Here is a 71,131-nt window from a genome sequence, read left to right as displayed (position 1 = left end):
AATGGTGCTAGGATAAGCGGTAGGGACAGGGACTGTGGGATGAGAGGTGGACAGCTCCACAGAAGGGCACGGCAGGGCAGGGAGTTGGGGGAGTGAGCTGAGAACCTTCAGGTCTCTATGGATTGCTCTTCCGGGTGGATTGTAGCATTTCCAAGAAGAATCTGTCACCAACCATCTTGTGTATGGAAATGCTCTCCACGGGGCTCCTCTGTCTTAAGACGAGATGATGAACAGAACCAAGACTCTGTGTAGTTGCCTGTCTAGCTCAATCACGTTGCAGATGTTTACCAAGTTCCTACTGTGTGCTCTATGTCACGCTGGATAGTGTGGGTCGGGGTGGAGGTAATACAGAGAAAACCTGTCTTCATTTCTGCAGTCACGTTGCAGGGAGCAGGACCTTAAGGGAATAAGAGGAACAAGCAAGCTTTGATCTTTGCAGGCAGAAATGTCTAAAAGAGAAAATGCTATGGGGCAGGATCAGAGCTGTGTGCCTTGATGGCAGGAGAGGGAGCTGGATGGCCAAGAGACAACAGGTGCTCAGAGGAAGCACAGCCTCTGGGAATGGAGGCTTCTTGATCACAGATTTTGCCTCTACTTGAAGTAGAAAACTTGAAGTTTTGTCTAGAGCTGAGAAACGAAGTAGTTAAATCACCAAGCACAGTACCTGGTACATAGTAGGTGCTCAATAAAATCTTATCTCCCTCTTCTCCATATTCTCTTTTCTTTCTTCCTTTTCTTTTCTTTTTATTCCTTTCCTTTCCTCCATTCTCTCTTGCACCCAGTTGGATTCCACCCCTACCTCCCTTTTTAGTATTAGAGTAAAGGTTGGCAAACTTTTTCTGTAAAGGCCCAGGCAACAAATACTTTAGGCTTTGCAGCCGAGGGCATGTGTCACAACTCCTCTGCTGTTGCGGGGTGAGGACGGCCACAGGGAATCCATTGGTGGGTGATCGTGGCTGTGCTCCAATGCAACTTCGGTGATGGGCACCGAAATGTAAATTCCGTATATTTTTCATGTGTTACTAAATAGTATTCTTCTTTTGATTTTTTCTCCCCTAATCATCTAAAAGCATAAAAAAACACCTTCTCTCAGCTTACAGGGTGTCCAAACATAGACCTCAGATTTAATTTGCCTCAGAGGCTGTCGTTTGCTGACCTCCGATTTAGAGCCATCGTTGTTAAATGTGGGGGCTTTACAACCACCTCCCCTGAGAACCCGAGGACAGCTTCACGTCCATTTGTTCAGTCTGCGAGTGTCTGGAACTGGAAGCGCTGCCCAGCCCTGGAGTCACAGCAGGGAGCGCTGCAAAGCCCTGTCCTCAGGGAGCTTACGCTCTAAGCACTCAACAAAGGAGCAAAGCAAGACCCAGTGTGTGCTGTGGGGACACAGCAGGGGGCTGTGGGGCCCAGAGGGTGGGGTGATGCTGATTCAGCCGGGGCAGTCAGGGCGCGCCTCTCTGAAGGTGAGACATGGGACCTGTATCTGAAGTCTGAAAAGGGGCAGCCGTGAGAGGTGCTGGAGGGAAGCCAGAGGCAGAAAGAGGGGGGACCAAGGGCAAAGGTCGGGGGGGCCTGGGCAGAGCAGGAGCCAGTGGGGGCTGAGCACCGTGATCCAGGTGTGGGCAGGCAGGCAGGCAGATGGCTCGCCCCCACTTTCAACACAAATGATGGAACAAACTGGAAGTGAGTAAAAGGTTTTGGGGTGAGATGTGATAAGGTCTGAATCACCTCTAGCCTTGCCTAGAAAAATATGCTTAAATGTGCACTCCCAATCATTTTGCTTACAGTGTACATTTTTCGAGCCTCATAGATCTCCCTGCAAGTTTCTCGATGGAAGTACAAACCTCAACCCAAAAGTCCTGGCATTAGGGACACCTGGGTGGCTCAGTGGTTGAGCATCTGCCTTCGGCTCAGGGTTGATCCGGGGTCCCAGGATCGAGTCCTGCATCGGGCTCCCTGCATGGAGCCTGCGTCTCCCTCTGCCTGTGTCTCTGCCTCTCTCTGTGTGTCTCTCATGAATAAATAAATAAAATCTTTAAAAAAAAAAAAAAAGTCCTGGCATTAAAGAAAGGAAAAGATGGAGGAGGGACCCTCATTCTGGAAAGGAAATGGTCTCTATGTCTTCTGGAAAGTTCTATACAGTGCTCATCCAGGTCAGCCTGGTCTCTTTGGTGGCTAGTGTGAGAGGGGGTTTGCTCCAAAGGGGTGGGAAGTGGTGGCCTCAACCTTTGGGGAGGTCTGTGAACGTAGCTCTTATCTGATAGAAGCCTCACTGTCAAGGTTTGCACAGAAAGCTCCAGAGGGTGGGCAGAGGCAGGGATGGTGAGAGAAGATCAAGCTGCTCTTTCCCGGGTCCTGGGTGTCATTCCCCCTCCCCCTCAAACACACACACACACACACACACACACACCCAGCACCTGCAGACACACCCCCCTGGTGCCCTTCCCAGCAACCCCTTTGCCGGTTAGTGCAAAGCCAAACCTCTTGGCTTTGGCCCAGTGGGCCCATGACCCAGGGGCTGAGCCTCTGGGTCCTCCCTGTCTCTCAGGGAGAACTAGGCCCTGAGTCAGGCTCTCCTGCTCCAACTCAGTGGCCACCTGTGCTCCTGGGGAGCTTTGGAGGCTGGGAAACCTTCAAAGAGCAGTTAATCACTAACCAGCTGGAGATAAGAGAGAATGAAACAATGGAGCAATGCCCAACCCAGAGCTGAGCGCTTCCCTGCCCGCACACGCCGGCCCTGGCCTCCCCGAGGAGGGAGGCTCCCGAGGCAGAAGGGACGTGCCAGTCTTGGGGGCGCAGCTCCAGGCCTGGGAGCCTGACAGCGGCCACTGCCCCCTCCTCAGGGGACCCTCTCCCTAGAGCCGAGCCCCAGCCCCGAGGACAAATGTGGGCAGGGAGCCAGGAAGGGCTCCCTTTATCTTGGAGTTCAGGGTCTGGAATTCAGATTGGCCCATTTATGACGCCAGGCCCGCACAGGACACAGAGATCCAAGATCAATGGGACAGGGTCCCTGCCCTCCCGGAGCTCGCGGGGAGACACGGGGAGGACGGAGACGGACACCCACGGGGTGACTTCCAGGCCTCTCCCCGCTGGGGCGGCCGAGCGGGTGGCAGGCTGGGACCCGGGGGGAAGGCTCAGCCCTAGCTGGGCAGCCCATGGGCATGCTCACTGCCCCAGGGCGCCGGGCCCGTATCTAATCCCACAAGCACCCTACATGGGAGGAACTAGCCCCACTTTGCAGGGGAGGAACTTGGTGGCTCGCCCAAGGACACACAGCTGGCAAATGCTGGAGCCGGGATTCAAACTCAGGACTCTGGGCAGTCCGAGGGGCTCAGCAATTTACGCCGCCTTCCCGGAGTCCCGGGATCGAGTCCCACGTCGGACTCCCTGCATGGAGCCTGCTTCTCCCTCTGCCTGTGTCTCTGCCTCTCTCTCTCTGTGTATGTCTCATGAATAAATGAATAAAATCTTAAAAAAAAATCTCAGGACTCCCCAACCTCAAAATCACCTCACTTTCCTTCCAGCTGCCCCCTTGCCGTGCCTGATGTGGAAAACGTTCTCGGTGGGGTGTTTCTCCTGCAGCCAAAGACTTGGATTCCCGGGGGGAGGGGGGGACAAAAGCCCAGACTTCCACCCATGCTGCCATTCACACCTTTGTGCAAATGATGTGGATGGGAAGCGTGTTCCTGGGGGACAGGAAAGCTGGTGGGGGTGTGTGTGTGTACCAAGTTTAGAGATAAAGGATCCCCCAGCCGGAGAAAGAGGAACCAACCCCTGGGTACCTGGTTCCCAGTTTTTCCCAAGCCCTTGCTGACCCGATAACCCCGAGGGCTTTTAATTTATGCCTTCTGAGAACTCCCCTGATAAGCACGCCTGCCTTCGCTTCTGATGATATCAGCAGGATTCAGCGCAGCCACCTCATGGGTCTTTATTACCTTCTGGCTCTTCAGGATCTTGGAGATAAAAAATGCTCTGCGTCCTGAGAGCTCCGAGAGGCTTTTAGGGAAAACAGGTCCAAGCCACCGCCAGCTGGAGCCTCGGCTCTGCAAGGGGCCGCTCTGCCCTCCCTGCCTGCTGGCCCCTTCCCCTGCCGACTCCTGGGGGGGTGGGCGTCGGGGACAGACAGTGGGACGACCGGTCGCCTCACTATGGGGAAGGTCCTCCTCTACCTTCTGACACCTCCGTGGTTTTGGGGCGCCTAACAGCGCCGGACACTGAGCAAGGTGCTTCAGCAGCGCCTCAAGCTTCCCGGGGACCCTGTACAGCGGGTGCTCCTATCATGTCTCATCCACCCCTTAGGGCAGGAAAGCCAGGGCCCTGGAAGTGGCTCGAGGCTACACGGCTGATGTAGCAGGGCTGGGCTCGGAGTCCAGGCCAGGTGGCTCGGGGATGCTCAGGTTGGGGTCTGGGGCTGCCCGTGAGAGCATCGCCCCGAAGCCTGCCTGGCCTGCCGCACCCCAGGGACGGAGCTCCCTGAGGGGGCATCCGCGCTGTCACACGACCTGCGAGCGAGTCCCGTGCACACTGCAGCCCGAGATGCGCTGCACCCCCCTGCCGCCCCCCGCATCACCCCTGTTTCTCCCCGAAGGATATCTGGATTCCAAGCTGCTCCCTCGTCAAGCAGCCACTAGCTCCCAAGCTCTGGACACCGCCCCGGGGGCAGCTGGTGGAGCCCAAGAGACCAAGGTCCTCACCGAGCTGTTGGTCGTGCTTACGCTTGCACAGCGTGTGCAGTGGGCGTGCAGGGCCTCGGATGGCCCCGGGGCCACCATGCGCCACTGGTGGCTGGTGGCGAGGCCGAGGCCGAGTCACTTTCCCTCCTGGGCTCCAGGTTGAACAAACCAGGGCAGGTGAACCAGAAGACTCTGGGCGTGAACAGAATTCTAGATGCCCGGGCCGGGGAGCCACAGGCCCTCTGCCGCGGGAGGGGGGCCTGGCTGGACCGCGTGCCTGTCACCAGCACAGCTTTCCTGTTTGTCCCCCAGTTTCCAAGTGAAGAAACAAGCACTTAAGCCTAAGAGGCACAGGAGTGTCTCCTCTGTCCGTGGAGCAGCGGGCTGTCCCGCCCCCCTCACCCATGACTCGGGGCCCTGGGCTCCCCCTCGATGCTTGTCGACCTCCCGGTGACATTTGGCATCACCTCTGTGCGCCACCGGGTAACGTGGGCCGCACACCCTCTGTGGGCAGAGATGAGGGTAGAGGACGTGGGGAATGACGGAGAACCCCAGCCCCTGGCTTTAGGGATCTCAGCAGTGGAGGGGATGGAGCCAGAGAGGTCTGGGCAGCACCGATGCTTTGGGGGCCCCCCACTTCTCCTTCCTCTTCTCCCGCCATCCCCCCTCTTCTCTGCAGACCTCCCTGACCCCCCCCCCCCCCCGTTGGTTACCACAATAAAAAACAATCGCGTGCTACCACTGGCCAGTTTCTTGTTAGCTCTTGCTCGAAGCCAGGCGCTGAACAGTGCACTCGACGTGCCTCACGTCGGGGAATGCCTCCAACCGTGTGAGGACGCCGGGAGCTACTGCTGCCTACTTCCCCGCCCAGAAGATGAGGTGGGGGGCGGCGCTGCTGGCCAGGGCCGTGCAGCCACTTGCTTCCTTGCGCCCAGTGCAGGATTTGAATCCAGGTTTGCTCAACTCCAGAACCCACAGAGTCGACCTCTCCGCTTCCTGCCCTGTTATGGTCACTGTGGGTGGTCCCTTGGCCCCCCAGAAAGGAGCAGGGGCCTCCACCTGAGATCGTGGGCCTCGGGACCCAGCTTTCGGAAGAGAACAGCCTCCTAGGCCTCACCCCTCGGTGACCCGGACTCGGGAGGCTGTGTGGGGCCCAGGGCCTTGGTGTTGCGGTCGTACTCCCCAGGTCGAGACACGGGAGCCCCCTGGGGAGAAGCCAGGTGCCCCGGAGGCTGGACATAGTCCTGCACGCAGGTGGGAGAAGCACCTGGGCTCCTGAGAATGGAGGCTGATTAACCTTCCAGGGAGCTTCCTGCGAGTGACCTTTGCCCCCAGTGAAAGTGTGGAGATTGAGATAAGGGAGATAAATCTCTGGCGTCGGGGCGGGGGCGGGAGGGGCAGGGTGTTTGCTGTCAGGCTCCGGCCGGCTCCCTTGGCCTCTCTCCTGGACGCCCTGGGGCCAGCCCGGCGCTGGCGGCAGGGTGGGTGGCAAGGGCGGGCAAGGGCAGGACCCTTTGGGGAGCGAGGCCGTGGGCCTCTGAGCGCTGTCGCCACTCGGGATCCAGGAGCGCGGGTGGCTCCTGGGGTGCAGCAGGCCGCCCCGACACCCAGGGCTCCGCTGGGCCCTTGAACACCTGTCCTGTCGGCCTCCTAGGTCCTTCTTCAAAATGACTCGCCGATCGAGGAATTCACCTTTATTTAAAAAGTGACTCTATCACTACCTTTCATGGAAAATTAGCATCACCGGCCACTCACAGATGTTACCTGTTGATAAACGGGATGACAACCCACCAACAACTTCTCACTCGTTCCTGCAGCCACGCCCTTTTCGTTGTAAGGGGTAGCAGCAGGCGGAGGCCTTCTTCCAAGTCTGGGAGGGACTGAAAGGCAATTGGAAAAGGGCACGCATTCTCGCTGCGTGATCCAGTATCGTTGAGTTCCAGGCCCGTGTGTCATCTAAAGTCATGTCATTGATAGTCGCTTAGGAAAACGGCAGCTCCAAACACGCGCTCCAGGAGGCCTTGGTTCATTTCTTCTTCTTCTCCCCCCCACCTCCTCCTCCTCCTCCTTCTCTGCCTTCTTCTCCCCCCACTTCTTCTCCTTCCCCTCCTCCTCCTCCTCCTCCTCCACCTTCTCCTCCTTCTCCTCTTTCTCCGCCTTCTTCTTCTCCTCCTCCTCCTTCTTCTTCTCCTTCTCCACCTTCTCCCCCTTCTCCACCTTCTCCTCTTTCTCCTCCTCCTCCTCCTTCTTCTCCTTCTTCTCCTTCTCCACCTTCTCCTCCTCTTTTTCCTCCTTCTTCTCCTCCTCCTCTTTCTTCTCCTCCTCGTTCTTCTTCTCCTCCTTCTTCTTCCAAATCTGTTTTAGTCACTGCTCTGGTCCAAGAGCCCAGAACACTGCCTGGGGCATAGCCAGTGCTCATGTATTTACTGAAAACATGGACCATGGGGCATGTGGGCTGGGTGGTCCCATCCCTCTCTTCTCCTTCCCTGATGGAGAAGTGCAGAGGGTGTCAGAGTAGCAACCAAAAGTCCTGATCCCTCAATCCTAGCCCGGCCACCTGTTTAGGGCTGGGAATTCTGGGAAACTGACCTAAAGCCTGCAGCAGCCTGAGCTTCTTCCCAGGCCTAGGGTGCATGCGCCATCCTGGGGTCATGAGGACCCAGTGAGATCATGGGTGGGTGAGGACTTCGGGTGCAGTAAACCCCATGCACGGGAGATGGGCTGAGGTGATTGTAAATGGCAAGGGAGATGGCTGATTGTGATCCCAATGTTTTGAGTCCCTGGAGCCTGACTCCAGAACATTTTCTGTGCCCTCTTCCTAAGGAGAACCCACTTGCTTCTCTCCTGGCATTGGACCATCGTGTTAACATCACGGATACAGTCAGACCTCACACTGTTGAGACCATGTTGGTTCCACGTTCTACTGATTACTGGGAGGTTGTGACACCATCTTCCCTGTGAGTGCTCATTTTCAGTGGAACCATTATTATACTGCTAATAATAACAATAATAATATTAATAAACAGACTCCTATTAACAATGTAAGGCGGTATCCATTTGTCTGTGATTGAACCAGTCTTGCCTAGAGGCAGGGGAATGGACTCTTGACCTCCTGAGCCTGGTCAGCCCTCTGGTTCTATTACCGCCTTCTAAACCTTAGGGTGTTCTATTTCTCCTCCCTAAGGAATTGCAGTTGGAACATTCCAGAAATTTCTCACAACACACCTCCCAACAGTCACTGCCCTTTATAATATCCCTTGTCATCCAAGGCTTAAGATTTGCCAGACAATGGCAAAGAGATGCCGGCCATATGGATCAAGGAGGCAGGATTTAGATGACACCTACCAGGGCTGCCAAGACTAAGTTCCATTGCTAAAGCCATCTGGACACCTGTCATCCACCACCGGGTGACAGCCATACCATGCCATTCTTCAGTCATTAATTATATATTTAGGGATTCCTGTAACACATTAGCCACACCATGCCAGTCCAGCTGGGGAGAGAGACAAGCACAGAAGCCATTACAATGCAGCGTGGCAAGTGCTTGAGAGAGAAAGGAGTTGGGAAGAAGCGGGGAGAGGAGCTTGGGGGGGGGCTATCTGGTACACTCCCCAGAGGAAGCTATGTTTGGGCTGAAGCCGGAAGCATACAGAGCAGTTAGCCAGTAGAGGGGGGAGTACGTGTGCTCTGGGCAGATGGTCCAGCATATGGAATAGATTGGGAGGGGGGGGAGGGAGGGAAGGCAGACAGGGGGAGAGAAGGGGAGGATGGCCTGCCTGCTGAGGTGCCGAACAGAGTCAAGGTGCGGAATGCCAGCTGAGAATACCTGGAGATGCGGCTGAGGAAACCAGGGGATGCTGGATCACAAGAGGCCTGGTCAGTTATGTTGGGGAGGCTGGATTTCATTCCGAAGCAGGTTAAACAAGCAGGTGCTCATTATAGAAAGGCCTCTGAGTTCTCTTCTCCCACTGTGGCTCTGAAGACAGACTCCTACGGGCCACTTGAGCAGAAGTTCATGTGACATACCTGGGATGCCGCATGGGAGTGGTCCCACTGCCACCCTTGGGTTTAGGGTCTGCTCCCATACAACTTAGAGCAAGTTGGGGACAGATGACTCATCCCCAAACAACGGAGCAGTTGTGGGAAGGAGGTACCTGCTAGGGTTGTGCTTACCTGGTTTGCTGATGGACTACACAGGTCATTAGCAAGCAGGATGCCAAGCATCATGTCCTTCTCAAACCTTTTTAATCTCTCCTGCGTACTGTGTCCATGCCCTTCCCCTCCCTCACGCTCTCTGTGCTCCTCCCCCGCATCGCCCGCCTGGTGTTAGCAATGCCCAGGTACTCTGGTTTTCACCTGGTGCCAGAGAAGATCTGAGGCCAGCGATGTCTGATTTGGGCCACGGAAGGAACGTGGTAGGTATCAGCTGGGAGGGCTGGGAAGGTGCCTGCTGTTGGAGGTGGACAACCTGGGTTTCTCATCCTGGCTCAACCAATCACCAGCCATTTGCCACGGGGAAGAAGCACTTCACCTCTAGAAGCCTGTTGTCTGAAAAATGGGGATAATCTCATGGGGTTGGTGGGAGATTTATAAGGGGTTTTATATGTGAAAGTGCAAAGCACTTGAGTAGGTATTTAGGGGTGATTATGCATTCTTTGCTAGAAGATTCTACTGGAGGGATGGCAAGGAGAAAAATTGAGGTCCATTGTGTCAGGATATTTTTGACATATAGACATACATACAGGTAAGTATACACCTGTCACAAAATTAAAGCAAAGAAGAATGTCAACTTCTCTCCAATCCCACCCCCCGCCAGCAGCAACTGTTACTGTGTTTGTCACATATTCTCTTGTTCATAAGATACATGTGTTTTTTTTCTTTTTTTCTTTTTTTAAGATATATGTATTTAAACAAAAAGAATGCCATCGTATTTGAAGCTCTATTCTTAGCTTGTTTTTTCACTGTTTGATGTCCTAGCATATAGTTCTGTCTCCCTAGTATGACTTCACGGTGTAAATAGAACATGGTTTATTTACGTATCTTCCTACTGGTGAACATTAATGTTATTTTCAGGTTTTGGTCACATACTTCTGGGGTCCTTTGCACATATCTCCACGGGAGAAATTCCAAGTAATGGGATTGCTGAGTCAAAGAATATAAACATTAACATTTTGATAGATCCCTCCAGATTGCGCTCCATAGAGACTGCACACAAACACCCTCCCACAGTGTTCCTGCCTCCCCATGCCTGATCCAAGGATGGGCGTTACCTGTTTTGTTGGGGCTTTTAAAGCTAAAGCCCTACTCCTCCCTGCACTGGTCTGGTGGGCCACTAGCCAGCCCTGTGCCACTGCTCCTCTGCCAGAGTGCTACATGACAGCTGTGGGCAGGTGCCACCTGACAACTGGTCACCCAATAAAATGGTAAGAACCAGGCCCAAGGATATCAGGAAAGCTTGCTTTGAGGGTTAAACAGAGTATCGACATCTCCAAACACAAAGTTCAGGAGCAATAGAGGAATCTACTTTAAGCACGTAGCAATATATTCACTATGGTTTTTGTTAACAGAACGTTCAGACTCATGGACCTTAGTTGTGCGTGGAGGGATGGTCATTGGAAGAGGTCGACGTGGAGAGGTTGAGGTGTTCATTTTGAAAAGTGTGCCTTTGTCAAGCCGTGCTGGTCACATGCAGACCTTGGGTGTCACAAAATGCAAACACCAGGTAACCAAATAGCATTTCCATGGAAAGAGCCTGTGACCTCGGGTGCTGTGTGCAGGTGAGAGAGTGAGCACTCGCAGCAAGAGGAACGTGAGGGGGTGGGGGAAGGGGGGCGTCTTTAGCCTGTGAAACCTAAAACAAGGGGCCACTGGAAATTTCCAGGACTGGATTACCGACAACACGGCCCCACTGCTGGCATGTGTGGGATAACCAAGGACTCAGGGGTTGACTGCTCCATCAACTGGCTCCATCTTAAAACTCCCACAGGCAGGGGCAGGGAGTCAAGCCCAGTGGTCTATGGGGCTATGGTGATCCATGGGAAGCCGTGGAAGACGAATGGCTAAGCGTTGGGGAATAAGGAGACAGAAATCAGCATTGCAGGAATAATGCATAAAACAACTGACAGGGGATCCCTGGGTGGCTCAGTGGTTCAGCACCTGCCTTTGGCCCAGGATGTGATCCTGGAGTCCAGAGATTGAGTCCCGCGATGAGCTCCTAGCATGGAGCCTGCTTCTCCCTCCTCCTGTGTCTCTGCCTCTCTGTCTGTGTCTCTCATGAATAAATAAATAAAATCTTAAAAAAAAAAAAAAGGCGAGTAGACCCTCTACTCGGGCATGGCAGGGCTCCCCTGGAGGGTGGAGGATGCTGTCATGGATTGCTAGATGTGATAGTGGCAGGTGTCCATTTTCAATCCTGAAAAAGGATCTGTTTCTACCCAGTCATAGGGCAACGGGAAGAACCAGGACTTCCATTTGTCAACCGCATTGCTGATTTTTGTATATTTGACAATTCTATCAAGCTCCCAACAATGTGACCCCAACTGTCTGTCCTCCCATCCTTTCTGAGAATAGTAGGTTAAGGCTGGGGCGGAGGTGGAGTAATTAGCATTGAGTTTTTCTGCATGGACTTCCAGAGGGAAGAGAGGCAAGAAGCTTGTGCAGTGTGCTGGTCGGGATGGGGGAGGTTTTTACTTTTAAAATTCTAATTGGGCTCTCAGAGGTCTGGTGGAGGCTCTAGGCCTCCAAGTCTTTTGGGTCGTGATCCATTGGTGTCACTAGTCAGCCCTTGGCCTTCATGGTGCCTCTTCAGACTGTAAGGATCTCTGCCACGGGTTCCTACCTGGCCATCTTATGCAGTGAGATGCTCTTCCCCTGGTTCCTTGGGATTCCAGGCACTCCTGAGCTCACAGGTGCTTATTGGGACAGGGGGAGACGCTTGCTATCACATGGGAGGGCAACACAGTTGGGAACAGGGAGGAGCTCCCACGGCAGACCTCTCTCTCTTCTCTCCAGGCCCTTGTCTGGACGGATGGGCTGAGAACCGTGGGCAGGAGGAGGATGCGACCACAGGGGAACCTGTGAGTCGGGCATGTTCATACAGGTCATCTCATGGAAAATTGTGTGGCACATGCTACAGGAGACTGGACACAGGGGTAAGGAGGTAAGGAAGAGGAGAGGGCAGGGGTCTTGGGCAGCCTGGGTCTGAAACTTACTAGAGATATGACTTTGGCCAAATTTCCTAAGTTCTTGGAGCCTCGGCTTCTTCAACTGTGAAACAGAGATTAAAAATATTAAAATATTAAAAATATTTTAAAAATATTAAAATAGTGACTGCATCAAAGGGTTTTTGGGAGGAGTTGATGCAAAGATGCAAGTACCATGCTTAGCACAGTGTGGGACCTCCACGAGGGTTGATGCCACTGCTGATGAACCTAGGACAAAATTCACACCCACTTTACAAGTGGGAGAACTGAGCCTCACATTGTCCCAAGGGCATAACTAGTAAGTAGTAGAGTTGGGATAAAAATCATGTATTTCTGGGGTACCAGAGTGGCTCAGTCGGTCAAGAGACTGATTCTTGATTTTGGCTCAGGTCATAATCTTGGGGTCATGAGATCAAGCACCACCTTGGGCTCTGCACTCAGCAAGGAGTCTGCTTCTCTCCCTCTTCCCTTCCTCTCCCTCTCCCTCTCCCCACACTCTCCTGTGCTCTCTCTCTCCTTCTCTCTCAAATAAGTAAACAAATCTTTAAGAAAAACCCTCTGTTTCTGAGGCAGGAACCCTTTCTTCTGTGATGGACAGTCCATAGGAATAAGTTTAAGTATCAAACTATGAGGGCTGAAAAACAATCTGTCCAATCTGGTGCCAATTTGGCGTGGGTTGGTTCTATGTTCCTTTCTCATTCTGAAGCCAGAAGCAAAGTAATGCAATTATGTAAATATTTATTTGGGATTCTGGGAAGCCCAGCAGTGTATAGGGTAAGCCATCCCCCAGCAAGCAAGGGCTCACCTGCTAATTCCCCTTCTCTCCAAGGCCAATCAGATTGCTCAGCACCCGGTCAAATGCCAGTTTCCTTCTATGTGCCAGTCTGCTTCTGCTGAGGCCCCGGGAGAGGATGCTTCCTACGTACAGGCAGGTGGTGGCTAGGGATTTAGGTTCTGAAGCCAGGCAGCCTTGGCTTCTGTTGGTCCTTTCCAGTGGTGTGACCTTGGGCCAGTTACCAAATCCCTCTCAACTTCGGCTTCCTCACCTTAAAACAGAGGATTACAATGCTACCTTGAGGGACTGTGTGAGGATTAAGTGACAAATTGCATGGAAATACAGTTCTTAGTATCTGGCACATAATAAGTGCTTAGGAAAAAGAAGAAGGCAGAGCTGGGGGTTTGGCTTACAGTGCTTTGCGAGCAAGTCTTTTTGTTTCCTGCCCATTCAGGAGACCTGGTGGGACCATGTCTGTTTTGGCCACAAGGTCCTTGGCACATGGGTCTCCAAAAGAGATTCACTCAGTGGCCATCAACAGGCTCATAGATCCTTTGATGCAACTGTAGGATCCATTTTGACACTGCTTCCAGCCCTCCTGCAGAAGTATTCACAGCAACCATTACGGTGCACTGCTGGCCCCCGAGACCTCTTCCATCCCCCACTTCATCCCTGCTGCAGCCTTGGGGGATAGTATCATCTCCATCTGCAGATGAGAAAATAGGGATGCAGAGATGGTCAGTAACCGTCCAAGGACACACAGCCTTTAGAGAAGAGCAGATGGGAGCACAGTCTTTGCGACATTCAGCTAGGTTGACTGGCTTCCCTGGTGCATCTGGGATCACAGGGTTTCCTGATAAACCTGGGGAAGTCTGGGATGGGTTGTTTACTCTACCTGTAGCCTCCCTGCTGTGTGTGGCTTGGCAGGGGGGTGAGAGGAGAAGAGGGAGATGCAGTGACAAAACAGCAGGAACAACTCTGCACTGTTTCTGGAAAGATGTCCAGAGCTTTTCCTGCTCCTGACAGGATTCTTGGAGGTTCTCCTTTCCAGCAGCTGCTACAGAACCTTGCACAGAGGGGCTCAATAGCTTCTGTGGAGTTGATTTCCATTGGGAAGTAGAATTGTCTGTGTCTGGAGATGTCCCTCTCTGAGGCGTGAGGAGAGCGATCATGGTGGCAGGAGGAGCCCCTGGGAGCCGTGCATCTCACCTCAGGCCCCTGCCTGCCCCATGCACTAACTGCATGAACTCTGGAAAGATGCTGAGCCCGGTAGGGTCAATCAGTTTAATGATCTTGTGTGCATCGCACATCTCTGGGATGCTGGGAGGATCTAAGGAGATTCACAGAGGTAACAGTTTCAAAACCACCATAGATACATGGGGCGTGTGGGTTATACCACAGCTTCTAGACACCAGAGCCCCAACTCTGGGGTTTCAACCTCCAGAAACTGCCAGTTCAATGACCCGCTCCTTGAGATGGAGTCATGTCAAGTCTTTCTGGGGATAGGACAATGAAGACCCTGTCTGTCTGTCCAGATGATGCAGCCTGGCTGGGGGAGGGAAAAGCAGTGGTCCAAAGTGGGCTTCCCCCGCCCCCTGTCAGAATAGGAAACACGCTGACATCCTGCTTCATTAGAATCTACATTCTGTGATGGCAGGGGTTGTGCCTCCCCCCGCCCCCCACCAATATGGCTTCATCCCTATCTCTAGCTCAGAGCCTGGTACATGAGAGAAGTTCAATAAACATTTGTTCATTGTCAGCTATTGAATGGTTCCAAATACAGCCCTTCCTCAGTGCAAGGTGGGATTACATCCCAATAAACCCATTGGAAATGGAAAAAAATCGTGAGGTCAGTAATGCACTTGATAAGTCTGACCTACCAAACATCCTAACTTAACCTCACCCACCTTAAATGTGCTCAGAACATTTCCATGAGCCCACAGTGGGGGCAAAATCATCTAACAAAAGGCCCATTTTGTAATAAAGTGTGGGACATTTCATGCCATTTCTTGAATACTGTACTGAAAGTTAAAGACAGAACGGTCATGTGGGTACAGAAGTGTTGTGAGTGTATTGGTTGGACTCTTGTGATTGTGTGGCTGATGGGGAGCTGTGGCTGCCCTGCCCAGCATCACTAGACAGGATGGGACCACATATCACTAGCCTGGAAGAGATCCGAATCCAGAATTTGAAGTGTGGTTTCTATTGAATGTGTAGCACTTCTGCATTACCATGAAGTTGTGAAAAATCATTGAGTTGAACCATGGAAAGTTGGGAACCATCTGTACAAGCAGACTGTCCCTGGAGATTTAAATCCTAGTTTAGCAGTTGTAGGAGACCAAAGGGAGGAAATAGGTTGCATCCCAGCAGGCAAAGATGGGGAAGGGATGGTCCAAGTGGAGGAACAAGCAGGAAGCTGGGGAGCACGTGATGCATGCGCAGGAATGATGTGGGTCCACCATGTCTGGGATGCACCCCGAGAGGTATAGTTGGGGGCCAGCGGACTTAAGGCATTGGTGGGGACCAAGTGGTGGAGGGCCAGTAAGTGGTGTGCCCTCAGGGAAGCAGGATGTGTCCATCCTGAAGCCACTGTTTCTCCGATTTCCATCACGTAACATTTTCTGAACACTATTTTTGCCATGTCTTCCTATTTATTCCTATTTATTCCTTCCTATTTATTCACTTAATAATTTTCATATTGACCTATACCATTTATACTTTACTAAGTTTGTTCTTGCATCAAAAACATATAACCGTTAAAATAAAAATTATTATTTGCACTTGAAGTCATCTTGCTTACTACCTTCTCTGTAAGGCAGACTGCTCTCTGAGGAACACCTCCAGGGAGCGGAGATTTCTGCAAGAGGGAAGGATCTAGTGGCTTTCTCAGAAGGCTGCAAACACAAAGAATGGGAATATGTGTCTAAAACTCCGGTACAGTCGTAACAAAAACGATAAGAAATATTACCAAGGTGAGTCTGTGGGGCATCTCCCAGTCAGTCTAAGGGCATCGGGATAAAACATGCAGAAATTGCTCTTTCCCTCCTGATCTCACCTCACCCTATTTCCTAGCAGCTCAGCCCTACCGCCTAATGCTGGCTTCCAGCAGCTCTGCGGGGAATGGAGGACTGCAGTAAGAGGAACGAATGATGCACTCTGAGTGAGGCTGTGGACCGTGTAGCCACCCGTGGTGGGGCTGGTCGCCTCTTGATTTATCCACGTTAACACAATGTTGTGGCTTCCTGGACTTGTCTTACCTGTTTGTTCAAAGAATGTTATCCCCGGCCAAGGCTCAAGTTCGCAGAGCATTGACCCATCCCTTAACCAGCCTATTTTCCCCAGCTGTGCATTCAACTTCCAAGTTAAGGTGACCTGCCACGCTGGAAAGAAAAGGATCAGCAAAAATCAGACATTTGCCAAGGGTACCCCTCCTCCACCACAGCCACACACAATTGTGAGATCTAGAGTTGGACTCCCTGAGGCTTTCTGCTCTGGTGGCTCTGGCAGCCTGGAGACCCACAAACTGGTGAGTCTGGGTACTGTGAGCCTTGGGCAGACTTTGATGTCTTTTGAGAAGAAAATCCATCCACAGTAAACTTTGCTGTTGATGGAGAATGTTCTTAGCAAGACTGACGTTCTCATGCAGTCACCTTGTCAGGGGTGGCTCCCGCCCCTCACCCTCCATATCCCCTTCTTTCTACCATAATAGAACCCAACGGCTTCCATGTTTTCCACTGTAAGGAAGTGTGTAGACCGTGGCTGGTTCTTCTCAAAGCAGGGCTGTCCTCTCCGACAGAGCAGTTTTCAGAGGAGCCAACATTGCAGTTTTGGGGTTAAGTTTGCAGAGAAGGAGTTCCTTATTTCAGTTTTACTGTACACCCACCTACAGAATAATTTTTGGTTCTCAGAATTTCAGAGCCATTAACCTCAAACCTTAAATCTGTATTCTCATAAAACTTTCCTGGGGCACTGTCATAAAAGAAACTAGGACTAGTCAAAATATGACTGTTTGGTATATTGTCCTTGTCCAGGAAGACAGATTGACTAATTTCAAGCCCTGAGCTCACATGTAGTTGCTAAGAATGGGGGTGGGGGAGAGATAGGGGAGAAAAACCATAGATATGCCATGATACATGAGGGAAAATTTCATCTGGACTTTCCCCAAATATGGAATTATTTCTGAATAATTATTCAGGGCTTCTCTCTTGACATTCCACCAATGTGCAGGTGCACATTTTGAATGGACTGAATGGATAATGTATTTATGCAAATGAGGTTTTTTGCACAGTCCTAATGGATGTGCTTGTCAACTCTCAGATATCATTTCCAGGAGGTCTCTAGATGCGTTCTTTCCAGAGGCATGAGCAGACTCAGAATTCCTAATGTCTATCCGGAAGGCACTTAGGAGCAAAATCTAGTTGATTAGCATTCATGTTACCTTGAGACTCTCTCAACTGCTTATGAAAAAAAAGGGATGGAAGAAACTAGGAATTGATGGCAATTTGCAACTTCAATTAGATTCCACTCAACTTTCATACTTAATGCTGTCATCATCACTCTTTGATCTGTGCCTCTGCCATTTCTGGATCTAGATGCCTACGGGCTTCTCACTGTGGTATTTAACCTTCCCTGTGCTATTAAGCCTGGTGGGTGGCAGGATGACCTTTGTGTCAAAAGATTCTCATGATTTCCCAGGCGAGACCAAATCACAACTTTTCCAATGGGTTTCCCCTCAACTCTTACTCTGAGCGCTTAGCTTTTCAAGTATTTGGTACCGAAGGGCAGGGGCTGAGGACTTTCATAATAAGATCCAGACCTGTTTGCTAATTTCATGCTTCTCCCATCTCAACGTTACTATCTCATCCTTCCAAGAAATAGTCACATTGGGGATCCCTGGGTGGCTCAGCGGTTTAGCGCCGCCTTCAGCCCAGGGCGTGATCCTGGAGACGCGGGATCAAGTCCCGCATCAGGCTCCTGGCATGGAGCCTGCTTCTCCCTCTGCCTGTGTCCCTGCCTCTCTCTCTCTCTCTCTCTCTCTCTCTCTCTCTCTCTATGTCTATCATGAATAAATAAGTTAAACCTTTAAAAAAAAAAAAGAAATAGTCACATTTCCAATTGCTTTTCAGAATGGAGCTTGGTTTTCCAAGCCTACATAAGGTATTATAGTCCAAATTTCAGCAAGTTGTTAAGCTTCTCTTTTTTGGTAGAGGCTTGTGGTTAGGAGGTCTCGTTTTTGGAATGATGCGGACTTTGGTTCTGAGCTTCAGCCTTTGGCTTCACTGTGTGACCTTGGTCAGATTACTTCTGAGGCTTATGAGGTTTAATTGCCTCATCTCTAAAGTAAGAATAGTAATACCACCTTTCTGATGGAATTTTGAGGGGATTAAATAAGCAGATGCAAATTAAATTCTTGGTCTAGAGACCAGGACATGGTTAAAGCTTCATAAATGTGAGTAGTCATTATTACTCTCTGTTCTTCCTATGATGTTTCCAATATCACCCCCTTCTCCTCTTTTGTCTTTTGAAACATGGAGGGTTAGTGTCCTGACCACTGTATGCAACCTCATGTGTCCCTAAAGGGATCACTTAAGATTGAAGTTTCATTCTTAGAGGAGACAATAAACATTTCCTGAGAGCCCACTAAGTGCCAGACACTCTGCTAATGCTTTGTACAACTTCTCATTTAACTCCCTACAGCTCGCTGAGAAGTCAACATTCCCATAGGACAGATGGGGAAGCTGAGATCTAAGGTTGACATAGATATGACAAGGTTGTCCTGGTTCCCAAATCCATGTCCTCTCTATCATACCAGGCTGCTCCTGAGAAAGCTGAGCCATCTTGTTTTATTAGGGTGAGAGAATAGGTTCTGAGCACCCCTAGTCTTCCAAAATGACACGTTCTCCTAAATACTTAGGCATGTAGATGGCTATTTTACACATTTTCTCCTTGGATCTAAGAGTCTGCTGTCTCTTGTAGTCCCTGGGTGAAAGGGACCAGGCGCCAAGGTCTTCACCCAAGGTCAGCTCCATTAGAATGTTCTTTTAGATGATAGGAACCCACTCTTCTGGCTTATCATTAGTGCAATAATATGGGAGCCCACAAAATATAAAGAGAACATGAGGATCAAAAAATTATTTTCTCTGCTGTCACCCACCCTTGCAGGTGTTACTTTGGTGGGCATGAGGAGAGACTCCTGAGCTGTGAAGGTGGTTCTGATGCTCCATTGGTTTAGGGCGAGGAACAGAGTCAGAAGGAGGATCTAGCAGAGAAAGCTGTGTGCTGCCAGTGGATGCCAGGAAGGGCAATGGACTGGGGAGACGTCAGCTGTGTCACCCCCAATCCATACACGACAGCATCTATTCATTCTGTTTTCTGTCTGAGGGCTCCAGGAGCATGGGAAACAAGTTCTTATGCCAAAACAATACATAAAAACACCTGCTATAATTATAAGAAACTTCCCAAGACAAAAAAGAAGAAAATACCGGCTGCAAACAGATTACCTGGAAGTGGCCAACTTCTACCTGGTCTTCCTTCCTCCCCTGAGACTAAGAAATGTGCCTTCTTGGAGACCCTGATGAGAATACTGTTTCGACACTCAAAGCAGTTTGGTTGGAGAACCAAAGTGCTTATCTCAACAATGAGGTTGGCACTGAGTGTAGAGCTGTTTGTGAGGAAAGATAAGGTAAGAAAGAGCGTGATAACATATAGGTGAAGGAACAGAGCAGGGTGACTTAAGTTAGGCAAGAATGAGAGTCTTGAGAATAATTAAATATGAAGGAGGAGTTCTGAAAACTCATAGTCCGTGCATAGCTAAGACTGGTGACTTATTTGGATGCCCGAAGATGTCTTTCTCTCTTTCTCTTTCTGTGTACACATACATGCATATATGAAATGGGTCATTTTTTTCCAGAAATGGTAAGCCACCCTCTCCCACTCCAACATGGGGGTTGTCTTGTCCCCCATCTGAGTGGTTCAATGGTATGTGCCATTGGTGGAGGATTTGCTCAGCATGTAGGCACAGATATGATGGCAAAAGGCATGATCAGAAGTGCCATGCAAATCTGTTAGGATAGCTGCGAGCATCAGACCTCCCAGAGAGAACTCAGGAGCTACCTTCAGAGTCCATGCAGCTTCTCCTCAGGATTTTAGAAACATGGCTTTTAGAGGGGGGTAGGGTAAGAGGCAAGATAATATTTATTAATCCTTGTTCCTTATTTGACCCAAGCCACAGTGATCGATGATAATGTTCTGCGCTATATAACCTCCCCTCCACCACCAGACAGTTCTCATTCCTGTCAGGCCTACTGTAATAGGCCTTGTGTGGGTCTCACTAAATCGTTGTCAATCTGCCCTGAAGGTAACTCCATGTAATGAAGAGGGGATGATAGACAGAAACATATACAAACACACACTTGCTTTCAAAAATAAATATAGGGCCTCTAGTTAAAAGGCACTGTGTAAAGTAAGCAAGCATCCTCTTTCTTGCAAAGCAAGCACGTAACTCTCATTAACCTTGTAACCACAGCCTGTGTTGGTATTAAGGCTCAGACCCCTTAGGGCTTGATACTTGGCTTAAAGAGATTCTTTGTCTTGGCCTTGATTTAGGAAGTAAGGTCTCTTGGGGTTCTTTGGTTCCTATGTCTACTAGAAAAGGTGGAGTCTTCTAGTAGACAACCCAACTGAACTCAGGGTCCCCGGGCTATTGCACACCATGTGGTCTAATTTGCTCTGCCTTCCTTTTCCTCTGTGAGAATGAGCATCAAGACTTGATTCAAGTGTCTTTGTGTGGATCTGGGACAGGGATAGGGCTTTGGCCTGCAGGGAAGACCAAGAAGAATAATTGGGTCTGTAGAGCTGGTTCTTTTTGCAGTATTATCTTGATCTTGACCTCAGGGCAACCTGCATTGCCCAGGAATACAGAATGGAAGGAATCTGCTAGGATTGGAGGTCTGACATGGTAATGAGACCCTTGCCTGATTCATCCTCAAGAAGGTTGACTTTTAGGAAACAACTGATGTATCCATATAAAGGTTCTGGTGCACTTGATGTTTTTGTGGTTATATTTCTAAATTTCACATCCATGAGAGACATGCTTGAAGTATTTGAGACTTTTGCAACAGAATATCTCAGCACTAAATCCAACTTGTAAAAAAAATAAAATAAAATAAATCCAACTTGTAGTGTTCTCATTTAAAAATTAGGGCTTCCATCCATATCTATCTATCTATCTATCTATCTATCTATCTATCTATCTATCTACTATCATCATCATCATCATCTATCTATCATCTATCTACCTTTCTATCTATCATCTATCAATCATTCTAATTTGATGTAAGTCTTACCTTGTTGAAGTTAACCATAGGGTGAAAGACCTTATACTCTGAAGGAATTTCTCTACAGATTTAACATGCTAAAAAATATAGTTGTGTATTTGTCTTTTGGGGTTTTTTGGAGAGGGGAGGTGTTGCTTTTGTTTTTCTTCTAGAAGGTTCAAGAAAGACCCAGGTAAAGGAAAGAACCAATGCTTAACAAGAATCCACTAAGTGCCAGACACACTGTTAGGTACTTTATATGCATGAAGACTCCACAAATAAAGTAGCTCATAATTGTGCGGTGACCTCTTTCCATCCCCTTCCACCACCACCATCCCCAAATGATTGGTGTTAGGAATGCCTTAATGGCGCTGTCCTTTGGCCTAAATTAGGCAGGGGAAGAGAGGATGAAGGAATGGAGATATAACCAGAGATACTCAGCTAGAAATGAAAGGTACTATAAATTATAAATGGTTGGGACTGGACCAATGAACTTCCTCACTTTTGGGGTTGCCTTTGAAGTGTACTACCTCTTGACCACACAACCCCTAGCTGCCACCTGCCTTGCTGCTGCCTCAGGTCAATCTCAGGCAAAATTGCAAAGAAGCCCAAGTTTACTTCCGGGAGTCACAGTGGCATTAATAACAGCCCACACCACCCCACCCCCAACACACACATGCAGGAGAACACACACACACACACACACACACACACACACACACGCACATGCACACGTACACATGGGCACGCACAAATACCCTGGAGTGGGTGGAGGTGCTACTTTAGATTGCTCTTGATTCATCTCTCAAGCAAAAACGTCGCCAGTCTGTTCCCTCAGGGCCCTGCTCTCAGATCTGGAGCCGATAGACTAATTGGGGCTAATGTGATAATGCGTAATAATGACATTTACTGTTTTTATCAGACATTTGCATTTTAACAGAGCCCTTGGGAAATACACAGCTTGACAATAGGAGAGGGTGGCAATGTTTGGCGAAGGCTCAGAGGCAAAGGGGCTTTTTGGGGCTGCCTAAATTGCGCTCCTCAAACCTTCCAAACCTCCGAGAGACCTGCCTGAGTTCCAAGACCCTCCCCAGTGCACCCCTGCTCTCCCACCAAGTTTTTCCACACATTCAAAAACCTCTGCATTCATGTTACATAAACTAGGAACACAGGCAAGAAAGGAATGTTACCACCACTCACTCACCATTCCACCTGAGTAGGAACAACCACTTGCTTTTTAGTCTATTGAGTCTTTGCCCCCACACACACTTTCTCTTTTATACAAGGAACTTCTTGGTTTTGATCACAAAATCTTTGTTTCTTTGCCAAAACTCAATTTCCCTTTTCTTTCCCACAGAGGGGAGTTCTGATGAGTTAAAGAAGTCTGCTTGGATGCTTAGCTCATGCCAGGCCAGTATCCAGGAAGACCCGAGAAAGAAAGTTAATGGTTAGGGGATGGTATTTTCCTTGCCAGGAGCCATCTCTCACCCACATGGTGGGATGTGTTTGTGACCCAGTAAAGCTGGCCCTTGGCCCAAGGGGGCTGGGGGTTGCAAGAGCACTTGAAATCCGTAGATACTCTCTGGGATTCTACTTTGTTCTTGTCCACGCCGTGTAGTTTTATTTCCAGTTTCAGCATCTTGGTCTTTTTCTTTCTAGCTGCTTCCTACAGGGAGTGTCGACATAAAAAAGACCATGTAAGTGTCAAGAAGGAATAAAGAACCTGGATAATCCACCAACCAGATAGTCAGCCCTTGCATTGTTGAGAGTTGACTGCTCCACCTGAACTACACTGAGTGGACCCTCCCCCTCAGGACTCTCCCTTCAAACTTCCCAAAGCTCTTATCTGGGGGGACAGATTGGCTCTTTGAAATCCATTAAGATTGCCAAGGGTCACTGTCAAAGAGGCAGTCATGGCACCTGGGGAGAGCCCCTTCAGAACCTGGTACCTGGAACCATGGCCAGGGCACAGATCTTGATGCCAAAGTAGAGTCGACTAACTACAGATTAGTACACGAGACAGGTGTTTAAGAGGTTCCCCACTCCCCGATACCATCATTTCCTCCATATACGAGCCTCCGTTTAGTTTGCTTTTACGTGTCTTTGGGGAGATAGTGTCTTTGGGGAGCTGGCATGGTGCTTTTCACCTGAAACAGCCTCTAAGCTGAAAAGAACAGTCACCACCAAATCAATTCCTCATCCATTAACAGGTCGTCTCTCTGTTCTTGAGACACAGGCATAACCTGGTTAGACCTGTTTTGTTTGAACACTAACGTGTGAGTTGGCCAAATGCAAATGAGCCAATGTTTGTAATCCTTTATTTTATTTTTTTTAAAGAGCCCGGCAGCCAATCAGAAGAGGGGGAAGTGACTTAGGGAATTCCCGGTTGGTGGCTTATTGCTTAACATCCTACAAAATGATTTAAAATTATTGTCATATGCATTTATCTTCACTCTGATGAGGGCTCAGACGTGATAACACCCCTGCTTCCCTATCCCCGTGGGAGCTGGTGTACGCGCTGCCTGCTGCCTCCCCTCCATTAGCCAGAGCTATTGGATTTCCCACCCAGAATCTTTAGGTAAATGAGGTAAGTCCTTATTTTTAAACCTTCTTTTGAATCTGGAATTCAAACACCTGAGTGGAAAGAGAAGCCTGCCTTGAATCAGAGAGATGAAAATAAAACAGACTCCCGGAGGCAGCTGGCAGGAAGTGCAGCTCGCCCCACCTGTGCTTACCTCACTGGGTCCTATTAGAATTTTATTTTGGAAGGCAGCTGGGCTTCTTCAGATATGATCTGTGAATTCGCTGCATTCAGTCTGGACTTCCAACCACTGTGAATTTAAAAGCCCCCTGGTTTCCCTCTATCTGTGTGACAAAGCCATTTCCCTGGGTTGAATTCTGAAAGAAAAAGGCAGCTAGGGATAGTTGCCCCTGATAAAACTCAATGAAAAGTGGGTTAGCTGTTGGGGCTCAGAGCACATGTTCTCGCTTTCTAGCGATGTCTGCTATTGGTAATTTTTCTGACTCACTGGTTGGAGGGAAAGGCAGATTTGACTTTGGTATAATCTCTCGTTGGGAAATGGCTGGAAACAGGCAATGGCGTATGCACCCACACTGGAAAAAGTGGCCAGGCAGCCCAAGTAGGGAGAGCTGCACACCTAAAAATGGGTCTGTCCAGGAAAAAAATGACAAAGAATTTTGCTATATTGCAACGGGGACAGATTCATCTTTCGTCTGTGCCATCATGAGATACTAAGACCAGACAGGCAGATGTGAATCAGCCCCGTCTAATGCCTTCCAAAACGGAGGCTCTTTTAATTTCATTGGGACACTGTAGAGAAGTGTTGGCCTCCGTGTGGGTAGAACTGGGAACAGTGTGGAATTAATCTTGTTGGTAAATAATAACATCAGGTCAGGAAAGTCACATTTTCCACCATCTGTCTTTGAGCAGATTTAGTCTACCCCCAGGGTTGTGGAAGCATGTTTCTGTTTAAGATGAAGTGGATGACTCGGCACCTACCGTCACAGGTGTCTCTGCTAGTTATCTGCACTGACCTCAGTAAAGGGGAGAAAGTGAGGGTTTGGACTGAGAACTTCCCAATGGAAGGACTAAGTCAGGAATTGGTTTTGCAGGTATGGGGGTGAGAGTGTGTTCAGACAGAGCCTTTCGCTGTGTAAAAGGATGGTCAAGGATCATGAGTGGCCATGTGCTAATGCCACTGAGGTCAGGGGACACGTTGATTTGCAATAGGAAAGATGAAGTCGTTAGGGAGCACTTCATAGGTAAGAGGTGCCACCAGAAAATGTCTCTGAAAAGATCTCAAGAATAGTTTTTTTTTAATTTTTTTTTTTTTATTTATTTATGATAGTCACAGAGAGAGAGAGAGAGGCAGAGACACAGGCAGAGGGAGAAGCAGGCTCCATGCACCGGGAGCCCGACGTGGGATTCGATCCCTGGTCTCCAGGATCGCGCCCTGGGCCAAAGGCAGGCGCCAAACCGCTCCGCCACCCAGGGATCCCTCAAGAATAGTTTTAACAGCTGTCTTTGGAGTTTGTTCAAGGCTTCCCTTGTCTTCTTTTTGAGATCTAGAATTCTGAGGTTATGAAAGAAGTCATCCATCCCACGTTCTTATAACCCACGGTTGTGTGGAATCTATTGTTTCTACACCAACTGCTAATGGCTGATGGGGATAGATTTGAAAATCCACGGGAACCTGAAATGAGGGTCATCGAGGAGTCTGTGATCACTTTTGAAAAAAACAGCAAATGTAATAGAGACAATCCGTCTTCACATTTCTGAAGTATTTTACAGAGGCATTTTAAAAGAAAATAACTTGGAGGGAGGAACTGCTGTAGGTTCTCTCGTGTTGCTGTTCAGGGTGGCAGCACTTGTCAGGTCCCCTCTAGGGTGACTGTGGGCAGGGCAATGATTTGATTCAGGCCACATATGTACAGAAGAGCTCAAATTCAATTATCTTTGTGTTATAAAGCATCTATTTGTTAAATTCAATTTTTTTTTAATTTTCTTTTTCCATTTTTTTGATATATTGTGAGTTCTCTCCCCAAAATGGAAATGTCTTGGGTCTTTCAGGACCTCTGAGAAGCCCTAAATTCACACTTATGTTCCTGTGTTTATGCTCCCATTAAATCACCTCTTCCAATGTCTTTTTGACCCCTTGAGAGGCTGAGACAAAAAGGAAACTGAGAGGTTAGTCAATTAGCTAATTGGAAACTGGAAGGAAATGTATCAGGTCTTAAGTCAGCATGTGAGTGCTTTGGGCCAAAGTTCACTTCTAGGACGTCGAATTTAACTTTCTAGAATCTTGTAATGTTTTATGTCCTCCTCTTCCTCCCACTACCTCCCAAGTTAGGGGATTTTAGCACCAAGCTGTATGCTTTAGACCACCTCCCTTGCCTGAAAGTCCAGTGGGAGAGCCCTGCTCAATGGGAGAGCAGCAGGCACAGGCAGAGAGGTTTATAGAGATCATTAAAAAGCCATTCAGTCTGTTTCCCTTTTGTCAGATGGAGGCATCTCTATGCCCTTTCCATCAGATGTGATTTTGAGAGACCTCTGGGAGATGGGGTGGGGTGGGGTGGATACCAAGTATACCACGGCAGAAACTGCTAAGGAGTTGGAGGAGTGGTGCCATGGTTTTAAGAAACCAAATATGAGCCTGGAACTTGATATTTGGTGACACCTTTTTGCAGCTGTTTCAGCCCATTTCTCTTGTTTGAGATCTCTTTCTGACAAAACTGAAATGACAGTCGTTTCTGTTGTGGATGGGGCTCTGATCAGAGGGATGGAGTCCACTGTGAGCTCTGTGTTTCGAGACTATGCATTCTCACCCTGGCTTTTTTACTGGGTAACTGATGGAGTCCAGAGGCTTTCAGCTTGAGTAAACCGAGGCTGCGGTAGGGGACTGGCATCTGAAGACAGAGGGAGGACAGCAGTCATGTCTTGCCAGTGTTCTTTTAAATCTGTTGCTGAATAATTGAAGATATGGGGACTATGATAAATTTTATTTAGTGCTTTCTTGTCTACTTTCTAGTAATATGATTTTTAAATAATATGATTTGTTTTATGGTGTAGGTGATGGGCTCTTGTTAGGAATAGGTGACTATTATGTTTGTTTCAATTCAATGGGGTTTGATTTTATTTTATTGTTGATTGATTGATTGATTGATTTGTAAGATCTTATTTATTTGACAGAATACAAGCAGGGAGAGCAGCAGGTGGAGGGAGAGGGAGACACAGGCTCCCCGCAGAACAGGGAGCCTGATGTGGGGCTCGATCCCAGGACTCTGGGATCATGATCTGAGCCAAAGGCAGTCACTTAGGTGACTGAGCCACCCAGGTGCCCTAGATGGAGTTTTGAAGGACCAAACTATTGGGCTGTGCAGGGACAAATAGTGTAGTGGGGAGAATGGCTCCCACAGTAGCTACTATTAGGATGGGACATACATTCAAGCCAAATGGCATTGATATCAGGAAGCTGAGATGCGTTAGAGTGGAAATTTCCATGGATCCCTCAGAGTTATTTGATAAATAATCCATTGGGCTTCAGAGGGGGAATAAAAGGATATTTCTTCAAGAATCTTCCCTGAAGAATTTCAGACTTACATTTTTGAATGATTAGAGCACAGTGTGCACAAGGCAGTACACAGGACCGGCAGTCAGGAGACCTGGTTTTCTAGCCCTGGCAAAGCTGTGTGCACACAGCAGCACATTCCACCTCTCTGGGCTTTAGTTTCTTCATATAGACAAAGGAGTTTGAACCCGATTATCTTTAAGATCTGTTTCTGCCTTCAGATTTTGATGACTGGGAGAAAGCAGGTAAGCCTAGAGGTCAGGTTTAGCTGGAGTCTACAACAGCTGAGTAGGGGTAGGGGCTACCCTCCTAAGGATGAGCCAGGAAAGAGATCCGTAGGAGCCGTTCCATGGCTTTCTTAAGGTCTTTGGAACTTGGCTCAAGGCATATGTCTGGTGGAGATACTAAGACCGGCTTCCTAGAGTCTTTATTAAGGGTATCAGCGTCTGTCCCATGACAACATCTCATCTTTATCAATTTGTCTCATGTGTCCAGAGTTGGTGGGAGTGTAGAAGTGGATGAAACCAACTGTTTTGTGGCCACAGGGAGCAGTCGGGTGTACACAAGCCGGCATTCTAATGACATCTTCTATAAAACACCCAAAGCAGCCTGCTAAAAAAATTTAGGCACCCATGGAATCTACTCCATTTGTGGGGTACTAATCACCTTGCTTCACTGATTGTCGGTGGATTACTGGGTAGTTGGATGGATATGGACTCACTTCTCCTCAAGGAAGAACCAAGACATAATCAGGAGAGCAAGGCTGGCCCAGCCACTGGGCAGCCAACCTGGAGACACGGTGTTGTCAGAGGGCTTTGGCCTGAATCTAGAGCAACCAGAGCTTGCAACAGAGTCAAACAGAGTGGCCCATTTAAAGAGGCTCCAGGGGGTTTAATTGGCCTTGTTTTAAAAGAGACATCCTGGAAAATACTCCTTTGAAAATTGATTTCGCTCACTCCTAGCCACACTCTGTCTTTGGTTTGTTTTATGGGCTGGGCCCCTTGTTCTGGTTCATTGGATTCATGTTATCTCTTCTCTTCCAATCTTCCTGCACACCCTGGCCCCTACAGCCTCCTTCCCTGCCTTTCTTAGAAGCATCTTCATCATTATTAAGAGTGTCTGCCTATTTTATTTTATTTTATTTTATTTTATTTTATTTTATTTTATTTTAAGATTTTATTTATTTATTTATTCATGAGAGACAGAGAGAGAGAGAGAGAGAGAGAGGCAGAGACCCAGGCAGAGGGAGAAGCAGGCTCCATGCAGGGAGCCCGACGTGGGACTCGATCCTGGGTCTCCATGATCACGCCCTGGGCCGAAGGCAGCGCTAAACCGCTGAGCCACCCGGGCTGCCCCTGCCTATTTTAAAATATGGCCAGCATAGGTGCGCATATAAAAACATGTTTTCCATGCTTGCATTGGCAGCACATATACTAAAAGAAAAAAACATGTTTTCTAAGGAAAACAAAGCCAAAAATAAAAAGGAACCTACATGCCTACTATAATGTTTTGATTATTACATTAATAGACCACCTCATTAACCCCATTATTTTAACATAGTTACTTATTTTTACTTTTGAATGACCTCATCTAAATGCACACTTCTTTTGACGTCGTTGTGATTGTGATAACCTTAAAATTGTGTCTTTTCTCACTTCCCCCTCACTCTATGTCATAGACACACAATAAGCAATCCTGGGGGCTGGGCCCTCCTTGGCCCAACTATGGATAAGAGAAATTTCCGTCACTCTGCCAGCCCTTTATCAGCTTGATACAAACTTCTTCTAAAAGTCTTTTGGGTCTTTTTTGGAATAAAAAGAGGACCTTCTACTTTTTGTACATGACAATGGAGCTTGGAGACCATGGATGTCTTGTAGAGATTATTTTGGGATCCCTCTTGGGAACCTTTGAAAATACTCCCTCAGTAGGGCGAATGATATATTCTAGTGGATGAGGTTAGTGAGGTCTGGAAGGTGAAGATTATTTCCGGTGCTGCCTTCGTGGGGACTACTCATCAGACTTGTTCAGTCTTTGCAGTGGGCTTTAGATTTGGTCCCAAGTTCCGTCAAATATTCACTTAGAACCTCAGACAGCACTTAGCTCACCTTTGACCCATCTTAATTCCCACCAACTAGAAGGCTGTGGGTTAAACAACGTTGATGAACAGTATACTTTGGCCACTGGTGTGTCTGAATGAGCAGGAGGCTGTGAGTTTTTTGTTGCCTGGAAGCAGCTGGAATGTGGTACAGAGAATATCAGGTTTAGTGTCAGAGTACCTGGGTTCAGATTTGACTCTGTCACTGAGTAGCTGAGTGAGTTTGGGTGAGCTATATAAGCTCTAACTAAGTTTCCTCATCTGGAAAATGAGGTTAATAGCATCTGCACATGGCTGTTGTCAGGATTAAATTAAACCAAAAAAATCTGAAAACACCTGGACAAATGCTTGTGAGTAAACAATTAGTAATTTATCGAATGGAAATTGAGGGTAAGTCCTCAACATGGGTGTTCTCAGAGAGTCTCGAATGGATCAGACTGGATGAATAATTCTGGAATTTTGCTTTTCAAAGCGATCAACATTAGTTCTGCACTGTGACCTAGGGGAAAATATGCAATAAGGTTTTTACTGGAGAAGGTGGGCAGCAGGGACATGGGATGAACTGTGTTAATGAAGGACCTTGAAACTGAGCTTGTCTTGAGCTGGCTTCAAACCACAACTTATAGGAGTTCCAAGGAAGACCTGGTGTGGGCACACAGCATGTTCCTATCCATGTGTCTTGATGCCTGGCATGTCAGGGGCCTCCAGAAGAAACTGATTCCCCTCCAGGCAGGTCATTTGACTAACCACCACATCATATACCATTGCCCACCCCTAAAACTCTTGATAGTGTCTCCAGATGTATACTGACTACTACCCTTGGCATTCTAGGGGCTTCAAAAAAATTGCCAAGACACCATGGGGTCGGCCTCTTGGTAAATTGTTCAAATGACACTCGTAGTCACATGGAAGTGGTTTCTAGAAGTTATTTGAGTTGACCAGGCAGTCTTTGCTGTTAATAAAACAGCAAGACTAACCTGGGATCCAAGAGGCTCCTGATGTCCATGGAAAAAATTCAGGGAGTTTGTGAAATTGGGTGTGTAGAAGAATGATGCTTTTATTCTTAATAATCTGTCTAAAATTTAACATTTTCTCTCAATGTAAATGTAGGCAAGACTCTCCAGTAGCATTAGCTGTGACTGTCACCAAGAGAGATTAATAGACATTTTCATATCATGTTACACCAGTTGCCGATGTCTCAAAATATCTATGTTCATCACTACTTTGACCTCATGGAGGTCATTCGACCTGCGCTAGATGTTCTTATTTAATGTGTTAGTCAAGAAGCACATATATTATTATGATGTCACACATTAATTTTAAAAAGTATACTGAGAATTGTATTTCAATATAAATTTCCTTTCTAATCTTGTTATTTTAATTTGTCATTTGAAAGCATTATTTTGAGAAGGGATCCACAGGTCTCACCAGACTGCAAAATGGGTCCATGTATATAAATGAAAGGTTCCTAGCCTTTCTTTGCTTGGGGCCAATGAAATGATTTCTGAATGACATCGGCTAATAGACGGTCTCCGTCAAAACAGAAGCATATATGTTCTTCCCACACTCATTGCTTTTGCCTGTGGAGGCTCTGGAGTTGCGGAGGGACTTTGGCATAATGAAGATAATGATTGATAATAATTAATAATGATAATAGTAATAACAGCCAGCATTTGTTGGATGCCTGCTGTAAGCCAGGTGTTATTATAGACATGTTCAATGTCATATTTTGTTTAATACTATCAATGACTTCAGGAGGTCATTCATGGCGCAAAGACAAAGATTTCCCCCCACTCCGCACGGTGATAGAGCATTGCTGCAGGTGAAGGCAAAGGATGGGACTGACCCCTGGACAGGGCCAGGGTCCTGGGTACACAGTGCTCCACACTTGGAAGGGCCTTGGGCATGGTTTAATGCTCTGCCGTTATGGTCTTGAAATTCTCAACAGCTTTTGAAAACGAGGCCTCACGTTTTCCTTTTGCACTGAGCCCTGCAAATTCTGTAGCTTGGTCGGTCTCTAGATGTGATGAAGTTGTGAGATGTGACGACTCCTGATACTGGAAGCTGGTAATCTGCTTGGAGATCCCCCTTACTCATCTAGCTGACCTTTGGTGGAAAGCTTAGGCCTGTCAAAGAGGGATGCTGTAGTTTCTGAGTTGGTGAGTTTTATGATTTTTTTTTGAATGTCAAAGGTTTCTTTCCTCCAAAACAACTGGAGGAATAGCTGAATAACTGGTTGGAAGGTACCTGATTCCTTGGAAAATCTTTCTGGTAGGGAACTGCTTATCTTGCTGTTGGGTTTTTTCATTTTTTATTTTCCAGGGGGACTTACTACACGGACAGGGAGCTAGGAGAAGCAGAGCAAAGCGTGTTCTGGAAGGGAAAATGAGACCAGGTGTGCCAAGAGTCTATCATTCTTGCAGGGAGGTGATATGAATGAACTTTGCTTTCTTGCCTAATGTCATTTAGTGATTATCTGTGCAAAAAGAAGACCCTGCTTCTTCTAAAGAGGAGATCCTCTAAACTGTGAGGAAATTCAGATAGAAGTTGCCTCTCATGTCCAAAGATGATCATGGAATAAATCTTAGAGGTTCTGTCTGCATTTTGCAGCTATGTTTTTATAAATTGTTCCAGGGTCGTGGACGTGGTAAAAGAAGGAGGAACTTTCCTAGATTTATTTATCAAAGTGATGGAATTGAGGCTCCCAATAAGACACCCACAGTCTCTCTCTCATCGGCGTGATGTCTACAACACAGCAGGTCTATCATCAGGATCCATGTGTGATGGCTCAGGCATCAGGTGCTTTGCCAAAGGAGCCATAATTTCCCCTTAACTTCTCAATGGTTTTTTTTTTCCTTGTTATTGTTACTGCTCTTTTATCATTGCTAATAAGTCTGAGGTGGCTTCAAGCAGCCAAGCCCAACCCCTGAGTCAATCCGGGGTTTTCAATAAGAAGCCAGACTAAAGTTTTGATAGATGGGTTGGAGTGGCCATGAACTGCTGCTTCTGTAGCATTGGGACTGATGGCCACCAAAGGGGAGTTTTATAGTTGGACACGGGGAAGACTGGTGTGCCTCCTATTCACACTCAGGGAAAAAAAGATGGGAGCCATCCTTCTTAAAGGATCCCAATTTCCAAAACAAAAGTGTGGTGTTTTAAAAGATATCCTCTTCTGCTTCAGAAATACAAGGATCCGGGACACCTGGGTGGCTCAGAGGTTGAGCGTCTGCCTTTGGCTCAGGGTGGGATCCCGGGTCCGGGGACCCAGTCCCACATTGGGCCCCTGCAGGGATCCTGCTTCTCCCTCTGCCTGTGTCTCTGCCTCTCTCTCTGTGTCTCTCATGAATAAATAAATAAAATCTTAAAAAAAAAGAAAGAAATACAAGGATCCATTTTCAGTTACAGAGAACTATTTTGCATATCCTGTCATTCCTTGCCCCCCGCCCCCACTCCACCCCTGTCAACTCCCCAGTATATCTATTGTAACATATCCAGTCCATTTACTAGTCCTGTGCCCCTGGGTAAGTTGCTTAACCTCTTGTGCCTCCCCACCTGTAAAATAGCGATAATATTAGTATCATTCCAGGGGTTATGTCAAGGATTAAATGAGATCATTTATGTAAAGCCTAGCTCAATTCCTAGCACAATGGGAATGTACAATAAATAGAAACTATCATCGCTGTCATAGTTTTGGTTGTTGTTTTGTAATTAGTCTGTGAGATTCCATTTAGTGGCTATTGATCTTTCTTTGCTGGAGTGTCTTGGTTTTTCCTGGAAAGAAACTTGAATCTTGAAAATGGTCAAATCCATTGTTGCAGTCCATCCCATCCCTCCCTGGCTCCAATCCCCACCTCTTACCTCTCTCCACCCTTCCCACATTCCTGCACAGTTGGTCTTATTTATTTTTCAGTCAACTGAGGGTGTTGTTAAATCTTTTATTTTTCTGGCTGCCCGGTTTGGTTCCGAGGCACTCCACTCCCTGCCCTGCTCATGACAAGAATGCTGGGGAATGCTCAGCCAGCCATGTCCCTCCCCTGTCGGAACACCCTGTTCTTAATGCTCCTTGAGAAGCAGCATTTCTGAGGCCTCCCCTGATTGCTGTGACTCCCCCATCAAGCCAATGGTTTGGTGATAATTGATACCCAATGGCTGAGAGAAAGCCAAGGGAAGGTGGTAATCTAGGGGAACATCACACATTGCCCATGTCCCGTGCTTTCTTCTCAGGGCTTGAAAAGAGACATTGAGAGGCTTTCCCTGATTGTGCGTGTTGAAGACTGGGTGATGATGCCATTGCTTAATTAGTGTTGTTGTGATCTGCGTTTGAGTGATTTGTTTAGCTCTTTGTGACCCTTTCTGGCTTGAGCTCATCATGTGATATCGACAAACTAATGAGAAAGGGAGTGCAATGATGCTTGAATTAATGCAGAAATCACACCCTGAACATCTCAGATCCTTTCTACCGGGGATGTGGGACCTCAAGTCACTTGGCGGGACATGAGTGAGTCTACACAGCCCACCTTTGAGGTAGGTATGGCTAGCCTCACTTCTCCTGTGGAAAAACTGGTCCAGGAACCAGAGGTTTTCCAATTCTGCTTATTGCCCAGGGCTGGACGTAGGAAGCCTGTGGGAGAGGCTGGACTGAGACTCGGCACGCTTGAGTCTCTGCTTTAGGTTACCTGTAGACCACACCTATTCCCTGAGCCATGTTGACTTTCAGAAGTCAACCATTGGGAAGAGTGTGGTTTGGGTTTCGACCATATCCTGGCAGCCCCTTCTCTGCTCCTGTTAATCTGATTCATGATCTTAACCTGGGCTGACTGGAGGCTGGCCATGTCATTCTGCAGATCTCGGACACCCCTCAGTGCCCTCACACAGCCAGCCAATGGAAAAGTACAGTGTCTTCTGGCTTCTTGGCCCTGCCAGCTCTGGCCGGTCTATTTGATACCTCCTTTTCTTCAGAGGGAGTGGGGAGGCAGCATCCAAACTGAAAGCACAGGTTTTTCTTTGGTTTTTATAGGAAAAACAAATTGGCATGAATGCTCAGTCAAACCAGCTCAGGCTGTTTGGGCAGATGCCTTTCTTTGCTTTTTTCTGTTTATTTTCCAACAAATCAATGCTTAACTGCGTTGTTATTGGAGCAGAGCAACAGGTGCAAAAAAATAACTCTGCTGCCAACTCAAATGAAAAGGTAGGGCTTATACCCTCTGGGAGGTATTCAGAAGATAACAGAAGACCCTGCCAGCAACTGAATTAACAGCTCTGTTTACGGTGGGTTTTATGTTAACAACCTGCTCCTCACCCTCCCACACATAAACACGCCATTGTCTCAGGGAGAGACAATCAACCATCCAGACAACTTACTACTTTATTCTGTCCTGAGTGGAGATTGGTTTTGGCTGAGGTTGCTTTGTGAAACTCGGGGACATTATCCTGTCCGCCAACTCGATGTCTTAGTAAGGGTTTTCTGTGAAGGCAAGAGCATGGGGTTGCCGGACAGAAGGGGATCGGTCCTGCTTTCAAACATAGTCACAGTTCTTTCCAAGATTGGTTGTTTCCAAAGGCCAACAGGCTGCCTGGCTCCCTCTGCACTGGCTTCACTAAATCCCCAACAGGAGGTGGGGAATGAGCTCAGACGACTCTGGAAAGAGCTACTGTTGTTTTGGAAGCTGTGTCTGCTGAATAGTCCATCAGGGCAGGGCGGCATCTGTGTTGCGTTCATCATTGTGTCCCCAGCACCTAACAGAGTGCCCAGCTCTAGTACACATTCAATAAATATATGTTAACTGGAGAGGATGAATAAATATTTATATTAGCAAGACAAGCACTTCTTGATGACCATTTCTCTCCACTGAAGGCTAAGACATCAATTTTCTTGAGTATGTGGCTTAAAATCTGGGGTGGTTAAGTCATCTTTTGAAGGCTTAAGATGGGGGTGGGATTGGGTAAGGGGTGACTCAGCCAGCCACGAGATTCTCTGGATGGAAGGGATTGTCGTAAAAATCCTTGGCAAATGCTGTGTTCTGAGGCCAGATTTGTTTGTTCAGCATTCAGAGACTCATACTTGTGAGCAGTTGAGCATTGTTGAATTTCACAATTTGGTGGTACTGAGCAGTAGGAACTGCTTTATTTCAAGTTGGTAAATAATTTGGTGACAGTCTCCACAGACGGTTTGGAGCTTGAGTTCTCTGGATTGAATGCGTTGTCTTTGACTTTATAAGGATTTCCATTCATAGATGTTTCCTTCAAGGTTAATATCTCTTGGAGTCAGTTATCTTAGTTTGAAAACCTAGGGAAGGCAAGTAGGTAAAGCTCTCAACCATGAGAGTGCTTAAGAGTTGGTTAAGGGAGGTTCTTTAAAATGAAGATTCTGGTTCACAGGTTTGGGGTGGGACCCCAGAAAACTTGAAGTTTAACCCCTCCAGGTGATGATGATGATGATGATACAGGTAGTCTATAGATTGAACTTTGAGAAGCACCTGTATGGCCTCTTCAGCTTGGTTGGAAAATAAGCACCCTAGGAGTAGTCCCTTATGTGCCAGCCTCCACACCGGTGCCTTTCCAAAGACCTACAGAGCCCTATGGTTGTAATAGGAAGTGAGGCCTCTTTTTCTTCCACTATTCACTTCCTCTCTATTTTAGGATTATTTGGTTTTAGAAAAAAGAAAGGGGATTAGCAGGGAGACAGATACTGATGTGGGGAAAATGGTGAATTTGTTACTGTATTGCCCAACAGAGGTCCAGAATGGCCCTGTGGGATGTAGCCAGGTTCCTACTTCAGCTGTCAATGGAGAGGGACAATGGGGCTCTTCCTGGTGTCACCGTAGGGGAAGATAGGGGAATAGAGCAACACCCATGCTAAGGAAGAGGACAAGAATAAAATCTCTGAGGCTTTCTGTCATAGGTCTGAATAAACTTATGTCTCCTAACCCTGACTCTACTACAAAGTTTTCTTTAAATTTCAATCCAACGTGAGTGTCAGAGAGATTTCTTAAAGATCCATGGTGTCCATAGATCTGTAGGTGTCAATGGTCTTTAGAGATGGTCTTCAGAGGGTCTGGAACCCACAAAATATATGCAAAGCAATGTATGGATGAATGTGCATTTTTGGTAGGTGAGTTTCAAACAGCTCTATGACCTTTTAAGAGTCAAAGCTTGCCCTATTCTTAGTTTGTCACATCTGAAAGGGACTGATAAGGGCCGTGGAGGTCATGTAAGGCAATCTAGTCTTTTGATCAACTTTGTTGCCTGTCCTCTGCCAGTATCTGCATCTTGTCTGGGTCTGGCACCAAGAATGATAAAGATCAGCATAATATGTATATTTCCAAATGGCTTACAGTCAGTAAAGTGTATCTATAATGGATCAACACTTGGCTTCCCAACACTGCATCATCACTCATGAAAACGCTTGAAAGCCCAGGAATAATACTTCAGATGTTGCCCCTGGGAACATGAAATGTCTATTTCAAAACACATTATGAGGGTATGAAATTACCTGTGATGTAATCCTGAGAGGATCAAATACATTCCCCAAGCTTGATTCACATTTTGATTCATTTGGAAAACACGAATTATTGCCCGCCTTACATTCAGTTAAATTTCACATCTACATGGATTTTCTTTTCTCCTCTTTGGGAGTAGTTTTTTTTTTTTTTTTTTGAAATGACAGTCAGATTGAAATAGGAAGTCAGAAAGCTATTGCAATATCCTTAGGGCAAATGCTGTGAATTCACCTGCTGGTAACTTTGATTAAGGACTGAGAATGGTCTGGATATCACTGTCATCACAGAAGTAATTATTTAAAATGTCTAATTGCTCCTCTGGCTTGAGGAGTAAAAATACCCACAAGGCAGCCAATTCTGTGGCAGTTCAGGGATGATGTGGTTGACCGAATAAAGCTGTTAGGATGAAGGCAGACCGTGACTTTGACTCTCAGTCCTCTGGGGCTGGGGACAGGAAACGCAGGCCAAGCCTTGCTCTCTTGCTCCTGGTGTGTTCTTACCCTCACAGAGAAAACCAACTTTCTGTCCTGAGCTCTAACGTGGAGGAAGAAAATAATTACGGCCAGTTTATGTTCAAAATATAAAAGAAAAATACCTTTATTGAGTCTTAGGTAAAGTATTTATATCACATATGTATGTATGTATGTATGGCATACATGTCCGTACACGTGTATTTGTGTGCATATATGTATATGCATAGGTCTATTTTAATGGCTGAAGTATCATGGCTCAGCTTTTAAGCCACTAACACATTCCTCCCTGAGCATATTATGAAGTGGCAAAATGAAGGCAGCTTCCTATTCTTTCATTCTAAAGGATCCCTCTAATATACTGCCAAGAGGCATGGCTTCGGGTTAATCTGACAAAGAGGGAAGAGGGGCTCAATCGGGGTCCCTGCGTGACGGAATGAACCAGAGAGTTTTATAATCTTGGAGAAGCCTGAGAAAGGTGCAAGGCCCCAGATGTGACTGTGTATGGAAAGGGGATGGTGGTGAGGATGGGTTGAAGGCAACTTTGTTCTCTGGCAAAGCGCCCTCCTCTCCGTAGAAAATGGCTCAGTTCCCAGGGTGTGTTGCTAGGTCTCTTCTAGCTAGGAATTCAATTCTTGTTGAGCTGTGTAATGTTGAACAAGTTACCTGACCTCTCTGAGCCTTAGATAGGCCATCTGATAAATGACATCATGCCTTACAGTTATTGTGCGTATTGCCTGAGATAACGCTTTGAAGATATCGGCCCAGAGTTCACACACTTTAAGTGTTCAATAAGCCCTAGCTACTATAGTATAGTTATTATTTATCTGCTCATTTGTTTGTTTTCATGGTGTTCAGTCCTAGATCTCGGTAGCACCACCACAGAGCCGAAGACATACCCCCCTCAGAGCCAAGCCGGGTTGCATTTGTCAATGCTGGCAGATTTTTCTCTCTATGATTAAGAAGAGTGGGCAGTCGAGCCATCCTTGGCCTTGTCGGGGGCCTTGAGCCTGGGCATACCTTCTGGGTTCTGGGGGTGCATTTGCATGGTGTCAGCTCCCTGCTAGAGTCACAGTGGTGCCTCCTTCCCATTGCTTTTCTGTCCCTGCAAGCTCGAATCCCAGTGTTGCAGTAATCGGGCTTTCCTTGTGCAAAGGGACTTTGTAGGATAGAGACTCTCTCTGGCCACCCTCTTCAGACGTGAAGAGGATGAAGGCAGACTGTGACTTTGACTCTCAGTCCTCTGGGACTGGGGACAGGAAACGCAGGCCAAGCCTTGCTCTCTTGCTCCTGGTGTGTTCTTACCCTCACAGAGAAAACCAACTTTCTGTCCTGAGCTCTAACGTGGAGGAAGAAAATAATTATGGGCCAGTTTATGTTCAAAATGTAAAAGAAAAATACCTTTATTGAGTCTTAGGTAAAGTATTTATATCACATATGTATGTATGGCATACATGTCTGTACACGTGTATTTGTGTGCCTATATGTATATATGCATAGGTCTATTTTAATGGCTGAAGAAGTATCATGGCTCGGCTTTTAAGCCACTAACACATTCCTCCCTGAGCATATTATGATATGTTTCAGACGTGCTGCTTCCCTTTGCACCTGCAAACTGTGTGAAAAGTGCAAGGCTGAGGCGGGAATGCAGAGCCACTGCTCCTGGCAGCCCCAAGCATGGTGTGTCTGCAGGGAGGAAGGGGGGCAGGAGGGATGGCTTTTAGTCCCTGAGCGGACACTGAGTCCTGAGGAGCACAGGACGGCTTCTGTGAGCAGAGGCCAAGAGGTGTGGTTCACAGCTCAGCCTCATAGCATCTCCACACAGCAGCCCCGGAATGGGAGGTGATCCCGCCTGAACGTGACTGTGCCAGCCAAAGCCAGAATTACAAAGTGTTGTATAGATGGTAGAAGTTCCAGGCCTTGCTTGAAATGAACTCGGCTGTCAATTTTGTCCTCGGAGATTCAATAAAATCCTAGTAATAACACAATAAATAATAATAATATTAGTAATAATGATAAAAAAGCAGCTAATATTCACCAAGTACTCACTATGTGTGGAACACTTTTCCAAGGATTGTACAGGTATCGTCTCATTTTGTCTTTCAACAACCCTTTTCATATCATCCCCAGTTTATAAATGAGAAAATTAGGGCCCAAAGAAACTGAATAACTTGTCCAACCTTGCCCCGTCTGTAAATTGGCAAAGTCAGGATGTGAACCATGTTTGCCTGATTCCAGAGCCTGGAGCTCCCAAGCATTATACTGTCCTGCCTCTGAAGGGTCTACCCTGACCCCAAGAGTGTCCTTGAAGCCAACGAACACAGTTGAAAGAGAGACTCGAGGACAGACTTTAGAGCTGACATGTGGGGGGTACTCACCGTGTCCGAGCTAATACATGAGAACTTTACAGATATCTTCACTTTACTCACACATTTCCCCCCACTATTTATTAGCTCTATTCCCTGCCCCCACACTCTTTCATCAGATGGAGAAACTGAGGCTTTAGAGAAAATAGTGCTTCCCTGAGGTCAACACAGCCTGCCAAGGTTCAGAATCAAGATTTCAACCCTTAGCATCTGAGGCATGAGCTCTTCCTCTTAAGAGCCACTCTCGAGACGTGGAGCAATGAGAAGCTAGGTCTGGTGCTCCTCACACCTTGCATATATAGGAGAGATTCAGTCTCTGTGGCTAGGCCCCACCGTCTCCCATGTGTATCTCTGAGCAGCCGCCAAAATGTGAGACTCTTAAACTTGAGGTCAAGTGTTCCATCGTCACCCTGTTAACCCATTGGCTACCCCCCTTCCCCGCCCCCTGCCCTACCCTCTGCATGGCGGTCAAGCTAGATGGGAACTTAGCCTTTGATGGAAGTCTGGAGGAGGACTGGCCACAAGGAGAGTGACTTGTCTCTGTGTGAGTGGCACAGAAATGGTCTAAATCCTTAGGAACTGAGGCACTGTGGTGGTTTGTGTTTTACCATCAGCTTCCCATTAACAAAATGGGGAGCAGAAAGTGGTCTGTCTTGCCCCCCAGAACCCAGACTGTGGCCACCCCAGCACCTTGCAGGTGCTGTCTCTGTAAAACTGCATTGCGGATTGGCCAAACCCTAGTGGCTTATCATTTGGAGGGGAATTGGTGCCTCAGGTCAAATAGGTCCTGACTGGGAGGCTAGCATGAGGCATGCATCTGTACGGTCTACTGGGCAGCACGCACGGCTCCTCCTCTTCAAATAAAGAACAACTCCTATCTCCAGAAGTGTCAGTCTTAGAAACCACCAAGTGGCTAGGGGATGCCCGGCTGGCTCAGTTGAAAGAGCATGCGATTCTTGGTCTTGGGGTTGTGAGTTTGAGCCCCGTGTTGGGTGTAGAGATTATTGAAAAAAAAATCTTTAAAAAACAGGAAAGAAAGAAAGAAAGAGAGTGAAAGAACAAACTGCTATGCATCACCTATCCAGGGTGATGTCCTGGGTGAATGAGGAAGTCCGTTCAGTCCCTGGGGGTGCAGTCAAATACCATTCTCTCTGACTGTTGCTGCCCATGGAGGGAGGGATAAGAGAATGCAGGTGAAAAAAAGTTCTGGATAATGCACATTGCATTTTACTTTGAATTTGAAATAAAATGCACAGATTGTGTGTGTGTGTGTGTGTGTGTGTGTGCAGTTTGTAACAGCCCAAGTCAGAACTGATGTTGTGTTCCTGGGACACACGGCACCTAGGACTAGACAAAGGTGCCTGGATTCCCCATGCATTTTCTTCGCCTCCACTTCTGAGGCAATTACTCTTTCTCTATAGCAAGCACTGCACTGGGGGCTTTAAAGCCCCTTATCTTTTTTAAATCCTCTAGCAAACCTCTGTGGTAGGTACTAAGGCCATGCCTGTTTCCCAGGAGAGGACAACAACAGCTCAGAAAAGCTAGCAGACAGCCCAAGGTCACCACGCCAGCATGATCAAAGCCTGAGCTGCAGCCTCCACGGGCTCCCTTTTAACCAGTGTTCTCAACTGGGGGTGATTTGGCCCCAGGGGACATGTGGGGGGTGGGGAGGGGGCTGGAGGGGTCTGTGTCTGGCACATGGTGGCCAGAGCCCAGGGATGCAGCTAACATCCTGCAATGTACCTGACGGCCCCAGAGCCCTCCCAGCCCAGGATGGTAGTCACGCAGACGCTGAGAAAGTTTGCTTCTCACCCCCAACACGGGTGGCTGAGGAGAACCAGGGGGTTCTTTTCCCTGCTTGCTTTTGACTTGAAAGGTGGAATCATTCCTATTCAGGCTCTTAAGTTGAAGAACTTAACCATGTTGGAGAAACACCTTTAGAAGCGGTGTTTAAAGAAAGGGGAAGAAACTGATTTCTAATTTGAGGGCATGTGTGCCCCTCTGGACTAGACATCTTCAAAGCCATTAGATCATTCATCCTTCAAAGCAGGGCATCGTCACTCCCCTCATGCCCCTCTAAGGCCAGAGAAGAAACTGAGCTTGAGGGACGCCTGGGTGGCTCAGTGGTTGAGCGTCTGCCTTTGTCTCGGGGCGTGATCTGGGGTCCTGGGACTGAGTCCTGCGTCAGGCTCCCTGCATGGAGCCTGCTTCTCCCTCTGCCTGTGTCTCTGCCTCTCTCTCTGTGTCTCTCATGAATAAATAAATAAAATCTTAAAAAAAAAAAAAAGAAAAGAAAACTGAGTTTGGAAAGGTTATCATGCTCAAGGTCACATGGCTTATAGACGGGGAGTCTGGATTCTAACCCAGACCTCAAAGGTTCCAAAGTCTCTGCCTGTATCTACACGATACCTTTTCTTAAACAAACAATAAAAACTATGCTGTGGGTAAACTGGGAAGCTTGAGGGGAGCATTAAAAAAATCCCCCAACTTTTTAATTAAAAGGATTGCTTTTTATACCCCATAAAGTAATCGCTCTGTGCCGTAGAAAGTCTACATTAGTGTATATGGGAGTGTGGGTGAGTTGCTTCTAATAATGCTTTTTTACAATTCTCAAGGCACATTTATTATCTATTATCTCATTTGATGTCCTCAAGACTCTTGGGAGGCTGTCTGTGGGGGGCAAATGTCCTCATTTTCCACCTGAGGAACTGGGCCTTGGAGGGAGTAGGGCCTGGGGGGGAGGCTTGCAGCTACCCCCCTGGGCCTTCTGGGCCCGCCTGGGCGGTGGAGACGGTGGAGACGCTGACCTTCTTTCTCACAAGCCTGGGTGAGCTCAAGTGAACTCTGACTCAGTAAGGGTTAAGACACATAAACTCTTTTATGAGTAGTAACCATTTACGGTGCCCTGTAAAAAAGGGCCCCTCGCTGTGCTGGCTGCTTTCCCTAGCAAAGGGGGTGCCAGCAGGGCTGGGGAGCACTGGCCAGCCTCTTGGGGAGGGGGCAGGTAGTGATGGGGCCACTGTGGCCTCCTCCTGGTCCTAAAGGCTTTCTCTGGGGGGTTGAGAGAGTTCTGGATACCTTCAGGAGATCCCGGAGAGAAAAGACACCTGCCCCCAGGGAGGGGGCTTGTGGGCGTTGGGTCACAGAGAACTGGCCTGTGTGGTCCTGCGACATTTATTGAATTCCTTGTTGTTACAAGCCAAGCTTTCCACACGCACGACCTCATTTGCTTCCCTCAGTCCTTTGAGTTTGGGGTTGTTCTCATTTTATAGCTGGGGAAAGTGAGGATCAGAAAGTTGTGGGCTTAGAATTTGCTCAATGTCATGCACGACAAGCGGGGGGCCTCGGATCTGAGCCCACCTCTCCCCAAATCCAAAGCCAGGGCACCTAGCCCTCACATCAACCTGCCTTCTAGATTTGTGGGAAGTGGGGAACAGAAACCGACAACTGGCTGAGGAGTAGCCTGTTGTTGGCCCAGAGCAGGTCTTGCTCCCACTGAATGGCCACTTGGAAACAGCCCTGCAGGCAAATCATTCTGAAAGCATTTCAGGGAAGCCTTCCCCACCCCCCCAACCCCAGGCTGAAGGGCCCCCATCCCTCCACCCTCCTCCCTCCTCGGTGCAGCTGGGCTGGGCCCTGAGCTTCAGCTCTTTCAGGGTTAAACAGTAACCTTTCTACTGCTTGTGGTTGAGCAAATGCTGGTGAGGAACAAGCCCAGCCTTGAGCAAACAGGAGACCGAGCCATGCCCCTTCCCTCCCCCAGCCACCCCTCTGGGGACCTGCAGGGTTTGTTTTTTTTTTATTTTTGTTTGTTTTTGCCCTGGAGTCCCCCATTGGATTTCTCAGCTGAAGGCGACTGTTTTAGAAAGCTCAGTGGGAAAAAGAAGAGGAAAGTTTGCCTTGGGTTGGTTTTCCTTCTCTGAGAGTGAGAAGCAAAGAGGTTTCTGGTTGGGAATTTAAGAATCGGCGTAGTCACCTTCTTTAAATTTTCGTATGGGGAAACTGAGGCCCAAGGTTGTTTCTGGTTGGGGTGACCAGATGGTGTGGGAGTGACTCTCCTCATCATAACACCTGCCATATAGCCGTGCCTTACTTTGCACCGAGCGCTCCAGGTGTAGAGACTCATTTCATCTTCAACCAACGCACACAGTAGGTATGGTGATTTGCATTCTGCATATGAGGACACAGGTTAATGACTTGTCTGAGTTAATTAACTAGCTGGTAAGGGGTAGAGCTTGGAATCAAGCCTGGCGCTTGAGGCTCACATACATGGTGCCATTACACAGAACCCAGCTCCGCACTCTTCCCGGCTCGTGGCCTGCTGTGATCCTATGGTCCCTTCTCCATCTTCTACTTGGGCTGGATTCAGGCCTAATTATTTGCCAAACAACCATGACAACGTTAATAATCATCACAAATGTTCCTGTTTGGTCTCACTTGATTCCTAATCACTGCTCTGTTCCGGGTCCCTGGAACGTGTACCCAGCGCATGGTAGGGCTGGTACATCTTTGTTGAATAAATCAATACAGGAATGAATTTCTATACCTCTTCTTCCCTCTGAAGCCCCACCTAGAACCAGAGAGGTAGGAGCTGCGTTAGTGGAAGGGGCTTGGGGGGCTGGAACTACTCTGCTTGAGCAGTTTCAAGCCTGGGAACCTTGGTGACACCCAAGGATGCAAGATTTCCCCCAAACAGGCAGAAAAATTGCCATGAGCTGCTGCTATAAGGCTCCCTCCTCTCCCCACCCCAACATTTAAGAAAGAGCAAATTAGGGCACCTGGGTGGCTCAGGGGTTGAGGGTCTGCCTTTAGCTCAGGCCGTGATCCCGGGGTCCTGGGATCTAGTTCCACATTGGGCTCCCTACAGGGAGCCTGCTTCTTCCTCTGCCTGTGTCCCTGCCTCTCTCTCTGTGTCTCATGAATAAATAAATGCAATCTTATATTTAAAAAGAAGTACTTAAAAAGTAGAAAGAGCAAGTTATCTTTTCAGTCCCTGGGTAACACTCAGTCACCTTCTGGAAACAGGCCACTCTTCTTTTGAATGATTGAACAGACTTGTAGGGCTCGAGTGGGAAAGGAGGAGGGTGCCCGGCTTCAGGGTAGGGCACACATAAACGCTGGAGGACTGAGGTCAATATTTCTAAAATGCAACATTTTTATGCATTTACAAACATCCAAACAGTCTCTGGTGAGAAAGGCTCTTCTTCCCCTGTGCCCTTTACTGAGACAAGGAGATGAGAGAGTCCCTCCCTGGTGGGCTCCCACTCCCGTGGGAGTCTCCAGGGCTCTGATCAGACAGAGAAAGCTCATCAGAATTTTCACCAGGAAGGAAAGAGAGGGGCAGTGTCTCATCAGGGAACCCGACTGGTTCCTGATGTTATCAGGGAGCTAAATACTGGAGGGGCGCTGGGGACACAGGCCTGCCTGCCGAGCTGCAGACGCGGAGCCCGGCAGTGGCTCAGAGCAGGGCCGCCGATGCCCGCCCCTCCAACGCCGGACTTCAGATCCGAGCTCCTGCCCAGGGGCCCGGCCAGCCGCCTCCCGCCTGGATCTTTATTGATTACAATTCCACTTTATGCAAAATCTCTTTGGCATTTTCACTTTTGTAAAAAAAAAAGAAAAAGAAAAGAAAAGAAAAGAAAAGAAAAGAAAAGAAAAGAAAAGAAAAGAAAAGAAAAGAAAAGAAAAGAAAAGAAAAGAAAAGAAAAGAAAAGAAAAGAAAAGAAAAAAGAAAAGAAAAAAAAATCGTGGCTGCTGGCCAGACTCGCCCTGTGAGCAGGTATTGCATTTTCCTCCTGCTTCATTCCTGATCAGAGATTATTCATTTATGAATGGGTGGCTGTAAAAACTTGCCTCATGCATATGAAAGTTGAACTGGAAATTTTTAATTGCCAGTGAGTTTTGCTTTTACTGAAAGGGCTGTGGTAACATGCTTTGGAGGTGATGGATGGAAGGAAAAATTATTATTTTTTTCTTCTTCTTCTTCATTTTCTTTTTTTTCTTTTTCTTCTTCCCGAACTAACTCTATGATCTGTGGTCTCCAGTGACGTTTGTCCAGAAGGCGCTGACTGAACAAACTCTTTGATCCCCTTACAGATCATGATTCTGGAAGGAAGCGGTGTAATGAATCTCAACCCCAGCAACAACCTCCTCCACCAGCAGCCAGCCTGGACAGACAGCTACTCCACGTGCAGTGGTAAGGGGACCAAGAGGGGTCAGTGTCACTCCCCCTGGAGCTACCCCCACCTGCTTTAATTAGGTTTTCCAACTTCGTGTTTGAAAAATACAGGTTTTATTCAGCAGGGGTGTGGGGACGAGGGGAAATGGGCAACGCTTCATGCTGGAGGTCCCGACGGGTTCTTTGGGGCTCGGGACAGAAGCCTGTTCGAGATATTCCATTTTTTCCTCCCAATACTCAAGGCAGCCTGGCAGAGAGGGTGGTGGAAGGTCTGCCCAAAGGAAAGGCCACCTGCTGATGCTCTTAACAATATTTGGCTGGTATATCAGGATAGGATGGCAGAGAAAGGTGTGTGTCTGTGTGAGTGCGCGTGCACGTGTGCGTGTGCACATGTGTGCATGTGTGCTGTGCAGACACATGGAACTTAGCTCCTTGACTTCCTTCTTAAAGAAGATGGGGATAGAGCAGCTTATGCTTTCTGTTTCATCTTCCAGTGACCTCTCTTTGTAAAAGGGAGAGATTTGTCAGGAGCCCCCAAGACTCCCTTTGGTGCTTTGATTTGGAGCCCGCTGGGGCTTTCGGGGGGCGGGGTTTGGAGATGGAGCCCAGGGTGTACTGTAGAAGCACACAGAATCCAGATGTTGACAAATCAGGCCCCATACCCCCCCACCCCACACCGCCCCGGGAAGGCGTCAGGTCCAGGCAGATGGCTGTACATCAGACAGCTGTGGGTCAAAGAAGCCCTGGGCCTTCTCCCGCACCATACTTGCAGCTAATCTGCTTGCAAAGGGCCCTGAAATGAAATGAAAATGGCCCATTGGTAAGCAGAGTCTGCAAAGCAGGGGCCGGGGGGTAATGGAAGGGTTGCATTTTCCAATGAGCAGTGCAGCTCCACCCCCTTTCGATTCGGAACCCCAGTCAAACAAGGTTGGGAAGTGTGGTCAGGTGACCTTCCCTTACTTGCTCACCTGTCCGCAAAACTGCCATCCCTTCTGGGCAGTGACATTTTCCGTTGCAAGCCTCAGCTTCCTTGTGAGGACCTCAAAGGAACATTCCAAATAGGGTAGGAAGTTCCTGGAGACTGGAATGCCTTTGGTATCCCTAGATCAAGGCTGCGTTCCTCCTGCTTGTGCTGGAGAAAGCTGGGGCAGTGGGTTTTAGCAGCAAGGAGAATCTGGGCGCCCCTTTCACATCTTAACTTACAGAGGCCCCCAAGAAGGCCCAGCTCCTGGCCATGATTGACGGGGTGAAGGAAGTCAGTTGATTAACAGACAAGAGCTGAACTCACAGGATTTTCACATCTTCTCCTAAAACTTCGGCAATCTGAGGAGTCCCCTTGGCAGGTGGAAAGAATCCTCCAGTCTACTTGAGACGAAATCCTCTGGTTCACCCAAGCTCTAACAGGATACGATTATCAGGAGCTGTCCTTTATTCTGGATCATGTGAAGCTGGGAGAGAAAATAGAAAGGCTTGTTGTTGGGTTATTGAGAGTTATTATTTCTTATTTGCAGACTCAGAGTTATACTGTCATAGCAGTGTAATTATTTTGGAAAAAAAAGACCAAAGCCCCAGGGAGCCACAAAAATATATCCTATCCTTAAACAGCTATTTTTGTGAGACACCAAAAAATGAGAGGGACATGGAAATATTTGTCTAAGGTGTATGTTTGTATATTTGGGAATATTTCTATGTGATTAAATTTTGGGACTAGATTGTTCCAATCCTCGCCCTTGTTTCCCACCACAACTGGCTTTCCCTCCAGGGCCCAAGCAGAGGGTTTAGGGCTGCTTTTGTCTGGCCATGCTATGTGAGGAATGAAGCACAGACTGAGACTGGTAGGTGTGACCCATCTTTGTGCCTAATGACCTCCATCTCCTGATGTTAGCGCTCCTGAGGTCTGGAAGCAGGGGGTGGATTCAGAGGGGGTGAGCACAAGTGGGGTTGTGTTGGAAACATTCCCCCCTTCAGCCGCTCTGGGGTGTTGAGGCTAGGTAATGGCCGTTATAGGAATCAAAACTTTAGAGCTCTCTAGCTCCCGGCCCCTCAACCTGTATCCATGGACCATCATCATCATCATTATCATCATCATCATCATCACTGTCATGTAGAAGCTTGTTAGGAATGCAGAAACTCAGGCCTCACCCCAGATGTATGGAATTTGAGTCTGCATTTGAACAACATTCCCTGGTGATTGACAATTGCAGTAGAGTTTGAGAAGTACTGATCTAGCAGGCCTTTGAAGAAAGGAATCAGGGACAGTTTTCTTGTACTATGTTTTCCCCTGTTGGTCCATCATTCAGTTTGTGGGAGTATCTCTATGTCATTGTTCAATTCGATTTCCTCCACTTCAGCTTGGTGAGCTACAGTAGTGTCTTCCCCTCATTCCTTGCCCCCCATCTTTCCTGGATGAAAGCACTTCCCTTTGACCTCTGTTTTCAAGGGGACTGTAAGGTCTCAGCCCTGTTACCATGTCCCCAGAGGATGGCTCTCTCTTCTCCCTCCCCTCCCAGGACTTCTGGGCTGACTTTGTGATGTTCTCTTAAGTGAGCACAGGAGAGTCACATAGGCACAAGTTTAGCTCATACCCAGTCCAGTACTATTTATTGGCTTGGATGAACTCGATTGCTTCACTGGTATTTAATACAACCATCTTGTGAGGGCACCACAAACTCTTCTAGATTTCTACAGTATCTCTCCTTCAGCAATAAATTCCAACAGAGAAATAGTGAGAGAGCAACGACGATGGCATAGTCTCTGAGGTAGTTTTTGTAGGAGATGCAAAGATGACTAAGATAGAGTCCATGACCTTGAGTTTACAATTTACAAAGGAGAGTAAGACAAAACCTAGAGATGTGTAAAGAAAAGCGGAACATGACAAAAGCCATTAGAAGAAATAACCAAGTACAACCGTTAGAGATTCCGGGGACATCAGGCTGGGGAGGGGTGGAGGTCTGTGATGGCTTTATGGGGAGCCCAGAGTCTGCAGGCTGGTAAGTATTCAATAGGGAGTGATTGGCAGGATACAAACCAGGCTGAAAGAACACCGGAGGAAAAAGGCAGAAGTGGTTGGTAGGTCACTTGAAGAATAGTCACTGAGGAGCCTCAAAACTTGGCTTGGCCATTTTGCATCTAATTTTTTTTTCTTTTTTTTTTTTTTCATTTTGCATCTAATTTTGGTGAATAAAGGGGAAGCTCCTGAAGGTAGCTGAGTAGGGAAGTGACGTCACAGTGGCTGGAATAACCATTGCGGGGCTGGGCTAGAGCCGCACAGTTAGCAGGTGGCTAATCCAGGCCACTCTGGTGAGAAGCAAAGGCATCATAGAGAAAAGGAATCTTACTCTCAAGCCTCATTTTTTGTTGAGAATGGTCTGAATTTCAGATGATGTATGTGTGCGTGTGCATGTAAGAGAGAGTTAAAAATGGGAGAGAGAAAAGAGAGGAAGGGAACCGTGTCGGTGTGAACAACAGGCTAATACGTTGCTGAAACTATAGCGACACATTAGCTTGCACGGTGCTTTGCAGGGGGTGAGCTCATGATCTCAGAGCATTCCAGGCCTGTGTCCCCGTGAAGCACCGAGGCTAAGTACTGTACCAAGGAGGACGTCATGATGCAGGGAGGCTAAAGTTTGGGGAGAAGGACCCCGTTTCTGAGAGCCTCCTCCCTAGAGCCTGTCCCATGCTCCCACTGGCACCTTGACTCCCAGCCGCTGTCATTGGCAGCAGTGGGGCGGCCCACGTCTGAGGGTGTGTCCCGGAAGAACCATGGGTCACTCACGGGACCACCTCCTATGTTGCAGTCTCCAGCGGGTTCTTCGGAGGCCAGTGGCATGAAATCCATCCTCAGTACTGGACCAAGTACCAGGTGTGGGAGTGGCTCCAGCACCTCCTGGACACCAACCAGCTGGATGCCAGCTGCATCCCTTTCCAGGAGTTCGACGTCAACGGCGAGCACCTCTGCAGCATGAGTTTGCAGGAGTTCACCCGGGCGGCGGGGACGGCAGGGCAGCTCCTCTACAGCAACCTGCAGCACCTCAAGTGGAACGGTGACTATCTCGGCCTCCCCCTCGAGAAGGCTCCTTGTCAGGGACGTCAGAGGATGGTCTCACCTCCAAATTACTGGTTCCCGAGGGAGGGAAGGAGAAGGGGGACGAGAGGACGGGCACAAGTCTAGGGGTCCAGGTGTGTCCAATCCCACAGAAACACAAAGTAATTTCATTTCTCCTTAGGGTTATTTTTTAAGGAGACGGAGGCTAGCTGGGTCTTGACAGGAGACTTGCTCTCAGAAAACCTTTCCTCCCTCTCCCCGCAAATGGGTTTTGATAGCCTGATCCCCAGTCACTGGCTTGTTAAAATCATCACGGGGGCTTTTTCTTTTCTGTAAACTTCTAGACCGAGGTTCTTAAGATGGGACCTACACGTGGTAAGAAGATGCAGAATTAAGTCTGTGTGTGTTTTGGGGAAGAGGAGGCTGTCAATATCTCAACAGGTTCTTTAAAGGTTCAACACACACACACACACACACACACACAAAGAGAAAAAGAGAGAGATTGAGAGAGAGAAAGGGTTAGAACTAATAATGGTCTGGACATGTATGGGATGTTTCTGCAGGGATTCCTGGAATTAGAGGTGCCCTAGAGCTCCAGACGTGTCTTTCTTGAGGCCCCGCCTGGAACACAGGCAAGCTATCACTTCAAACGGTGCCCATCGGTGATGGTTTATTCGCACATGGTCCATCCTGGAACATGAGACGCAATAGGGTGGACAGCCCATCCTGCAGAATGTCTCTGACACTGACATAAGGTTCTCCTGACAATGCTGGTAAAAGCAATGAGCTCTTCTGGGAACTGAGGGCACCTTGGAAGGCGGTGGTATTATACAGGAGTAGTGAGCTGGCCTGTCCACGTCAGAACGGGCGTGTCTGTCTTAGCAGAACCTATGTTGGGGCAGGCAGCTGGAACTTTGGGAACCATGAGTTCCAGGGCTAGGAACCAGCTTCAGACCCCGACAGCTCCATCATCACTAGGAGGACCCACGGTCTGGCCGTGAAGCTGGTAGCTGGGGTGGCCTTGTTGGACGACCTCATTCAGCTCCCGGGCACTCCCTTCTCCCCATCCACCTCACAGGGGTGGTTGTTCACTTTTCTTTGATGAGGAGCGAACCAAACAAAGCTCTATAAACAACTCCCAGGAATCTTCAGGAGACGCAGACTTACACTTGAAGACTTAAATGTGTTGGCCTTCCTACCTCCACTTAGATCCACTCCTCTAAAGCTTTACCCTGACTGAAGCCTGAGCCCGAGAGACTTGGGAGGTCAAGAGCAAAGGGGCTGTGGCCACCTTTGTCTGTCTTTGACCTTCCATCACTTCTTTGGCCTTGCTACATGCTGTTGGTGCCTCTGAGCAGATTTCTCTCCTTTGCTTCACTGTTTGCCTTTTTGTGGACATTCTATTAGCTTATATTCACTGAGTGTTTATTTATACTGGACACTCGAAGTGAATTGATTCATTTAATGACCTGATGAAAAAAAATAAACACTGTACCCATCTTACAGATCAGAGACCCGAAGGTCAGAGAGGTTAAAGGTGTGACCTCTGCTCCTGATGTATTTATAATCTGTCTGGGGAGGAAAAAACATACTAAACTCATCCACATGTGTGTGTATATATGTTTTTACATTTTTATATGTATTTTATATACATAAAATATATTTTATATATATATACAGCTGAGAGAGGAGTTGCAAGGCATAAAAAAGAGGGGAATTACTTCATTTATCCAGACATAGCTCATAGATTGGATCTAATCAAAATGGTTTGATTACATTTAAGATCAAAGAAGAATCAAGCTGGTTAAAATGGGTTCTTTCTTCCATATTTCCGTTTCATCTTGTATCATATCTTAGTAGGGGAAAGCGTCTTAGGGGCGATTTATCTGACTTTATCTAGTTCAGGTCCCCTAAGTTTACAGGTGAGGAAGCTGAGACCCAGAAAGACAAAGTGCCTTGTGGCTACGAGTGGGAAAACTGGCCTTCTGATGGCCTCAGCTCTATTTCCACCATCCTGGATGGCTCCCCTACTACCAGGCCAGATAATTCCATCGGATGTAGATGCCCTGTACCTACTGACTTTCTGGGCCAGGGGCTCTAGGCTCGCGTGTGGAGATGCTGAGAAGGAAGCCCTCTCACATAGGCACACAGAGGTGGACAAGTGGCAGGAACCCACAGAAGCTCTTCCAAGAATCCAGCCGTGTTCTTGTTTAAGCTTTTGGGGCTCCTTGTGGGCCGACTCTGACCTTCCCAATCTGTCCCCTACAGGCCAGTGCAGCAGCGACCTGTTCCAGTCCACACACAACGTCATTGTCAAGACGGAACAAAGCGGTGAGTAGCAGCAGACAAAGGGAGCCAACTTGGTAGCAAAGCCTGGGGGAGGGCAGCTGGGAGGAAGTGAGCAGAGTGTGGGAGCAGGCCTCTGGCAGGAAGGCAAGGGATGCTCTTCCCTGGCTGCCTCCGATGGGCCACCCCGCCATGAGTCTTGTTCCTGGCCTTGGGGACCAGTGACTGCCAAGTATTTCTAATCTAGACTGAAGCTCTCCGTGCTTCTGTGTTTCCCACTGCTGGTTGGGGCATCACCTGGGCTCGGGTCCAGGAGCTGGGGAAAATACAGATTTCGAGGAGGGCCTCCTTCTCTCTCTCTCTTTTTTTTTTTATAAATTTATTTTTTATTGGTGTTCAATTTGCCAACATATAGAATAACACGCAGTGCTCATCCCATCAAGTGAGGGCCTCCTTCTCACATCAAGGGAGTCCTGGCCTTGGGCTGGGCCAAGTTAGGAGAAGCAAGGGGGGAGAAGAGAAACGTCCACTGTCTCCTCCCCCCATCCCCCCTTGGTGGGAGTGCATTTCACAAAAAGGAGGAAGCCACAGACTTGCTGTTGTAGTTGCTGTAGCTCCTGCCGGCTGGAGGAAGGGGGACATCCAAAAGCAGCTGTAGAACCCATGCCCTGCCTCAAGTACAGTTTTAGGCAAATGACACTCTCTGGGGCTCTGAGCAGGGTCTGCAGTTTCATAGTATTTACATTTATTTTTTGTTCTCTGTCCCCAGTCTAATCACCTCTCCTTTCTCTGTCCCAAATCTTTCTCCCTGGGGACCTTCTATGGGGCTGTTGGACTTGCAGGGGTGGGGGGAAGAAATGTGCCCCAGGGCCTCACACCCATCAGGCTCTTTGCATATTGACCTTTGGCCTATGACCTCTCAGGCTGGGGAGAACTATGCAAGCCCCATAGAATCCCCTGGCCGTGACCGTTCCAGGGTCACTCCCCACATCCCCATCAGTGAGATTGTGAGCCACGTGGGATGGCTGAGTTTGCCACAGGTCTCCCTGTGGGTTGCGTGCCAGCCACCAAGGACAGAATTTGACCCGGGGTGATTGTGAGTTGCTAGGGGCTGAAATTGGCCCCATGCAGTTATTTACTCTTTTATAAGGGGCTGGTCACCATTATTAAAGAAAAAGCAATCGCTATTAAGCATGTTAATTAGGTTTTCCTAGGCTTGCCCTTCCCCCTGCAGAGGCCAGGGGTTGGGTTCTCCGGATGGCCTGTGTTCCTGGGCCTGATTGCCCTAGAGGCAGACACAGGACTTGGCCCAGAGGTGGTGCTCCACCCCCAGCTCCCCTGGGACCTGACAGATAGTCCCAGTGGAGGAGCCAGCTGGTATTGGAGAGGGCCCAAATAACCTGGTAATTCCTCCTTGACCATCCAGACATTCTTGTGTCGCCAGTTCAGAAAAGCTGAGCCAAGGGGTGGAGAAGAAGGTCCACCCTAGGAGGAGGGGAGAAGAGGCTCACAGAGGGACCAACACCCCCCCTCCCCAAACCTTTTCGGTTCAGTTTGTTTTCAGAGACAACAACAGGTGTACGAGGTGACCCAACAAGGAGGGAGGGTGTAACCCCATGAGATTGGGCTTGGGGTGCCCAAACACGTAGCTATTAGTTAAAATACCAGCTAAATCCCTATGTCGTAAACAGGAGGACTTAGCCAGTGAGTCAGGTTTTATACTATTTATGCTATAAAAACAAAATGTAACTCGGCCAGTGGCTTACCACCCTGACCCTGAAATTCAGAATGCAGACAGCAGGGGAGCTGAGGGCAGCTTCCATCTGTGAAGAGGGGAAAGCAGGAAGTTCCTGGTGGGGATGAGGTGAGAGCTCCTGCCAGGTCTCAGAGCTCTTGGCCAGGAAAGAAAATGCTTCTGTTGGAGATCAGCCCAGACGTGGGGGTTGTGTAGGAGTTGGGCTTCATTTGGGGAAGGTGGACGGGAGTTTCCTTTGAATCTGGAATCTGAAGAGTCAGACATGCTTACCCAGCACGTTGCAGGGGTGGGGTGAGAGGGGGAGAGGGTGCACGCTTCTTGTCCAACATGAGGCAATGGGGCCCCACTCTTAAAAGTCATTTCCTTGATTTGGTGACACTCTCTTCTCCTTCTCTGTCTTGTTTTGAGAATTTTATGTCCATCCCATAAGTTAATTGGAGAACTCCTGAAGAGGGCAGGGGCTGTCTCCCGACTGAAGGGGGGACTTCGGAATTTCAGCCATGAAGACAACCATGATAAGACTGACTAGACTTTCCTGAAAGAAACCTTAATGCTCCCAGGAAGATATTTCTAGGACAACGCTCATGAATTAGGAATTATTTGTCGCTAACAATTTCTTTTCAAATATAAAAATATTCTGGTGATTGTACAGTAGAACACAAGGTGATGCCAGGCTCCTGAGCTCCCCCTCCCTCCTCCCTCCACTGTGTGCATCCTGGGAAAATTGCCTGGAAGCCAAAGCATTGGTCTAGGACAGGTCTCACTGTCCAAAAACAGTTAACTTCCCTCAGTTCCCTAAAGAGGCAATGGGTGTAGAGTACATGGTGGGGGCCGTAACCAAACCCATTTCCCACAGAACACTGGGAGAAAAAAATGAGTTCACAATCTTATAAAGTAACATGTGGTAGAGGCAGAAGCTTGACCTTTCTCTCTGAGGACCACCCACCTCTCTGATGAGCTGTGAGTCAGAAGATGCAAACTCATCACCCAGGGAAAGATGATTGCTGATCATTCCCGTTTTCTATCTTTTGTAGACCCTTCCATCATGAACACCTGGAAAGAAGAGAACTATTTATATGACACCAACTATGGTAGCACAGTAGGTAACTAACTCCCCAACACTTAAGGGCCCTGGACATTCTTCTTCTGTTTTCTAACAGCCACAGAGTCATAGTGTAAGGAGGGGGCTCTTAACGTCCTTCATCATTTCATTGCTGCAGATTTGTTGGACAGCAAGACTTTCTGCCGGGCCCAGATCTCCATGACAAGCACAGGTCACCTTCCTGTGGGTAAGTGACATCCTGACATCAGGGGCTGAGCGTGCCTCGTGCAAGTGCTGACTGAGGATTAATGAGAATTACAACACCCTGTGTTTCCACTCCATTAGAACCTTTTTCGTGAAAAGATCAGGAAAGAAATGGAGTTAACTATTTTTTAAAAGATCTGCTTTTGAGCTAATATTTGTGCATTGAAGATGACTGGCAAGGAAACCTCTAGGAAAAGTGTTGGTCTCCTGTGAAACCAAGTGACAACAAAAACTCTTTTTTACCAAAAACCTACTCTTAGGACATTATCTGATAGAACTATTCAGACTTGGGTATACTTTTGGGGGAAGAAGGCTATGTTTAATTTTCAACACGCTATGTCTGACTCTAGAGAAAGAATACCTAAGACTGGCCTTCAGAGATCAGTGAAACTGCAGTGATGATTGCTGGGTAATAGGGTAGCTGTCAGAACTTTCTAGAACCCTGGTTATCACAGATCAGCTTTTAAGCCTCACCCTGATGGTTCATCAGGACTCTCTGATTAGTCAGACCACCTGCGCTTCATGAAGTATGTTCACATTAGTTGTGTTTGGTTATAATGGGGTGCACCCCGGGGTTGTCCTTGACGCTTACACAAGATTCCCCTGAGAAGTTGATCCGTCAGAAGTCCGGAGAGGAGCTTTCGGATGGTATTTCACCCCCCCCCCCTTACGGAGAGGCGCATTGGCACGTGCCCCGTGAGAATGAGCGTACAAGGGTTTCGTGATGTCCCTTGACCTGGATGTGAACTCGTAGATCTGCTTGGGTCTGAGAAATTTGGAGCTTAGACTTGTCATGAGTCAATTGCTCTTTTCCTGGAACTGAACTTGGGGCATCTTCAGGATTGGGGATTTAAATGAGCGCTTGTGAAAGAACTTGGGATTGTACAGCCTCTCTGCCCCCCCCCCCCCCCCCGGAACCTCACCTTGTCTTTGCTTTTGTTCAGTGTGCTTTCGAGAACTGAAATAACGAGGTTTGAGGTTTTGTTTGGGTCAAACCCTTGAATGAAGCCGGGCTGGGATGAAGAATCTGGAATAAGGCCAATTTATTTATCTACGTCCCCCGCCCCCAGCGGCCACAGAGTTCCGTGTCACTCTAAGTTGAACTGAGGAAACAGATCAGATACTGGAAAGGCTCTGCAGTGGGTTTGCCGTTCTGGGGGAACTGAGCCAATTGGGGGGAAATTTCTGCAGCAGTCATTGCCACCCAGTCAAGACTGAGGCTTTCAGAGAGGAGGAAAGCAGGCGATCGCACCCTGACTTCCTCTCACACTTTGTAAGGTGGCGCCTCCCGTGTCCTTCTGGTTGGGTCTCTGGCTTATGGCAAAAGATTGCAGCTGAGAATAAACTTGCACCATCCACTTCCTGAGCCTCGGGGGTTGGTAGGTCCTGAGGCACCTGGAAAACATCAAAAGCCATAGTCCCAGCTCTCCTGCTCTCACAGCCCCACCACCCTTCTCTCTTCTGTATCCTGACTCACTTTCTAGAATCTCAGAATCCCTAGGGGCCAGTTCTGCTTTTCTATTTGCAGTAACAGAGAACTCACGGTGCCCTTACTCCATTTTTGAACAACCCTGAAGAAGGCCTTTCCAGATCTGCATTCTTTACTCCCCTGGATCCCCATCTCCCCCGACCCCCGGCCTCCCGGTCCCGTCCTACAACCGTGACATGGGGAAGCCAGCCAGGACCTCGACCAGAATTATTACTGATAGAACCAACTTGGCATCCGGAACTGGCAGCTTCTTTGGAGTCATTATTCCTCAGCCCCCTCCAGAGGGGTAGTCGATTACAGCCTTGTAGGGGGCCGTTCCTTCCAGAAAGGCCTAGTCTCTACTGGAGGGAACCAGAACACCACCCATCTCAAAAAAAAAAAAAAAGGACCTCTGCCATTTGTCTGAGTCTTTAGATTTCAAGTTCCCAGGAAATCGAGTGCAGTTAAGCCTCTCTCTACGTTTTAATGCAAGCTGCAAGCCAGCCGAAGGCAGGGCCCAGCATACACTGATGCCCTCTGTGATTAAGGCAGGTGGGGAAGCCGGCTTTGTTTGGACTTCTGTGTCAGCTGCCCAGGTCACAAAGTGGCCGCTGCCAGGGTTCATGATGGGCCCGATAGTCCCCGAGCCAATCACGCCAGCTCGGGCCCGACGTGTTTATTCACTGACTTGTGGAGCCTTGAGCTAGGGAGGCTCGCCCTGGTAGGACACGGACATTTGTGTATCCCGTAAAGGAATGGCTCACAGCTGAATCACATGCAAATGCTTCTAATCTTTGCTTCTTGCGAAGCGGCTTAGCTGAAGTCATAGTCTGGAACTTGCGTCACCGACCTGTGGCTTGGTGCTCCCCTTGCCCAGACTGGACCTTGGCCGGCCGTGCCTGGGAGCAGAGCAAGAGAAAGCCCGGGCCCCACGACTTCCCCGGAGCAGGCCATTCCTTTACGAGAATGAATCACTTAACCACACGGCTCACTTCAAAGGTTGTGACTTTTATTTTTGGGGCGAGGGGAAGACACAGGGGGAGAGGCCATCGCAGTAAAGTGAGGCTTCAGTTCAAAGGACTTTGTGGATGATTCTGCAGCTGGGCCCGGAGAAAGAGGCTGCAAGAAACCCGAGTTTTTCTTTTGCCTTTGGCTGCGTATTCCCTGTACCTTTGTATGGGGGGGGTGTCGTTGGTTTTCCAGCTGTGTTTCTTTTCTGGAAGCTGGGTGGAGGGGCAGCTGCGTAAGTGGCCGACATCTCACAGAGAAAATTCCCCGTGATCTGTCCGGTCTGGGGTCTTGCAGTCTGGAGGCCAGGGACTCAAGCGGGCCCAAACCCTGGGAGCAGTTTGCAGATTGTCACGAGCGCACACGCATGTGCACGTTTCTGGGGCAGTGGGTCCAAGATCCCGTCTTATTTGCAAAGGTCCCCTAACCCCCAACATGACTGATTCCGTGTCAGCTGGGAACCCCTAAACAGTGGTGGGGGCCGATAAGCCCAGCAACGCTTGGGTTTTTCTGAATTCAGTCCTGGCTTTAAAATCATGGGCCACCATCCCTCCTGGATGCCACTGGAAAAAGAGCTTTGCTTGTGGCCTACTGGGTAAATGCCACTCTTTGTCTGCAGAACAACGTGGCCCTGTCAGAGTGATGTATCACTTGGAAACCGGGGTGGGTGCCAGACCTGTCGCAATATTGTCACATCCTGATGGGATGTCGCAACCTCACCCTGAAACCTACAGGGAGAGAGAGTGGAGTCTCCTTGCGTTTCCTGCGAATTCGCCCTTCCAGGTTTCAGAGAAGCCCGAGTCAGGTGCAGGCTCTCCTGCTGACAGTGCCAGGGGACAGATTCTTCACCTGAATAAGAGGTTTCTCGGCGAACCAGCGCTTATGAAATCCCTGTCCTCCTGCCCCCGTGGCTTGCAGAGAGACTGCCGGGAATGCTGAGTCGTGACAAGCTGGGCGCTCTTGTAGCTGAATGTGCCCATGCACGCTGGAAAAGAGAATCATCAAGTTGGAATTACTGGTTCCCACTAACGAGAGCATTGGAGATCTGAACCTGATTCTTGGCAGGGAAGGCTGCTTCTGTGAAGTCTGTTACGTGCCATCATCTCTGGAAATGGCACAGGAGGGTGGTTATGAGCACAGCCTCCGGATGCAAATTGTGTGTGTTCACATGGTGGCTCCACGCTTGGGCTGGGTGCCTCTGGACAAGTCACCTGAACTCTCTGTGTCTCAGCAACTCCACAAACCTTTGGATCATGATAGTACCCACCTCATAAGGTTGTTGAGTGAAGTCCGTGAATGCATTCCTGTAAAAAGCTTAGCCCAGTGTTTGGTACATAGTAAGTGCTCAGTGAACAGTAGCTATTCTTCGTAACCACTTGATTTAGGAGCTAATGGTTCTTTTAATGTTTTTGAATAATGAACCACTCTTGACAATTAAATGAATGCCGTGGATCCCGTCCATCTGCATGCAGTTTCAGCCAGTCCATAATGCCCTTGAAGGCCACACGGGAGCCAGTGAACCTTAGCTTAGGAAGCCCTGATGTTACTGTGCACTGAAGAGGTGTGTTACTGGCCCAGTTTCTTAGCAGGATTGACTTGCAATTGAGGGACTACTCTGTATTCGAATTGGGAGATTACTCTTAGATTTTGGTGATGACTGATTTTTGGTAACATCTGCCTTGGTCTTCCCAACACCTGACGTGCCCATTCTCACACACACACACACACACACACACACACACACACTGCCAGACCATTTATTTTTCTTTTTAAGAAGTTTTATTTCACTTGATCTGCCTCTGACATCTTCTCTTTGGTGCTACTCACAAGGGTTACCATAATGAGTCATTTGTTAAACTAATCTGAGTTTCCATAGTCCACTGGTGGCCCTCTGTACTGAGTTCAGTCCAGTCAATGGTCCCTTTGTCAGACTGATTAAAATGTAACTTTGCATGCCAAAAAAGGGCACTCCTCTGGCTTAAAAGCCATTTTTCTTTGTTATAAATGTTTACATTTTGTATTATGTAAAAAAACACACACACATAACTTCTTTCAATGACCTAAATCCTTCAATGGCTCCTATCTCTCTCAGAATAAAAGCTAAAAATCCAAAAAGAGTCCCACAAAGCCTTACTGATCTCAGCCTCTACCCCTTGTTCATAGTCATGCTGGCTTCCTTCTATTCTGTGAAATGTTCCAAACACATACTGACCTCAGGACCTTTGCATTTATTATTCTTATTCATAGACGGTTCTTCTGCAAGCTCTCTGCATGGCTAGCTGTCTCTCTCACATCTACTGGTCTCCTGCTCTGAGAGGTCTTCTGTGAGCACCTTATATTGAACTGCAAATTATTCCCACCTTCCCGCTTCTAGCCCCATTCCTTACCCTGTAAGATTTTTCTTCATAGTACTTAGCCTCTCTGTTTTGTTTTGCTCGTATATCACATATGCAAACAGTGCCAGGCATATAGTAGGTGCTCAATAAATATTAGTTAAATGAGTGAATGAATGAATGGAAATGATGACTGTAGGAAATAGGTGAATTAAGCAGCTCTCATTTTTCCTTTTAGCAGAGTCACCTGAGATGAAAAAGGAGCAAGAGCACCCTGCAAAATCCCACACCAAAAAGCATAGTAAGTTGGCTGGCTGTTGCCCCTTCCTTTTAGGGTGGGTGTCCTTGGAGGCCACCAGTTTTTAGGCAAACGCCGCCTTGGCCTGTCATCTCCACTTCTTTATCTCAGCCTGTTTAGGATAAGACAGTGGGGGCATCACTCGCTGGCAAAGTAAGCCACTCTGCAGTTTCTTAAAGTGGAGATCCACCGGATATTTCTTCCTTGTGCTGTTCTATTTGTTCTAAAACTGAGACACCCAGTGAATGAGAACTTCTTGTAGGCATGAAGTTAGCAATTTCCCTTTCTCCAGAAAAAGGGATGGGAAGAGAAGATGGGAAGAAACAACCGAGATGTATTCTTTTTTTCTCTTGTTGACCCTTGGCTTCCTACCTTTGCTGAGTTACTGATTCAAGAAATGAGTGTTTACTCCTCATATTCAACAGTGCCCTTTGGAAGTTGTCTTTCCCCCAATAATAAAACTTTATGAAAATATATGAACTCTCAGAGACATTGAGGGGAGGGCTCAGAAAGAAATCAGGATGGCATAATCTACAAATCATTGGAATTGAACATTGTTACTATTTGCTACTCCATGCCATTCCACAGAATTGAATGAACACAGCATGTCAAATAGAGGGGAGGTGTTGTGTAGCACAGGGCTAGTAAGAGTGAAATAGGATTTGGTTGCTAATCTGATTAGAGTAGCTGCTTCACTTTCAAATTGTCCCCCTTAACTCCTACCAGATCCCGTCCCAATATATTCTAGGACTTAAAGTTCTAGAGTCCTGTTGTTGTGCACTGGACTGAAGTACAGTCACTGGGTAAGAGTGGTTTACTTGGGGGACGCCTGGGTGGCTCAGTGGTTGAGTGTTTGCATTTGGCTCAGGGCGTGATCCTGGGGTCCTGGGATCGAGTCCTGCATCCAGCTCCCCAGCAGGAACTCTCCCTCCCCCTATATCTCTGTGTCTCTCATGAATAAATTTTTTTTTTTTTTTAAAGAGTGGTGTACTTGGGCTGAGGTACTAAATGAAAGTGGTTGAAATTTGCTCTTCAGGGAAATGGCAGATTACAAGGAATCCTGAGCAATTTGTCAACAGTAATTAAAAGAGACACCCCCTGGCATAGGAGGTCTATGACCTATTCCTTAATCTTAGCTTTGCCACTAGCTAATTGGGTGATCTTGGTTAGATCACTTAAATTCTCCGTGTCTCAGTTTCCTGATGTATAAACTAAAAAAGTATGCTATTTCATTCTCAAAAGCCTATTTTTTAATTTTAATTTTTAAATTGTTTTAAAAGCTTATTTTTTTTAGATCCAATATTTGATGAGTCTGTGATCTGACTTTGCTGGTGGAGAGGGGAAAAATGAATTTGTTCTCCTTGAGGGAAGATGTTGCCACTCTAGGCTTCCTCTGTGCCTTCTTTGCTGTGACTTAGGCCATTCATAAATTTCTTTTCCAACTTGTCCTCAGATCCACGAGGAACTCACTTGTGGGAATTTATCCGGGACATCCTCCTGAACCCAGACAAGAACCCAGGGTTAATCAAGTGGGAAGACCGGTCTGAGGGCATCTTCAGGTTCTTGAAATCAGAGGCTGTGGCTCAGCTATGGGGCAAAAAGAAAAACAACAACAGCATGACCTATGAAAAACTCAGCCGGGCGATGAGGTGAGGAGTTTCCAGTCCCGACAACGACCACTTATTTCCCTGGCAGTCTTAGTCTGACCGGCCACCTTATGCACTGTCCTTTGTTACAGATATTACTACAAAAGGGAAATTCTGGAACGTGTAGATGGACGAAGGCTGGTATATAAATTTGGGAAGAATGCACGTGGCTGGCGAGAAAATGAAAACTGAACCTGCCAACCCTTTGAACATGAACCAAAACATTCCCCAAATGATAGCAAGTCAAGAACTCCTGGACATAAGTATCCCAAGGACTACTTTTCTCTGATATTTATGTACCTTGAGAGGGAAAAACATCCACTTCTAATGGGAAGAAGGAACACTACAGTTGATGAAATTATTTTGTTACTTTGAAGTATGTTCTATATGGGGAACAAACGTACACAGTTTTCTGTGAAATATGATGCTGTATGTGGTCATGATTTGTTTTTGCCTCTATTGTGAAGTTCCTTTCCACAGCAAGAAGAGCAGGATTTGTGGCCTTGTGCTTCTTGCTAAAAGAAAGGAAAAAAAATTAGAGGGCATTAAATGTTTTTATATGCAAAATGATTAGGAAAAGGTGATGTGTCCTCTGCGCTTGAGCGTTCACGTGGCCTCATCAAGACAGGTGGGTTTGGTTGCTAGGATGAACTCCAAGGTCTGTGATTGACAGGATGAACCCGAGAATGCTGGGAAGTTTAACCTGACCTTTGGGAGCCGGTGAGTGGAGCATGAAGACTTCCAAAATCCAAGTGGACTATAATCACTGCATAATCACAATGACTTGCAATGCTTAAATCAGCAAGAATAATGGTGAGGGCTTTCTACTCATTCAAGAATGATTTACCTGATGCCAAGGCTGTCTCTCTCCTTCCCTCTTCAATGGTTGGGGGGAAAAAAAACTTCAATTGCCATCTCTGCTCACTTATAGGTATTTAAGAGAGGGTCTAGCCTTGGTTGTTTTTGTCCCGATTGTACCAAAATAAATGGGAAAAAGGAGGCGGTGATGAGTTTGCTCTTGTATTCCTATTGCCCATGTAATTATTTGTTGTGCATTATTTGGCATATGTTGTGCATTGTACGATGTTTAGCATTATCCGTGACCTTTACTTATGGGATGCCAGTTGCACTCTCGTCCCCAAAGTTGTGACATTTTCAGACATTGTCAGATATCCATTGAGAGGCAAAGTTGTCCTTGACTGAGAACCCCTGAGGTAGTCCCTCAAGGTGAAGATGGTGATTTGCTCTCGTAACAAAAATACGTGTAGATCTTTTAGTCCCTAGAGTGAAGTAAAAGCAAGATTTCAAAGTCAACCAATTTTTAAGTTTTAAAATGTTAGGGACAATGGGAATTTCAGAAATGGGACACCTAGAGGGGATTTTCAGGAGACCAGATAAAAGCCAAAGTCAGAGAAGTTAAACATAGTAACATAGCAAGAACTATAATAGAAGGCGTTTCACTAGAATGACAAAGTAGAGTAAAAAATACATTGCAAAAGGAAATGCTGAGAAAAGAATGAGAGAGAGAGAGAGAGAGAGAGAGAGAGAGAGAGAGACTGTGTATGTTCCAGGGTAAATGTTTGCAGATGTTAATTCTTAAAGGCTTTCCTCTTTTGGATAATCTCTTTCCTGTCTTATCTAGACTCTCCAAAGTGAATGGTGCATTACCTAGATTTGTGTCCTGAGGATATATATATATATATTTTTTTTTTTTTCTAAGACAGAAAAGAAAGTAAGATGGAAGAGGAACAGAGAGCTTAGCTCAGGAGCTATGATCAGAAAGAAGTTGGGGATTTCTTCAGTGGAATGGAATTGTTCTGGGGTACCTGGAGATATCACTGGACCCTGTAGTCTGGGAGGAACTGGAGCCTGTAGACACTTTGAAAATGAGTTTAAATACCCAGATTCCTTTTGCACTTTCTTTGGCTCCCCTTATCCTAGCTTTCTCCCCTCTTTTTGCCCCTCTATCTTTTGAGTAATAATATGGGGATAAAGACAACTAATCTCATTGACTAATGGAGCACCTACCCTGGTGTCTTAGCCAGTGAAGGAGGGCGATTCATAGTCAAAAGTTGGAAAGTGTCTGTAATGTATTCAGGAAGTTGGAAGTAGGAATTAAGAATTGTCCTGACTATAATGAGAACTGTTATGGATGGTGACCCTGGGGCGCCAGCGTAGTGAGATGATCATCTGAAGGTATAACTAAGTCATTTTTATTTCTGCCTGGCCTGGTCACTGCCACATAGGTGTTTAGTGTCGTCAAGTAACAGTTACTGAGGGAACTGAGAGAAATAACAACAAGCAACACAGACCTGAGACATGCCTGCATAAAAGACACACCTTGCTTTCCAAGCAGCGCTGAAGAACACTGAGGCTTTCCCAGCGTTTTACTATGTTTCACCCAGAACAAATTAAACATACAAATATCCAAATTGGTGCAAATGCATGAATGTTTGCTTGTCTGTGTGCATCTGAATTGTGTGGAGTTTTTAGGGACACCTGCTGATTCGCTGTCTGCTTTTTCTTCCCCGGCTTTTCCTTTTCATCATCTAAGTGGCCTAGATTCTGCCCTGAGTTCACCCATTTCCAAACCTGCAAGTTTCTCATAGTCCTCCAAACTGGCCTTGGCTCTTTCTGCACCCTCCCCATGGAAGAGCAATTTCTGCTAGGTAGTAAGTAAATCTGGGGAGTACCAATTGGAACAGCTCTGCAGATAATTAACAGATTGTGCTATTTGTTGAAAGTGACGGTTTCTTGGCACCCAGTTCCTGCTTAAATAGGCTGGAGTATTAAGTTTTCAGCATATCTCTCTATTGTCTTGGCTTGAGTTGATGCATTTTCTATGTGCTGTTCGTGACTTGGAGAACCCTAGGTAACTGAGCCATGCCAACTTGGGGTGTGAACAGAATACTTCCCACCACGGTGTTGCAAGGGAGAGCAAAATCCCAGAGATAAGCCAGCATCAGGTGAAGCCCCCCTTCTCATGGAGACTCACAGCTTCTCACTCAAGAAGCTTATCTGTGCTGGTTGCTCACATGGTCTCTACACCTGGTCTCCTTGAGCTCTCAAGGGTGAGGCTTTAATTTACCATTTTCATGGGAATCTGAGGCAGGAAAATGTGTTGCTAAGACTTTGCCAGACTCACACTAATCTGAGGCTCCTGGATGTTTGACTTGACGAAATTTGAACAAGGCCCTGGATGCCAGAGACATATACCTATAGCTTCTTGAACTTGCCTCTGAACAGGGCAGACCAGGTGATGAGTTTTTCTTTGAACATGCTGGTCCTTCTTCAAAGTTACTGCCTTGCTAGACTGTAAGCAATTTGAAGGCAGGGACCATATCTTATCCATATTAGTTTCCCAGCACCTAGCATGGGCTAGGTCCTTAGTAAATATATGTTGACTTAATGAATGAATGTCTTCTGGAAGCCTTCTTCATATCCATAATTAAGATGTAGATCATTTCTTCATTGGAATAAGAGCACAATGGCCAAAACATCAAGGACATATTATCTATTATATGAGAATTCTACTGTGAGACGTTTTCCTTTTCCTTCCTACTTGTCCTGAAATGAAACCAGACAAGTTGTTTGGTTCTACATGCCAACATATGTTGGATGAAAATTTTGTTGCCTAAATGGGAGCTGTGAGATTTATCTGGTACAAGAAGCCAGTGATGGAACTTTGACCTGTTTTAACCAATGAAGGTTATGAATGTGTTTATATGATGTAAATTGCTATTTAAGTGTAAAGCAGTTCTAAGTTTTAGTATTTTGGGGTTGATTTATATACATATTTGTCTTTTTGGGAAAAAAATGATCTTTTGATAAGGTTAATCATGCACATTAGATCTTAACTTTGCAAGTGTGCTGTTTTTCAAACGTATGAAATAGAGGGAAAGGTAAAATAGTAAGAGGGAAAGGCAGTTATATATCTTCTTTTATCGTTAAAAAAAGCATTTGTTGAGTGCCTACTGTGCCTACTCCACAGCATGGAGCCATATATGTGAGGAGCTTCTTTAATTATACAGAATGTAAGAGATGTTCCACGTGACCCTAATGCATGGACACATACGGTATGAAAGAAGGAACAGCACAGCAGTCACAATATCAGAACTGAATTAACCTCAGCATTGGTTCTCAGGATTCCTTTTCTGGAATAGAAGCTAGAGCACTTAATAAAAACCCACTGAGACTGTGCCTTAGGAACCACTGAAATGTATAAGCCTTCACAAGTTTAGCCTAATTGGGATTAATCTTTCTGTAGCTATCTGCATAATCCTTGCTTTTCTTCCCACTTGGCTTCTGGGTCAACAGAATTTGTGGGAAACAATCCTACTGCCACTATTTTTTTAAAAAAAATCTGAAATCTTGCCCTTTATGTGAAATTCAAACTGAGTATTTTGTTTTGTGAAAGAATTATATTTTTCAAAGTATGGGTTTTTTTTGTTTGTTTGATGGGTCCCAGGACACACTAATAAAAACTCTAGAGACCAGGCTGTAATTGTGTTTCATGCTTCAACAAACCATCCAAAACTGGGCTCTGAGGAGATGCACTTGGCCTATAGCAACAGAATGCACACACTTCTTGCATATATTTATTCCATAAGCATTTATTGAGCATCTGCTACGTGTCAGGCACTATCCTAGACACTAAGCTATGATAAAAATGAAAAAGACAAAACACTCTCATGAAGTTTATGCTTCACTGGATGGAAGCAGATAAGAAACAAAACACTAACAAGCAAATATCAGATGTGTAGTAAAGAAATGTAGAGCAAAGAGGAGTAGAGGGTGCTGGGGTATGTAGGGATGCATGCAAGTTTCAGCAGGGGTAAGGAGGAAACATTTCAGTGAAGGCCCAAAGGATGTAAGGAAAAGAGCCAAGCAGGTAACAGGGAGTAAGACTTTACTGAAGGGACCAGCAAGTGCAAAGTTCCTGAGGTTCTTCACATGTGTTCTTGACATGTCCAAGGTGCAGGAAGGAAGTCTACTTGCCAGAGCAGAATAAGCAACAGTAGGAAATGATGTAAAAGAGGCACTGGCAGGCGAGATGACATAGAACATGGAGAATGTTATGAAGGCTCCAGGTTTTCTTTTGAGTGAGGTGGGGAGCCATGAAGAAGGGACATGCTCTCACTTCTGGTCTAAAAGAACCCTGTTCCGGCTGTAGTGTTGAGAACGAATTGCAGGGAGGCATTCAATGCCGAGCATACATTCTTACTGAAGGATGAACAAAAGAAGGTAGAAGAGCTCACACTCACGTCCAGGCTCCCCATACAATACTTAACAAATATTTCAAGGCAGTAGGTAGGCTCTATGAATTCATAACATATTTCTCCTGTGGCCCAGAAAGTCTCAGTCATTCGATTCTTAACTTCATAAAAAATAATATGAAAATAATAATAGGTGATCATTTGGGAAAGACCCACTTGGTGCCAGGAACTGTGATACATGATTTATCTACGTTATTACATTTAATCCTCCCACAAGTCTTTGATATATAGACAGGATCTCCAATTTTCAAATGAAGGAAACCAAGGGCAGAAAGGTTAAATGGCTTTCTTAGGGACACACAGCTAGAAATAAGCAGTAAAGCTGTCATGTTCACCCAGACCTCATTCCCCTGAAGCCCATATTCTTTTTTTTTTTTTTTTTTTTAATTCATGAGAGACACACAGAGAGAGAGGTAGAGACAGAAGCAGAGGGAGAAGCAGGCTCTATGCCGGGAGCATGCTGTAGGACTCGATTCCAGGACTCTGGGTTCACAACCAGAGCCAAAGACAGATACTCAACCACTGAGCCACCCAGGCACCCTCAAAGCCCATATTCTTAATTCTAATATTCTCAAGTTCATCAAAATGTTAGCATTGCACCATACATGCACACACGGTTTCATGGTTAAATATATTGGAGTGATACTGAGTTAAGCAATGTCTTATGGAGTTATTTACTGCAGGAATTCTGAGAGCCTGTATGAAGATGGTGTGCACTATGCATCTGTAAGAGAGGGAAGTGTTCCCAACTTCCCAAAACATGTGTAAAATGGACCTTTTTTTTTATCAAGGCAGACTTGATGACATCAGCACCCTTTAGATTCCCAGGGAAATGAAGATATGTAGATTACTTTTCTGACTTAGAAGAAACAGTATTTTCATGTTTGGGCCAAATTCATATGCTGATAATATCCATGCGCATCACACTTGGCCAACTTTGAATATATTCCATTTTTTTTCTCATTGAGAAGAAATTCCTTCCCTGCCCTGGGCATTATTTGCATGGATGCATTTCTCAGCAATCACAGCAAACTTGCCAAGTGACTCTTCTTTGGGAACTTGTGAACCCTCCTGGATTTTAGCTATTTAGACCCGTCCCAAACTACAGGCACTAGCCCCATGTGGCTAACTCAAGTTTCAATGAGTTAAATATAGAAATTGAAATTTTAGTTCCTTAATCACATTATCCACATTCCAAGTACTGGCCAGCCACAAAGGGCTAGTGGTTACCCTACCGGACAGTGCAGTTGTAGAACATTTTCATAATCAGAGAAAGATCTATCAGACAGCAGAGAGCGACTAGAGCAGCTTCATTTTGTGTGCTCGAGAACGTGACTGTGAGGAGGAGGTGAGGGTGAAAAGGGGAGTGAGCAAAATTAACCCAAGCTGAAATTAGATCCGGTGAGCCTTAGAAACCGAAGGTGACCCTGAATTGTAGAGAACAATAAAAATAAAGATCCAAAGCAAATATCTCTGTGTTTGCTGGAATGGTGACAATATCTGCGAGTGCAAACAAGTTTGACGCTGTCAGTGGAGTCTCGGAGTAGGAGGATTTTATTATTCTTATCTCCAAACCCCACACATACCCTACAGTCATTAATATGAGTGTTCCAAGGATGTGGCTTTCTGGTTGAGAATATTGGCATTGTGGGAAGATCACTGAAATTGGTGGGGAAATGAAAAGTCCTTAAGTAGGAACGGTTGGCACCCCCACTGTCTGCTACAAATAACACTAATGCCATTTTCTTCCTTTTTTTCCAAGACTCACTTCTCAAATCATGAGTTGACCCACTGGTTTTTTCCTTATAAATCAAATCTCTTCTATTAACTAGCATGATCTGGCTTCTGTTCATATCAAGTCACTGAAAATCCTCCATTGAAGGTCGTGGACAAACTCACTGCTGCATCAGGGACTTTGCTTTAGCTTTTCTCTCTGCCTTTGAGCCTCATGTGGCTGGCAACTTCCAGTCATGCAGATATCAGTTCAAAATTTGCCTTTCCTAATCACACTTAGAGCTAGAAGATCATTTGGTGCGAACCCCTGTCCTAAGGACACAGAGAGCTTAATGCATAGACCCAAGGTCACACAGGCTTTTAGCTCAGAGGGGAATCATGAATCCTTGCAATCCCATGTTATGGGTTCTTTTAATCACAGGAATCTTCCATCTCCAACATGGGGACCTCCTCAAGGAAGCTCCTTTTCCTTTGCCTTCATGGTGATGTCATGCAACTTTCTTATGCTGATTCTTTGAATCCAGTCAATATCATTTCCTGCCTGGAGCCCAGCCAGGTCTGGGAGGAAAAAAATCCACACATCCTAGATGTTAGTGGAAGAGCAGATGAGACCAAGTTAGAGCTGCTAAGGAACCATAAATGCAAAGGTCCCTGGCACTGCTGAGGAAGGAGCACGGGAGAGTAGAGAATCTAGTGAAAGATCCAAGGAATCATCAGCTTTCTGACCTCTCAGCTTCATTGTGTGTGTGTGTGTGCGTGTGTGTGCACGCACCTTCCTCACTCTTACTCTGTGTCTCTTTCAGAGTTCTCATTTTTTCCCCATACCTTTCCTTCCTCTTCCTCAACAGTCCCTTTCAGACTCCTTCCCGCTCCAAACCTGTCTTTCCAGGTTGTTGAAAGACAGAGGGCTGACAAGAGGACAGTCCTGGACCAGGAATAGTGCCACCTCTCTGAAAGCCTCAGTGGTGACAATAACAAATGGTATTTACCTAAGAGTTATTAACACATCAACTGTTCTCCCCTTGACTGTTTAGTCATGTCATTCAGCATTAATGGACTTTTCCAATGGCAAACAGAAAGAGAAGAAGGAAAACAAACAGTGTATTCACACTTGATAGAGTCAGTGATCCCTGCCAAAGCTGTGAAAACAGAGGTGATCTCTTAAGTTTGACCTGAGGACACGTCTCACCTGAATGGGGATACATAGGATCCCGAGTCCATGTTGGATTTTCCACTGAGGTTGCCTGTGAAAGGGAAAGCAAGAAGTAAAGGATGGTGCAGAGGAAAAAGTACTTCACCTGTTTCCAAGTCCATAATGATTACAGCCAAGGTGCCAGGTACTGTACCAGGTGCTGTCACAGAACACAAGACAGACTAAAGATAAAATCAAATGACAGGTCCAGGTTCACACTGTAGATAGTATGAGAGCTCATTTTGCTTCCAGTTCTATTCTACTGTGCTGTCTCCATCAATGTCCATGTTTTCTTTAGGAAGGCACTGGGACTAGAAAACAGGCCAACAGAGTAAAAAGCACACATAGGCTTTTGAGTGGGAGCAATCCCAGCTCCAAACCTCATTTCTTCTCCTATAAGCTGGGCGACTTTGGCCAATTTACTTAACCTCTCACTTTACAGCCCAACTTCCTCATGAACAAGTAGGAGTTCCTAAGCTGGAGCTTATGCTTTATGGGGAAGACAGCCAAATGACTGGATATTACATTGCAATGTGATCAATGATAAGAAAATACAAGAAGATGAGTCCTGGGATCCCATCATGGCTTCATCACCAATTAGCCATGGCCCTTTGGAAAATTTCTTAAACCCTCTTGCTCTGGTTACTTCATTTGTAAATTAGCAGGTTAGACTAGATCATCTCCGGAGTCATTTCAAATAGAAAGTTCCAGGAATTTATGAAAATAAGTTTGAGTCTAGTCCAAATATTATTTAAATGTTTATGATTCTGCCCTGGGATGGGTGGGGTTGCTATAGTGAACATGGAGGTGTCTCTGGTGGTTTTATAGGACAATGGAAGTGGGAAGGGAGTGCAGACAGCAGAGTCTGGATCCCTGGACATATGTAGGCAGTTTCAGCAGAAGCCATCCTTCCAGATCTAAGAGCTGTGTCTCCACCTAGTGAGGCTGCTCCCTGGGGAAATGGCTCATCAGTGACAGTGATGGCTGATATTTATTTAGTACTTACTGTGTCAGGCAAAGTACCATACGCTTTGCTTATATAATCTCATTTAATCCTATGATGTAGGTAATATCATTATTCTCATCTTTCCCTTGGAATGAGAATAGTGAGGACCAGAAGG

The 71,131-nt window shown here is 47.1% G+C and overlaps 1 protein-coding gene across 3 annotated transcripts; it reads left to right on the top strand.

Annotated features, from left to right (window-relative positions):
* Window positions 1-23,418: 23,418 nt before the first annotated feature.
* EHF (ETS homologous factor) lies at window positions 23,419-62,807 on the top strand. Of its 3 annotated transcripts, none has more exons than XM_041722716.1 (9): window positions 23,419-23,552; window positions 45,581-45,680; window positions 49,460-49,705; window positions 51,976-52,038; window positions 54,784-54,852; window positions 54,970-55,038; window positions 60,103-60,165; window positions 61,616-61,811; window positions 61,901-62,807. In XM_041722716.1, the coding sequence occupies exons 2-9, from the start codon at window positions 45,584-45,586 to the stop codon at window positions 61,998-62,000; spliced, it is 903 nt and encodes a 300-aa protein (XP_041578650.1). In that variant the 5' UTR covers window positions 23,419-23,552; window positions 45,581-45,583; the 3' UTR covers window positions 62,001-62,807. The 3 variants fall into 3 exon arrangements, 2 of the variants coding, with proteins under 2 accessions (XP_041578650.1, XP_041578649.1); XM_041722715.1 differs by lacking the exon at window positions 23,419-23,552 and adding an exon at window positions 44,402-45,263; XR_005982720.1 differs by lacking the exons at window positions 23,419-23,552; window positions 61,901-62,807 and adding an exon at window positions 44,388-45,263 and having other exon boundaries at window positions 54,784-54,848; window positions 61,616-61,690.
* The last annotated feature ends 8,324 nt before the right edge of the window (window positions 62,808-71,131 follow it).

Source organism: Vulpes lagopus, chromosome 11, assembly GCF_018345385.1.
Source record: "Vulpes lagopus strain Blue_001 chromosome 11, ASM1834538v1, whole genome shotgun sequence".
Taxonomy (NCBI): domain Eukaryota; kingdom Metazoa; phylum Chordata; class Mammalia; order Carnivora; family Canidae; genus Vulpes; species Vulpes lagopus.
Note: the sequence above shows the minus strand (reverse complement) of the source record. Positions and strands in the feature narration are given on the sequence as shown.

Bases quoted from the DNA above. Each gene is read 5' to 3' on its own strand.
- EHF (XM_041722715.1), top strand. From the start codon at position 45,060: ATGCAAAATCTCTTTGGCATTTTCACTTTTGTAAAAAAAAAAGAAAAA. The intron at 60,166-61,615 runs GTAAGTTGGCTG...ACTTGTCCTCAG, and splicing joins ATCCCACACCAAAAAGCATA to ATCCACGAGGAACTCACTTG. The intron at 61,812-61,900 runs GTGAGGAGTTTC...CCTTTGTTACAG, and splicing joins AAACTCAGCCGGGCGATGAG to ATATTACTACAAAAGGGAAA.